Source organism: Pangasianodon hypophthalmus, chromosome 20, assembly GCF_027358585.1.
Source record: "Pangasianodon hypophthalmus isolate fPanHyp1 chromosome 20, fPanHyp1.pri, whole genome shotgun sequence".
NCBI classification, from domain to species: Eukaryota; Metazoa; Chordata; class Actinopteri; order Siluriformes; family Pangasiidae; genus Pangasianodon; species Pangasianodon hypophthalmus.
In genome coordinates, this window is record NC_069729.1 from 20,000,498 (window position 1) to 20,060,381 (window position 59,884).

Sequence of the window (59,884 nt, forward strand, 5' to 3'; positions counted from 1 at the left end):
TGTCTATCTGTCTTTAATTGTGTGTGTGTGTGTGTGTGTTTAATAGTTTCTTATTAACTAATCAATGATACCTCATGATATAATGCATTGATCGATGCTAATATTTTCATAGTCAGTCAGTTGATAGAGATAAAATTTTAGCCACACTAACCCTAATATCACAATTTCCCAATTCCAGTTATAGCTTTAGACGGAACAAAATCTAGTTTCTGAGGAGATTATGCCATAAAGAGTGCTAGAAATACACTACTTATTTGGACTTCATATGAAATGCTATGATTTTTAAGTGATGATGTGGTTTTACAGGCCTGGAGTATCGCAGGAACCCAGACACCACCGTGTGCACAACCCCAGACTGTGTCACTGCAGGTGAAATAATAATAATAATAATAATAATATTAATAATAATAATAATAATAATAATTCTGAGTAAAGTGGTGTAAAATCTGTTGAAAGCATTGTATGTCTTCAGAATTACATTTTTTAGTGGTGTATTTTTATGTCTCGTATCTGTAAAGCTACACTGCGTAAAATAGAGTGCCAGTTGTCTTGATTAAAATGATCATAAACTGAGTTATGAGGATGAGAAACACTTCCCTCCCTGCACGGCTGTTCTCCCAGCGGCAAGGTTACTGCACAACATGGACCAGAGCGTGGACCCGTGCCAGAACTTTTACCAGTACGCGTGTGGAGGCTGGCTGGAGAGGCACGTGATCCCCGAGACCAGCTCGCTCCACAGCGTCTTCAACATCTTGAGGGACGAGCTGGAAATTGTGCTCAAGGGTCAGTGTCACCTTTGTGTGTGGAATGATGTGCAGAGGGACGTCCTGATTTCAATTTACTTCAAACGAATACTTAATTCAATTTACTGTTCTCTTGTCTTGGGTTTTTTTTTTTTTTTTTTGGCTTCAGGGGTTCTGGAGACACAAAGCGAACGTGACCGGGAAGCTTTCAAGAAAGCCAAAGTGCTCTACAGATCGTGTATGAATGAGAGTGAGTGTGTTTTCCCTTGGACAGCATGCAGGACTCTAATCGCAGTGGCTTGCATAAGTATTCACCCCCTTGAAATTTTCCATATTTTGTAGTGTTACAACCTGGAACTGGAATAGACTTAATCACAAAAACTAAACACAAAAATTATAATATCCCATAATATTGAAACAAAAAAAATAGCCCATAATATTGAAGTGTGGATAAAAATGAATATGTTTGATAAAAATATTTTTTTTTTTTAGAAATAAACAGTGTAAAAATAGTTGTTGCATAAGCATTCCCCCCTGTAATTGTGAAACTGCTATAATATAAATACATTTGTTACAGAATTTGTTAGAGAACATACCTAAATTTAAACAAAATCATGTAAACCAAAGAACAAAACAAAACAAAACAAGCCTGAGACAAAGTTCTGGGAAAATATCAATCAGGGTTTTCAATATAATCTCAATTAAGTTCATTTCAGTTCCTGGTTGTAACACTACAAAAGTAAAAGTTCAATGGAGTAAATACTTATGCAAGGCACTGTATTTTAGCCAGCTAGCTAACATGAACTGACAGGATTTCTGAGCTGATTTAAAGTCATATTATTAAATATAATCTTTACTGCTAAAGCTAGCCATCTGGCTAACATAAGCTAATCTGACAGGACAACTTAGATTATTTCAAGTCATGTTCCTAATCTGTATGTCTATGAGATGTCCAGTACATGTTCAATATCTGAATATTTAGCTTTAATGCTAACCTGACAGGACTGCTAAAAGGATTTAGGTCATATTAATAAATGTTCACAATCTTTACTGGAAAAACTAGCCATCTAGCTAACATGAATCCTCACAGGATTTCTGAAAGGATTTTCTCCCCAGTTCATGTTAATAAATGTTAAATAATGTTTACTGGTAAGCTAACATAAGCTAACCTGACAGGATTTCTAAGAGGATTTTCAAATCATAATACATTTTCATAATCTTCACTGATAAAGATAACCAGCTATAGCTAACCTGACAGGATTTCTCAAGGAATTTTAGGTCATATTAATTATTTTTCACAATAAAGCTAGCCATCTAGCTAATATAAATTCTCACAGGATTTCTGAGAGGATTTTGTTTCCAGTTCATCTTAATAAATGTTCTTAATATTCACTGATAAAGCTGAGAGGATTTTAATTAATATTAATAAATATTCATAGTATTCATAGGTAAAGATAAAGTTGGTCAGTTAGCTAACATGAAATCTGACAGGGTTAATATGAGTTTTTTTTTAAATACTAAAATAAATGTTGATAAATTTTGCTGCTAACAATATCCCACTAGCTAACAGCAGATACTTTAATAGAATTTAATAGGATACTAGTAATAGCTAGAGGGGATTTGTAAAGCCAGTACATACACACACACACACACACACACACACACATATATATATATATATATATATATATATATATATATATATATATATATATATATATATATATATATATATATATATATATTACCAGTAATGGTAGGTGGATGGCTAATACATGCTAATTTTCACAGTTTGAGTCCATAAATGGGCTCAGGAAATTCCCACCAGTTTGCAGACAAACCCTTCTCAGACCAACACATTATGTTCAATGGCCCTAATATTTATTTATTTATTTATTTATTTTTTACAGCTCCTGTATTTTATGAGATTAACATCTTTTTAATCCATCAAAAAGACAATCCTGTTTCATCGATCGGCATAAGGATGCAACTAAACTTCCCAGGAAGAAAAAAAATCATAAAAAATTGAAAAAATCACATTATGTATATATATATATATATATAATATACTTATATGTATAAGTATATATATATACTTTATTTGTGTGTTTTGTCACCTATTTAAAATAAATAAATAAATAAATAAAATAAAATACATAGATGCTAACACCTGGGCAAAGGCGGAAATCATCCAGTCACCAGTGGAGAAAATAATAGTAGAGCAACAACACTTCAAATGAAGCTAAATTACAGGAAAAGGGAATGATCCAGAGAAAATCAAAGATTAATGATCAAAAGCAACAAGACACTGGGTGAAACTAAATTTCAGGAAGGAGAAAGATCGAAAATTAAAGAACAAGGTGGTCTAAAACCTGCTCTGTAAAGATTTTCTGGTTGGCTTATACAAGGGCACTATTTCTGCAGCCAGTTTCCTGACTCAGTAGGATGCGATTAGTCGATTCCTGATGTGTAACTTGATCAAACTGCTGCCCCCTATAGGTGTGATCGAGCAGCGCGACTCGCAGCCCCTCCTCAAGCTCATTGACAGTATTGGTGACTGGCCTGTAGCCTCTGAGGACTGGAACAGCACAGCAGGTACCAAAGATACCGTGTCCCCCTGTGAGTCTACATAATAGGGGACAGCGGTGTCTGTGTTTTAGCTTAATGGGATAAAAACAATAGCACCGAGGCTGGAGTCTCAGCGAGTTGATAAGGAGCAGATTGGTTGGGAAGGTTAGAGCTCCACGAGAGATGGGTTCAAGACAGGAGAGATTCCTCTCTCACTAAATCTGGCCATTTTATGTGATGTTATAATTAAACTGAATGGTGGAATTAATTTGTAATAGCATTTGATAAATAAAAACACGGTTAGTCTGTAGTAGTGCAAATTCCAGTACAGAATGGAAAAATGACTTTTCACATGTGATCGTATGTTTTTCAGTTGCATTTTCAACATGTTGTGCCCTAGAATTGCACTTGTGGGCTCGAGTAAATGTCTGACCCCATGTAATAATATATAATAAATAAAAGCACATTTCCTGCGTGTGAAAAGTTAACGTGAAAATAAATGACTCGTGCAAATAAAAATTATATGTGAAAATAAATTAATGTGTAAAAAAATGCAAAAATAAATGAATCATATGTAAAAAAAAAAAAATATATATATCACATTCGTATGAGTAATGTGGGAAAAAAATCACAAGTGAAAATAAATTTTAAAAATCATATGTGGAAAAATAAATAATAAGCATCAACATCATATAAGCATGTGTTACAAAAAAGATGTGAAAATCACATGAAAAATACAAACATGCACAACGTGAAATGTGAAAATGTGTGAAATATAACATGAATAATATAATTATTAAAACAAAAATTAATGTGATTATTCACATGTGATGTTCATGTGACTTTTCTAACTGTAATCTTGGATTTGATCTATGTTGTATGTGATCAACAGGCTGTATTTTGTCACAGGAAGGCAGAATCTTAAAGATGCTGATGTTTTTTTTGTCCATTTGTGCTCACAGAGGAGTCCTGGAGTCTGGAGCACATGCTGGCGTCCCTAAACTCTCATTACAACAAGAAGATTTTGCTGGAAATGTTTGTTTGGCCCGATGATCGAGACTCAAGCCGCCACATCATTCACGTAAAGAGAACAATCTCCTGAATTGGTTTATTTCTGAGGAGCTTTATAGCCACTTAAATCCAGTATTCAATAAACTTTATGATACAGAAAATGAAATATAGTTTATAGCCACTACCAATCCATCCCATTTCCACAGATTGACCAGCCATCTCTAGGAATGCCCTCAAGAGATTATTACCTCAATGATGGCAACTACAAAAAGGTAAAATGTGCACCATGTCTTTCTCAGTGATCTGCACATCCACTCGCCGCCCACGTGATAATTACAGGGTTGAGCAGCGGCCTGTGTTTGTTTGTATGGGTAGGTGCGTGAGGCCTACCTGCAGTTCATGGTTTCCATGGCGAAAATAGTACGGGAGGACAGGAACCTCACCCAGGATGACGAGCGCGTGTGGGAGGACATGATGCAAGTGATGGAGCTGGAGAGAGACATCGCTAATGTGAGTAACATCTGCATCAGATGGCAATATCAGATGGAAGATAACACGCAAGATATTAAAAGTAAATCCTAAGTTTTAAAATACCTAATTTAAAACCTACAAGTGCATAGAAGCAAAGTGATTTTGAGTTTTTGGTGAACATCAGTGAATGAATCTTTAAAGGAATACTCCAGTGTTGCTCAAAACTCACCTAAAATGGAATCTAGGGGCAGATGCTGAATTAGACTAATAAACTTTTACACTATGTCACTATGTAATATATAGTCAATGTTTATCAACAGCAAAATCTTACATATTGATATAAAAAAACTATTAAAATGCTATGGAAGCAATAATACACTCCATGTTATGCTTTTATAGGAAAATAATCAACAACAAAGTGGTGTGATGAAGCAGAGTTACTGCTGCCACCCTGAAGTGTTTTATTCCTCTTATGCTACAGCAGTATGCCACTGATTACAATTTTTACTAAATTAAAATGAACACCATACTTTTTATCCACTTATAGCTTCATTTAATGTTGTGAAACAAGTTAGTTCCTGTTATAGCAGCTATAAATAGTTGTTACTTCACCAGTCTTGCTTTTTCTTTAACTTGGACAAAAAAAAGGAAGTTTAACATGTTACCGGGGAAATCGCAAAAAAGCATAAAAACCTCTGTCCTGAAGATGTTGGAAAACTGTTAACAAAGCACTGACACTGTAGACTCCTTCCATAAATGTTCAATAAACATCTCCTTCCAGAAAATATCACCACATCAATGATTACATGTTCTCTTTGGCTCTATGTATACTTTGTTAAATAACAACACCAGTCTTAATCTGTTTATTATTAATCTTAGATTATGTGCAGCATCTACCATACAAGTCCCTGTGTAAGCAGCTACTATAGAAATGATAACGTATTCTATAATAACGAGTGCATTAATATAAACCTGTGATTTGCAGCTGCACTAATGTTAACTGCTGTTACAGAAGATGAATCAACACCTTCTGACCAATCAGAATCCAGAATTCAGAGTTCAACAGTGTTGTGTTATAAACAAATAATACAGATGATGGCTCAGAGGAAAGGGGTTAATAGTTATCTTGTTTCCTCAGGCCACGTCTCCGGCCGAGGAACGCAACGACATCACTGTGCTCTACAACAAAATGACTCTGCGGGACGTGCAGGAGAGCTTTAACCTCGGCGTGAGTTCCTGACTCACAGAGTTAAACCTGCTGAGTGAGAGAGGAGACAGGGGTGTAACACTGTGTCTGTCTCTCTCTCAGGGTTTTAACTGGACCCGTTACATCCAGGGCATCGTGGCAAGCGTTTCCATCACAGTGCAGCCTGACGAGCCCGTCGTGGTCTACTGCTCACCCTACCTCGAAAAGCTCGACACCGTGCTTTCTAGATACAACCGCAGGTCAGACCTCGAGCTCTGATGAACTATTTTTGTAATTAATAATTAATAATACTTAATAATTCACATTCACTAAAATAGAAACCAGTCTGAATGCATAATAATGTGTTGGTTATCATACAGTCAGCTCCAGAATTATTGGCACCCATGCTAAAAGATGGGTAAAAAGAAAAAAAAAGTGTTTGTGGTTAATTAGCTTGATCAGACAGTGAAAATATGAAAGAAGTCCAACGTTTTTCTAATTAAAACCACACGTCATCAAGGGTGCCAAAAATTCTGGAGCTGACTATATCATCATGAGATCCTAGTGTCCTAATATGTACATTTTATGTTACACTACACTTCTTATAAGCTCTCATGTTGTTTTTATGCATGCCAATTTTGTTTATAACAATGAAAATAATAAGAGAAAAATAAGAAGAATAGGGATACCAAGAATCTTAATTTATATATTATTTTAAAGGGCTACACATGAACAAATAAAAGATTAAACAGAGTATTTATGCACAATAATAATATCAAATAATAAAAAAAAAACAACTATGAATAGCCAACTTTGTGAAATTAATGTAATACAATTATTTATAATATAAATTATTTACAATAAAAACAGCTGAAATTAAATGGACAGCGATACATCTCGCTAATCTACTCTTATTATTTACATACTGTATATCAATCTGTTTGTCTTCATGTAGTATAAAATTTTATTTGGTTCTATACACAGAGTTGTCAGTTTATTAGATACATCTGTATTGTACCTATTATTATTGTATTATTATAAAAATAATGCAGGACTGTGCAGAATTATCTGGTCTGGATGCTGATCATGGAGCGAGTCAGCAGCCTGAGTCGACGCATGAAAGACGTCCGAGCTCACTACAGAAAGGTGAGAAATAGACTTCATGTGAAAACTATTATGAATTTTCGTGGTTACACAATTGCACTATTTGACCATGGAGTACACAGTTATAGAAGGGAATGATTTATAATCGCACTATCCGGTGTCACCCAGATGAGGATGGGTTTCCTGTTGAATCTGGTTCCTCTCAAGGTTTCTTCCTCATGTCGTTTCAGTGTGTTTTTCCTCACCACCGTCACCTCTGGCTCGCTCATTAGGGATAAATTCATAAATTTTAAATTTATATTCAGAATTTATTTATTTCTGTAACGCTGCTTTTTTACCATTTTTATGTCCATTGTTAAAAGCACTATACAAATAAAATTGAACTGAATTGAGCTGAATTGAGGAATCACTCCACAGACAGACAGACTGCACACTGGTAACCCTGTATACTTTTTTCCCCAATATTTCTTAGCTCTACTCTCACATTTCTGTTTTTATGTTCACATAATTTTCAGGCTTTACATGGGACCACGGTGGAAGAGGCACGCTGGCGTGATTGTGTGCGCTACGTCCAGAACAACATGGAGAACGCAGTAGGGGCTCTGTACGTACGCGAGACCTTTGCTGGAGACAGCAAGCGCATGGTGAGTCTTAATAAAGGACTCTTAGACAAGCAACAGAACGAAATCATCTGCATCACCCATGCTTCAGTGGATTATCTCGCCTGGAGATAGATTAGTGTCTATATATATATATATATATATATATATATATATATATATATACTATAGATTTGTGTCTACAGTGGATATAAAAAGTCTACATACCCCTGTTAACATTGCATGTTTTTGTGATGTAAAAAAATATCAGATATTTTTCCACCTTTAATGTAAAATAGCCACCAGCAATTTCAAGTTAAAAACAAATAAAAATGTTTTAGTGAAAAAAAGAAACTTACATTAAAAAACTTACACTAACCTGGTTACATACAGATTACTTACACATGGTGTGTGTGCTTGTAATACTCTGTCTCTTTGGGTAAGAGTCTGCCAACTTAACACCAACTTAGCATCCTGATTTGCTAATTTTATTCCACTGTTCCTGGCAAAAATGTTCCAGATCTATCAAATAGCGAGGGGATCTCCTGTGCACAGCCCTCTTCAGGTCATTCCACAGGTTTTCGATAGGATTTAGATCTGGACTCTGACTGGGCCTTACCAAAACTTTGATTGTTTTCTTCTGAAGCTGTTCCTTTGTTGACTTGTATTTGTGCTTGGTGTAAATTTCATGCTGGAAGGTGAAGAATTTCTCTATCTTCAGTTGTCTAACAGAGGCCTGCAGGTATTGTGCCAAAATAGATTAGTGTTTGGAGCTGTCCATGATTCTCTTTCTTGATTATAGCCCCAGGCCAAGATTAAGAGAAGCAGCCCCATAGCATGACGCTGACAGAACACGGTTTTTCACTGTGGGTATGATGTTCTTTGGGTGTTACGCTGTCTTGTTTTTGCACCAAACATATGTTTTAGAATTATGTCCAAAAAGTTTGACCTTGATGAGACATGATTTGGCAAAATTTAGGTTGGGCTGAGTCATTAGAGTCAAGGTTTCTTCCTCATTTCGTCTCATGGAGTTTTTCCTTGCCACTGTAGCCTCTCCAATTGTTCATTAGGGATCTAAATCTACATCCGGATCAAGCTACTTTGTGAAAATGTTTATGGTTAAAAGAGAAATACTAATAAAATTAATATAGATAAAACTAAGACTAATGCATTATATTCTGCAAAACACTTGTTCATGTGCTTAAACCTGAGGCTGCTGGTGATGAACATACATTTGTACATGTCTAGAGTCAATAAACAACAAACTCTTCATCGTTGTACCGCAAATCATATATTGCTTGTCTGTAAGTGTACTTATTACTTTACTTGCCATCTGAAACTGTTTCCTCTTCTGTCCAGGTTGGTGAATTGATCAAAAAGATTCAGGATTCTTATGTGGAAACATTGGAAGAGCTGAACTGGATGGACGATCAGTCGAAAGAGAAAGCAAGAGAGAAGGTGAGACAGTCATAATACAGGATTCAGCAACTAGACAAATGGCTGTGTTTGAGTGTTTCTCCAGTCCTCTGATTTTTTCCCTGTAGGATTTTCCTGTAGGATTTGAAGTAAAATATTCCTTTTTAGTGCAAAAGACAAAATAAAGAAATTTAATTATCAGCAACTAGACTGTCAAATGCCATAAATGTAAATGTAAATAAAACATAGTGTTTTAGGTTTCACCATCATTCATCACATATAACAAAAACTGCCAAATTGTTTATGGAAAAATATTAAATAAGGAATAAAATATCCAATTAAAGTACGTCCTGAAGTGTTTGCTTCCTCTTTGTGTTCCTGAAGCAATCTTCAAACGATTGCAATGTTTAATTTACTAGTGAATGACACATCATACTTTTTATCCATTTATCGTTTAATGTGGAAAGGCAATGAAACAAGTTAGTTCCTGTTCTCACTTACGTTATAGCAGCTATAAACAGTAGCCTCTCTTTCTTCTCTCTGCTGAAGTTAATAAGACAAAAAGCAGCAGCTTGTCATGTTACTGAGTAACCACAAAGCGTAAACTCCTCTGTTGACTATGGGCTATTTTGTGTAGATATACATATGTACACATTTTGTTTCATGACGTATAATAACAGTAAAGTCCATTTCAGGTTGTAACGCTACACAATAAGGTAAATACTTATGCAAAGCATTGTAAATATTCTTTAATACCATGTTTGCCTATGTTTTACCAACTTTTTATATATCCTCTGAGCAGCTTTTAGATCCTCTTTTCATCCAGGTTCTTTTCCAATTGTCTGTTCTAACTCTGCTAGATATCATACACTGCCTTCTTATATTTTTGTATTTTTGTCCGTCTTGTAATCTTGTCAAAAAAAAAACAAAAAAAAACTCTACATACATTTTCAGTTTTCCCCCACTTTCCGGGGGATGCAAACTTTTGCACTCAACTGTATGTATATGATTTTATGCACTATAAAGCTCCAGTACAAACACTTAAGAAGTTAACTCTGCACTATAATCAGTAGTAATCAGTATTAATTGATTATTCCTAAGTCCTTATACAGTGCTCACACAAAGTGCTTGAAGTACTTAAATATAACTTTTTTTTTTAAATAGAATAGTTTTTAAATAGAAGTGTGGACCTTTTTCCTGAATAGTAATTAAAAAGTACTAGAAAGTCCTTTAATTAGAGAAGTACATTCAATATGGAACATATTATCATAATTTTGAAACTCTATATGGTATCAGTACTTGAACCCACACAGACACAGACCTCACGCTTGCCCTGATTATTTTACTTGCTTGAATGATGAAATAATTAGTAGTTTAACTGACACAGACTAGAAGAGGCTTTTCTTTAAAAAAAAAATGGCTTAAAGGTCCTGGAATTTCACTGTCCATGGTCCAATTTCGTTGTTTTTTGGAATTTTTAATGTTGTCAAGTAGAAATGTGTATATTTGTTTGATCATGTGTAAGAAATACTTTATTTTTATATATTTTATATTATCTATTATTATATTTAAATTGAAGACTCTATGGCCTGCACTGGTTTTGTATTGTACTGTATAAATTCTTTATTGTATAATAACTCATTTTTAATTAGGATATTTTAACATAGTACGCTGAGCTTACAATAAGGACGTTTGATGTTTCAGGCGATGTCTATCTCAGAGCAAATTGGCTATCCGGACTATATCCTGCAAGAGGACAACGAGAAGCTGGATCAGGAATACGTCCACGTAAGCTCTGAAGACTCTCTCTGTGAAGTTACTCATTTAAAATAAAATGTAAAATGTAAAAAAATCTCTTGTCCATGTGGTTTACCTCCAATAAACACAGTATTTTCTTTTGTCTACAGCTGAAGTTCAGTGAAGAGAGCTACTTTGAGAATGTTCTGGAAAACCTTCAAGCAACTGCTCAGAAAGCTCACAAGAAGCTACGGGAACCTGTGGATACAGAGCTGTGCGTTACAGCTAAACACATTAAAACTAATACGAATAAAACTAAAACATGAGGCTGCTTTCACACTGGGAGTTTTTCATCTGCCAGCACACATTTTAAAAGTAAAAAGTTAACAAGCAATATTTGTTCAGTCAAAGATGTATGTCCAAAGTTAACCTAAGCACAAAAGAGTGACGATCAATCAATTCCACATAATAGCTCACAGACACGCACGATTGGCTAGTGTTGCTGTGATTGACAGGGGAGAGACATTATGCCCCTTGCTTGGCTCTTGGTCATGCATTGCTCTAGCATTGTACGATTTGAAGTCACAATCTCCTGATGAAAAGGCGAATGCTTTTTTGTTACCTCAACAAAAAATATTTTAACCTTTCTCACCAATCAGGCTGCAAGTTGGAGGTCTAGCCGGAAAACAAACCTGAGCACAAAGTGCTGTTACAAGAAGTCTTGTTAGTGAACTGGTACAAAAAGATTTACGTCATGTTGAGTAAGATCGAAAATATTTGTGACTACAGCGAAAGCAAACCACCTCATGTGAAAGCACCCTAATGCACACATTCTCATAATGTATTGCGTAGTTTCTTCATCCATCTGTAGCCTCATTATATGAATATTTTGTCAGGTGGATCATTGGTGCAGCTGTGGTCAATGCTTTTTACTCTCACAACAGAAATCAGATCGGTAAGTTCACAGTAATAAGCACTGAAAAATGTAAATGCTTAGATTAAACCTTTTTAAGATGTGCAGTTCATTTTTGTGCTGCAAGTCATAATACTACTACTACTACTACTAATAATAATAATAATGTGATGCAAAATCCTGCTGAACTCAGTGACCTTTTAATTGTGAAAAGCCCATGGGATGACAGAAATAAAGCACTAAATGCCAAACTCACAGTGGAAGAGGAATTTGTTTCTGGACACACTGCTCGCTAGTTGTGTCCTCGGTCTGAATGCCTCTTTAGCTCACTGCAAATAATGTCTGTAATGCACATAAGGCTTTTTTTTCTTGTAGATAATATAAAGCTAGTTTCAGGCTCCACTGCACACAAAGCTGTCGCCAAAAGAGATGCGCTCAAGGCACGGAAAGCGTGCTATTCAAGCTGCGTTAATACATAGACTGCAAAAGCTGGGTGATTATGCAGATTTTCAGCTGGAGTAATTTCCACATAATTACTCTTAGATTGCACATTTTAATGTTCCTGGACATTCTGGGAAACACTTCAGGCTAAATTGCTATTCTGGAGACAGAGAGGCAGCTGGAAGCAGAGGGCTTGTGGAGAAATGGAGAAAATATTAGATCTTTACTGCATTTCTCTGCATTCAGCAATAACCCTAATGGTTCAAACATACAGATATTTTATTTTAAGCTGATCTTATCGTCTCTCTCTCTCTCTCTCTCTCTCTCTCTCAGTGTTTCCTGCTGGAATTTTACAGCCTCCTTTCTTCAGTGAGAAACAGCTCCAGGCCTTAAACTTCGGAGGAATTGGAATGGTTATAGGACATGAAATCACTCACGGCTTCGATGACCATGGTGAGTCACCAATCGTCAATTCTTCCTTTGATTATTAACACCAATTTCATCAGTCTTAGTCAGACTGAGAGTTAACTCCAGAAGTACTGGCAAGAAATTTTTTTTTTTTCAGAGATGACTAACATCAGGTTTTATTCAGAACTGAGTTACTCATGCTTTGTGAGGATTTAATAGATAAATTGCGCACATCAGAGTTCAGACCAGGTGATTCGCATAATTTGAATGTCGTACCCAGAAATGCAACTTATATACGTGCGTAACCCGACTCTGAATACAAGTCTTACAAAATATTCACGTAACTTTTAGATGTAAGCTGCTGACTATGAATACAGCCCAATTTTTTTTTTATCTGATTTCAAAATTGTTGGCAATCATTAATACTTGGTGAAGCATTTGCTAAAGAACAAACAAGTTTGGAGACATTTTAGAGGATCTTGGAGTCCTCTATACTTCATTTTAATCTCATTGATATTTTAAGGTTTGCACTTTTAGAATTGTTTATATTTATAGGTTAGAGGAAATATCACAGATTGTGTATTCTCCTGCACATTTTGAGCAACACCAGCCAGCTGTATTACTTTTAATGGATGTAGAAATCACTAACCTTTTGCTTTCGCACACACACTCTTCACTCCCACAGGTCGTAACTTTGACAAAGATGGAAACATGTACAACTGGTGGAGCAACTTCTCCACAGAGCAGTTTGAGGAACAGTCCAAATGCATGGTGCAGCAGTACGGCAAATTCAACTGGAAGCTTGCAGGAGGTCAAAATGTAATTAACATTTGTTTTAAATATATTAATGTAAAAAAGAGCTTTTTATTATACAGTTTAAGAACGGGGATTAATATTAAAATAAAACCTTATTTAGTGACTCAAATGCATGAATTGACACCCTTACAAGATTGAAAGGTTGGAGATTAGATCAGGAGGTAGAGCAGAAGTTATAAGATTCAAAAGTTCAACATTTTCTGTCCCTCTTCGGCCCAGGTGAGTGGCATCACCACTTTGGGGGAGAACATTGCTGATAATGGAGGAGTTCGGCAAGCGTATAAGGCGTACATGAAGTGGGTGGAGAGGGAAGGTGAGGAGCCTCGTCTTCCTGGTTTGGACATGGATCATAAGCAGCTCTTCTTCCTCAACTTTGCCCAGGTGAGTGACAGACAGTAATGCAAGATGGCGGGATGGAGATGAAGGGCCTGAATCTGCAGATGAGCTCAGGGCTGATTTGACTTTCACATGACAGAACTGATGATAATGTTAAGCTCCTGGGAGCTGTGTTGTGAAATAGCCCAATTCCAGGAACAAAATGGATGAAAATCTTCATCAGCTAAATGGCAGTGTCTGGGATGTGTCATTTATAAGTGAATCAAAGCTTGAATATCACAACCAATATAAAGACATGCCTATAATGTGAAGAAGGTTACTTTTAGTGATAATGTAATGCCCTCCTCAGGTCTGGTGCGGAGCATGTCGCCCTGAATATGCCATTCAATCCATCAAGACCGACCCCCACAGTCCTCTGGAGTACAGGTAGATTCCTCCATATAAAGCTTACCTTGAGTCATGCATGCTTAACAGGACGTAGTCCGTACTTTACATAACCATTATACCACAGCACTGTTGAATTATCAATTCTGATTGGTCAGAAGGTGTGGATTAATTTTCTATAATAGCAGCACTAACAGTAGTGCAGCTGCAAATTACACGTTTATATTTATGCTCCTCGTTCTAATACATTATTGTTTCTATAGTAACAGCTCATTCACAGGGACTTGTACGGCGGATGCTCCACGTAAATTGATTTTAAAAAATGTGTAATTGATGATGTGGTGAAGTTTTCTGTAAGGAGACATTTATTTAACATTTATGGAAGGAGTCTCCAGTGTCAGTGTTTTTGTCTTATTAACTTCGAGAGAGATTTAAAAAAGTGATAACAGGAACTAACTTATTTCACCAACATTACATAACATTAAATAACTACAAATGGATAAAAAGTACAATGTGTCTATCTTTAACACATTTTTAAAAATGTAATATTTATGCATAAATAATGACCCAGACCTCGTTGTCTGTATTCCTGTCTCATCACATTAGGGTATTGGGCTCCTTGCAGAATTTTGAAGCCTTTTCCGAGGCGTTCCAGTGCCAGAGAGGTACTCCTATGAACCCAGAGGAGAAGTGCAGAGTGTGGTAGTCTGAGTGGAATCTATAAGCTTCACTATTTACACCAAGGCAGCAGTTTTATATATAATATACTGTATAAGCTGCCTTAATGTGTGTCTGTTGCAAGAGATAAGAAGGAGGTTATTATGAAAACTACAGAAACTGTGAGTCATTAAAAAAGTCATTATATGAGTAAGCAGAGGGCGAGTGCAATGAAGGCGGGGTGGAAAAGAGACACTTTGAGTGTCGTGTCATCACTTGTTGAGATATTTGTATATTTGTCTGTCATGTGTTACAATTCTGTATTGATTCCAGATTAAGAGGCAGATATGATATACACAGCTGCCGCCTTTGATAGTGGACACATTTCCTAATATTCTGACAGATTTGTCTATTTTTAATGTGTATTGCTGGCTTTAAATGTGGTGAGCGCTTTAGAGAGAAAGTATTAAGCCTTTCACAAGATCCAACTGTAGGGGATCTACAACAAAGCTCAAGGCTTTGAAGCCCACGTGTTTCTTTAGGTTAGAATTAAAACCCAGCACACTGGTTGTCTCTTTCGGCGAACGGCAGACTTAAAAATGTTATGGTGGAGACAAAAAACAGGAAAGAAAGAAAAAAGATATATCTATTGTAGGACAGAAATAAACGACTTGCAGGTTGAAGTTTATAGGCATTAGTGAGCTGTGAATGTGAGCTCTAGAGCCTCCATCAGGTCAAACAATTACCTGAAGACTTTAAGACTGTTAAATTCATGACGCTTTAATTATCACATTTTACATATATGTGGGAAATAATTTCTAAAAACAGCTTTATTATGTTGAACACATTTAGTTAACACACTAAACAGGTAGGCTCACTAATCTAAATCACAAAAGGGTAGTAAAATTAGTAAAAATAGCTACAGTATAGTTGTCCAGATTTATGCTTATATCACCAGAGAGTACCCCTGGATTGAAAAGTATGATGTTAGAGGGTTAAATCGTCTTAAATCTCAGATTCATACAGGTTTATAAATATTTAGCACTAAATTTACATTTTTATTAGTATTTAGTTACAAAACTGATTCACATGGACTGAGTGTGCGATCTTGGCTTGAACAAATCACCTAATGTGAAAATTATGAGAGGATGACATGCTAGCTACAGAACCTGCATACTAAGCTAACTCGCTAACTAGCGAGCTAATGTTGCTAATGTGAAAAAAAAAACTGTGCTTGTTACAGATTTTTTTTGACAGATTCTGATGAGAGAGAGAAAAAAAACTTAGTATATGATGATGAGTCAAGATTTGATACTAAAATCCCACTCTGCCTGTATCTCCCTGTGACTAGCTAGTAGCAAGCTGGTTTACTAGCATAAATCGACTAGCTAAATCGCTAACTGAGTTAATGTTAGTGATAAAATTGTGATCAAATTGTGGTTGTTCTAGTATGTTTGAGGTTTGGCTGCTATTAAATAAATCACTGAGGATATGGAAATGCAAATCATACCTCAGATATTAAAATCTAACTTGTATCTACCTGTGACAAATAAAAGCTAATGTTCTATCATTAACTAGCCTAACTAGTACTAGCTGTCTGTACTAACAGGAAAGCTCAGTGGACATAATTAATTTGTATTTATAGATATTCATAGATAATGGCAGTCTTTATTAGTAGTTTTCTGAACATTAAATACATATTAAATAATCTATTATCCTACACAGATTGGTTTAAATATTTTAAAATGAGAACCATGTTTAAATCTGCATTTGTGTATCTATCTTGTTATAAAATGAGATTTTACTTCTATATACAATAACGTTCGAGTATTAAACAGAAAATTCAAAGGTTTTCATATTAGCTAAGGCAGAATGTTGTGAAACATACTCTTTACAGGAAGAAATGCATAGAAAACCATTAGTAAACAATTATAAAAGTGTTTTGTCATGCTTTTGCTTAAATTAGATATGACTGCTAAATTTGAATGCTAATCTAAATTAGAACTGTTGTGTTTACTTAGGAGGAAAAAAAAATCTGTTAACCACAAGGTTTCCTGGTTATTCTGTCCATATAATGAGAATATTTTTCATTAATGACCCACATGGTAATATTTTTAGACGCACATTTTGATCTCAAGAGGTTGTGATTTATTTCCCGCATACCAGGTCGACCATAAAGCTGTTTATTTGACATTCAGGTGGTGTCATTTATCACAGAATCCACAGCCGACTGCTTTTGGCATTGCTAAATCAGGCACATTTAGTTTACTGCATCTCAGCATGAGGGGTATCAGAAGGGGAATAACGATCAAGGACTTTGAGGAGGACAGGCAGGTGAAGTGAAGCCTCTCGATCTCTTAAATTGATCAGTTGCAGGAGGCGGCGTAGCAGAGCGTAGACGAAGGCCACTCCGCTGAGATAGCGTCCTCATTAGAGAAGTGGTCAGGGCCAGAGACTGTTCTCTTCCACCTTGATTAACCAGTAATGACAGCAGAACTAAACAAGACGGACGGAAGGGAAGAAATGACCTGGAGAGCATCAGCAAAAAGATCAAACAGTGCAGGAACACGGATGGCTTCAAGAGAAAACACGCTCTGAAAGCTTAGTCAATAAGCAAGGAGGGGAAAAAACAAATCTGGTTGCCATGGACCATTAATTTATGACTGTTATCTCTCATCACAGAGACTCTGATTAACAGAATATTCACATCTGCCTTTGAAGCTTTATTGCCAGCCTACAAGTTCTACAGGACCATAATGGCTTGTACTGTTTGGAGGAGATGGCTGGGTTACGAGGGTTCAGACTAAATAAACAGGAAAGCGTGGTGTTCTTTAAAAATCTGGGTTAAAAAAGTCACAAATATAATAGTTGATTTAGCTACACTTCAAAAAAAATCTTGACTATATTCAAATTTATCTAATATTTCTTATTATAAATATGAAAATAATTGTTCTAATTAATAATAATATTACTAAATATAATAGTAAATATACTAAGAGTGTTAAACCTATTTCTGAACATTTTTCACTTATTTCAAGCTTGAAATTTTTTTTTTTTTCATCTTGTGCAAGATAATCAGAAGGAAGCAAAATTATCTTGCAATAAAAAAAAAAAAAAATCAAGTTTGAAACTAAATAAGCAAAAATATCCAGAAATAGGTTAATAATCCTTTGTATAGTTAGTCTATTTACTAGTATATTTAGTAATCATATTATTTATTATAACTATAGCTTTAAATGAATTGAATAATAAGTTTAAAAATTTAAATATAATGATTAGTTACCCTATTTCTGGACATTTTTACTCATTTTTAAAGTATTTATCTTTAGAAGGAAGCAAAATTATCTGCCAGTAGACCAAATCAATTAGTAAAAATGTCCAGAAATATCTGTAATATCTGATATATTATAATCTTATAATACCAGTGATTAGATAAATTTGCATTTATTAAAGATATTTTCACTTTCTACATAAAGATGAAATAAAAATGTCAGTTAGGCTGGATGTCACAGGAAAATGTACAGACGAGTGACAAATAAAAAGAAAAACCAACATAAACCTTCAGAACAGCTTCAGGCTCTGGATCTGTACATGAGTGATGAACACTGTTCTTCCAAACACTGGTGTTTTGATGATGATGGTGGAGAGCGACGTTAACCCTACGCTTAGATTAGCAAGTGACAAGTTGCTCATGTCGCTTGTAGTTTGTTCCTTTTGAGGAACCAGAGGCACCGACGATCTCTGCTTTATTTTTCTTCATAATGTCTCTGTACACATTTAACGAGAGGTTGTAAATGACAGGATAAGATGAAATCACGGTCATAAGTCTTTTTGAGTGTCAAACAGTAAATGGGAACCAGCTGCAGGTAGGAACTAAATTTGTGATTAAGGAACCAGAGGATTGGTCTGAGGAATCATTTGAGTCAGTAGGTTGGATTTGTTGCTTTACCATGTCATACCTAATTTGTATAGAAGTGAGAAAATCATGATTCAAATGTCGCTTGTTGTGCTGTCGCTTTGTTGCTTGCCATTGTACCTGAAATCGTGGCTCCATGTCATGCACGAACGTAGAAAATGAACGATCAGCTGTTGCATGGTCGCTTGCTAATGTGAACGTAGGTTAACACATCACTCCCAGATCTCTGACAGGTGTTCAGTTCAGCTGTGATATATTGAGTGTGAAGGCCATAGCATACAATTTATATCATTTTCATTCCCATCAAACCATTCATTGATCCCTTGTGTCCTGGGGATGGGGATGGAGTCATCATAGAAGAGACCACACCCACTAGGATAGAAATGATTCATCATAGGATAAAGGTGATGATGATTATTATTATTATTATTGTTATTATAGTATTGATTTACAGTGATGCTCTCCATAAGGGGACAAGTGGAGCCAAACCATGCCAGAAAAAATAAATAATTGATGTTTTTTTAATTCGTCACTCGTCTGTATTTACACTTCTGTATTGGAAATGGTTCTAACTGCGGTCAGGGGAACGGATGGTATTTTATAAAGTGTGTATGTTACAGCCTTAAGTGTTTGTCATATGTAGTATAATTTTACCCTATTAGGTGATCACTCACCGTAAATATGTAAATTTATCCATCTCCACGTACATCAACATCCCTCCATAGGTTAGAAGATGGCGTAAACACTTCAAACACACAAAGAGTCGAGTGTGTACATTTTCAGAGAGAATCATGTATACGAAATTCAAGGGAAACATTCTGTGCCAAGAACTGCTAGTAGCATTTTAAATGCCACGGCTTTGGAAAGTAGGTTAAAAAAATATGTTTTGTACTTTGTGGACCTTTAAGAATGGCATTATATATATATATATATATATATATATATATATATATATATATATATATGCTATTATCTGTAAGATTAGAGAGTTCTTGAATACTCATGCCAAGTGTGTACTGATAAATGGATTTTTGTGGATTTTCAATGTCTTATGCATTATTTTAAGACTTCTTGTTAATAAGCTAAACAATAAAGTAACACGTGCATGTTGAATCGTATCGCATGTTAAACCATGCGCACCTCCTAAGTGCATTAAAAGCCATTTTGAACTACAGAATTTACAACATCTGGTTCAACCTACGTCATGCATTCGCAGATCAATCATCACTAATTTCAGATGCTGCTATGTGAATACTTTTTGTAAATTTTCCTCCTTCTGTGAAAAAAAGAAAAGATCTTTCAACTTGTAGACTTTAATGTAATCACTGAAGTAATTCCAAGAGGTCACTTATGTGTATTTATGAAGTTAAAGCTGAATGTGTGTCATTATAATCATCTGCTGTTATGATAATTATTTTAAAAAAGTGGGAAAATATTGTTAAATATTAAAAAAAAAAAAAGATATTACAATCTTGAAATTTTAGGATAAAGATATGTATATGCCTAAATAAACACTGAAAGTTACAAATCTCATTTGGTTTGGATTCTTTTGTTCTGAAAACACCTTTTACAAACACTGTTCTGAAAAATATGTTCTGATAACAACAACAACAACAACAAAACACACACCACACAGACACATTGCAAGAACTTTAATATATTTCTTTGTCACTCAGATTAAATCTAGTGCATATTAATTTAATACAAATTAAATTCATTTGGTATGAAATATGAATAAATAGTTAATTTAACAAGAAGAAAAATCACAGTAGCATGAAAATGAAATGAAAAAGATTTTTTTTAAAAAACCTCAACATTTCAATGGACTTTAATCTAATCTGAATGAGCAGAAGAATTTGTTTAAAGGAATTAAAACATTTTTAATCACTCCACTAGTATAGACAAGTCACTCCCATGTAGTTTGCATAACAATTCTAAAATAAAAAGTAAATAAATCCATTTGTTTGTGCTGATTTGTGCCCAAAAAGAAAAAAAAAAACTTGGCACAATAATAATTGGTTTGGTTTTTGAAATATTATAATTTTATAACATGTCAGTGTAGATCATTGATGTCAGAGTGAATTTACATGCAAAATAATAATAATAATAATAATAATAATAATGATAATAATGATAATAATAATAATAATAATAATAATAATAATAATAATAATAAATGTAGCTTTGGTTTTGAGGTGAATGGAATTTGATGCAGTATGAGGTTAATCTAAGCCTTATACTTATTATTATCTACTTATTTTAGAAAGCAAATAAGCCGAATAAAGCTCAAGACACAGGTCTTATTTTATATCTTTTCTTTTTTTAATCTAAATATTTAAATTGCCAGATCTATGGTTGTCCAGTGGAACTGGGGTTATTTATTTATTTATTTATTTATTATATTTTGCAGGTTGGGGGTTAGACGTTTTTCATACATTACATTATATAATTGTTTTTATTTTTTTTAATGCAATGAGTATTAATGCAATTTGTTAAGGTTAGTGATGAATTTGGAGATGAATACAGCGGTTGGAATTTCTGTACTATGATCTGTCTCTAGAAGAAGAACATGGTGTTGAAGCTTTTGAGTTCAGAGCACAGCAATTCTTCATCTTGTACAGACGTCATCGTTGCACTAAAAAAAAAAGACATACGATGAGAAATGAGAAAAATCCTTAAATATCATTGCTCCAAGATCTAAAGAAATTTTATGTTGGGAAATTTGCGGTTTAATAAAAAACACAAACCTCTTTCCACCATCCAGCATTTTTCCTTTCAGAGATTTTGTCGAATAAAGGTGGTGTATTAGTACGCTGCTGATAGGAGTGGTGAGCAGAACAATGTCGAGCCTGCTGATTTATTATCACTTCTATTCATCAGCTATTTGAGGAGAAGCTCAGGAGAGATGATGTTTCTAAGATGGTATCGCACTGTGCTCTTTTATGAGTAAATACGGCCAAAGCCATGTCCTGTTATTCACAGGCTGCTTAAACAATGATCACTCAAACATTACAAATGTTTATTTAAATGCATTGTGAATGAAGCGGCTAAAATAGAAATGCTCCCTTCCATACATAGTCATACACGTGACCCAGATGTACACGCTGATAGTAACAGATCTGACACAAGACTGAAGTGATAAATGTGTGCTGTGATGTGATGTGATATAACACTTCCAGCTCGTCTAGACTGCGTCTGCGGGGCCGTTTCCTTCCTGCAGGACGGCGTGGAAAATGTTTCTGACTTCAGAGACGCGACAGCTGATCAGGTTTGTGATAAAACTTTCTGAGTGACGGAGTGTTTACAGAGGATGGAGTGCTGCGTTTGTCGGTGGACAGGGTTCTCACACTCACTCACACGCGCACACACACGCGCACACACACACACACACACACACACACACACACACACACACACACACACACACACACACGGCTTTATGGATGATTCCACAGTTGAGCTGCCGTCTGTGTCCCACTGATATTACATTCACATGCATACGTGTAATGTAAAGGATAAAGACATTCAGATAAATAAATAAATTATTAATTACATTAAAATATTAACAATATTCACCATTTTAGATGAACAGTATTTAAACCTTTTTGGCCTGTGGTAAAGTGACCTTTGGCTTGAGAATATAAACTAAACTTTATTTTTTTCCTGTATTTTTTCAAGTGCTTCAGTTAAAAAAAAAAATCATTTTAAAGCGTATTAGTCTTTAATGAAAAAAATATAGATGGAATTTGATATCAGTTGATACTCAAGATTTCATCTTGAGCATCAGTGTCGATATCAGAAAAGAAAAATGTGGTATCATGCCATCTCTAATTATTATTATTATTATATAATTTACACGTATTGCATGTATCGATAAATAACATAATTATAACTGGATGTTATTTTTTAATTTTTAAACCTTTTTTTCCCCCCATTTTTTTCTTATTTACCAAATCGGGTATTGGAAGAAGGCCTAAGTAAATTCAAACAAATATGAAAAACGATTATGTAATTATAATATATAAATATTAAGCTGGGACTTTAAGGGGTTAAACAACTAGATTTCATCTGAGCACGTCCGTATTGGCCTGTCACCCTGACTCGTAGAAAAATAAACCAGAACTTTCCTCTGATTGTTAGAAGTGATGTCACAAGTCTAAGAAAAGACTAAATCTTCATTCAGAGAAGGCATATTTACACAAAACTCTGTTCTCAGAAATACTACAAGATCCTAAAATATCATGTACACACAAATTTTATACTAAAAAAAGGTTGAGAACTGAATTAGAGGTAAAAGGAGCAATAAATAAATATTTTAAATTAAATGAAAAATTAAATTTTTTTACTCTATCTTAATAAACGGCAGCTATAAGAAGCCTCTTCCTTAAAAGACTGTGAACTGCTCACATCACACGCGGTATGAAATGATTAACGGCACATACATGACAAAAGACTCGGCGTTAACTGACGCACAGAGACAGAAATAGCTGGCCAGGAATTAAGGTGGGGTTTTAAGAACACCAGAGGTCAAAAAGGTGAAGAAAACATGGTGAAATGATACCAGTAACTTCAAACAAGGTGGCTCTTTGTCTCTGTCAAATGATAGCGAGGATAAGCTCAGAGTTACTGTTACAACCCTGAAGTTGATTATTTTCCTATTACAGCAGGTTCCGAAGTGTTTTATTCCTCATATATGCCACAGCGATTTGCCAGCGACAGTTTTTTATTTATTAAACATTAACACGTTATACTTTTTATCCATTTATAGTTAGATTTAATGTTGTGGAACGTCCACAAGTTAGTTCCTGTTCTCACTTGCGTTACAGCAGCTATAATCAGTCGTTTCCTCATTAGCCTCTCTTTTTTCTCTCTCGATGTTAATAAGACAAAAAAAAAAAAAGACAGCTTGTCATGTTAGTGAGAAACCGTAAAGCGTAAATGCCTCGGAAAAATTTAAGTTACAGCTTTACCTGACACTGGAGACTCCTCCCATAAATGTTAAATTAATATCTCCGTAAAAAAAATAAAAATCAATGAAAATCGTAAAGCAGATACATATAACCTAAATCTCTACCTTTTTTCCACAATATTTTTAATATAAAAAAAATGAAAATATATGTGAAAATTGGAACATGGTTTCATTGTGAGGTGGATGCACTGCAAAATAAGTATTGGAAGAAATGACTGAAGATGAATAAACGAATGAAGGATAGATACAGCTAAATGTTGTATATGTAAGTAAATACTGTATATACAGCATATGTTTATTAATTTAACAACCACTAAAGAGAAGACACTTGTTAGTGCTTTTTATATGATGATGATACTGTTTTTCTGGAGCATTATTAGGTGTTGTTTAGGTTCAGCGCACTGCTGCCCCCTACACAGTGCTCTATATCAAACAGAATAGAGAACAAGGAGTGATATCAGATGCCGTGAATATCCTGCGGTAGTTTTGAGACAGATAGCTTATTAAAAGTCTTCCAGAAGATTCCTGAGAGTAAACGGACGCATTTCACACTGAGCCCTAATTGTGTTCTCCTCACTCAGATCCACCCGAGCATCACTACATGTGCTGATGGACCAAGAAATGGCTTTTACGAGTGAGAGAGAATCTACAGACAAGCAATTCATCAAGTTTAAATGAAGATAGCTCGGTTCTTTTAGTTCAGGAAACAGTGTCTAGCCATGGCTTTATGAGAATAAATCCTGTTAGCAAAACTTTCTTTAAAAGATGTTCTTTATAAAAAAAAAATCTGAAAAACTTCTATTATTAAATTTCCATATTAAATTTATGGGATTATATGTTTGATAGTAGACAAACACATTAGACATAAAGTAAAGTGTGAAAGAAAGTGTGTTTGTTTTGTCTAGGTTGCTGTTTTAACACATTAATACATGTTAAGTTTCCTTAAAATAAATGAGCTTTTAAAGAAAATTACTGTGTTCTTTATTTTATTTTGTCCTTTGGGCAGTGGAGAGTGTTTATGACAAGGTAAATGTGTTAGAGATTTGGTGTCGCTTGGTTTGTTGCTTTGATACGCTCGCTAATGTTCCTAGCCTTTCTTCATCTTGCGAGTTTTAAATCTGATCACGCGTTCCCGTGACTTTTTTTGTTCACACCTCTACCTCAACTAACCCTTATGTTTTGGACAAAGTGGCCCATTTGCTTGGCTCAGTTTCTCTAACAAATATAAAAACTCATGTTTAAGAGTCATATTTATATTAGCAAGATGATGTTATGGACTATTTTCTACTTGGATTAGTAAAATGAAATTTAAAAAATCTGTATATGTGAACCAAAAAGATAATGTTATCATCTGTATCTATGGTCCCTCATATCTCATATTTCTACTCCCATCTGCCAGTAGGAAATTAAGACATATAAGATATCGTTACTTAATTGGGTCTGTCTTTAATCAGTCCCTTGTCTCCTCTCATGATGAATAGTAGATATGGAAATGCCGCATACTGGTAATCTCCTTCCTGTATTACCTTCAGATTATTATTAAATCTAACAGAATCAGATAAGATCAGGTTTCTTTAGAAAATGCTTTTCCAATTTCTTTAAGAACACTGAGATGAACGGAGGGAAAATTCCCCAAGTTAGGTTAAATTACAAAGTAAATCACCTTATGGATGTGAACTCTGCATAACGTTACTGACGGTGTGTGTCTCACCTGAGGTCTCGCTCCAGCCTGCACACTGGCACTGATGCCCAGGGCTTTGGTGATGTCTTCAAGTGGCACGAGATCCCCTGGTGTTTCTTGAATAAAGTGCAGCAGGACCTTCTCACCACCTTCACACAGTGACACCAACATAAATGTTCAATATCAATGTCCAATATTAATATCCGGTATCAATCTCCAGTATCAGTGTCCTATGTCATATGTTACCAGCATCTGGTAACATGGTGTGCTAATAACAACCTCGACCTTAACACCCAGAAAACCAAAGAACTGATTGTGGACTACCGGAAGTCCTTGAGGATCCACAAACACACCCCTATCCTTGTTAATGGGACTGAGGTACAGCGGGTCTCTAGCTTCAAGTTTCTGGGTGTCCACATCTCTGCTGACCTTTCCTGGAACCTCAACACCTCCCCTCTTCTCAAAAACATGCAACAACACCTGTACTTTTTGAGGAGAGTGAAGAAAGCTCACCTTGCTCCTCAGATCATGGTGAATATCTACCGCTGTACCATTGAGAGCATCCTTACAAACTGCATCACAGTATGGTACAATGACTGCACAGTGTGTGACCAGAAGGCACTACAACAGGTTGTGAAAACTGCCCAACACATCAATGGAACATTTCAGACATTTATCAAAATCGTTGCTTGCGGAGAACGCAATGTCCAGCATCAAAGCCTTCTAACAGACTAAAACAAACATGAATAAAGCTACACTGCCCTCTAGTGACAGCTCGAGCAAATACAAACCTGGAACTTCATCTTACATTTTATCTTAGAACAACACTTGTAAGCTAACTACACACTTATAACAAGGGGTTTTTGGGTGGTTTAACAATTCTAGCTTTCCAAAAGAGTTCTCCTTGGAACCTTTGGAGAAAGGGAAACCAACTGTCACAGGGTTCTACATATTTCCTGTGAGGGGTCCGAATGATGGACAAAATCAAAAAAACTTTAAGAGTGCTAGATTTAACTTGTAATATCTAAAGTAATGATTCATCAAACTACACTGAAAAGTGAAATTTTTAGCACATCTTGTGGGTTCTTTGTAGATCTTTACAAGAGAGGTTTCCTCTTCAGTGAGGATTTCAAGTATAATTCCTTTTGGGAATCTAAGAACCCTTAACTATCAAAAGAACACTATTCACTGCCAGTTAAAAGTCTTTGAACACCATATAGACTAGTTTCATTTTTTTCGGTTTAGTAATTTTATAATAAGTGATTATGTGAATAAGTGGACTTAATTTAACATTTTTATGATTCTTCTTTTTTTGTACCTTTGGCTACAATCAGCATGCCGCCGCTCTGCAGAAGGTCTCCACTGAAGTTGCCCTGAATTCCTTCATTGCTTGCCTGTATGAAACAAAAACCGTGAGACATTTTAACAACACATATATTTTTGTAATTCATAGCTGCTTGCAATATGATGATCTTCAAAAACAGCAAAGACATTATTATTATTATTATTGATATCACCTTTGAAGCAATTTCTCGTACTTTCTTTCCCATAGCAGCAGGCAGTACACTGATTGCATTATATCTGTGAAGGGTTATAAAAGCTCTATCACATGTATACAGTCATTCAGCAACATTATAAATATGTATATAATAAGCCAGTTGATATATATAGTTAGTATTAATGTGTTCTTGTTTGCGTTATGCCTTTACACTTAGTTTCATTAAATGTCTTGTTGGAGGTTACAGTTATAATGGCTCTATGACATGTACACATTCATTCAGTTAGTGTTATAACACTACAGCTCTGTGAGGTGTTTTACTTTGAGCTACGTTACCTTTTTAGTAGCTCCATAGATTGAAGACATCTCTCTATTTTTGTATAGTGAATTCCAGATAAATGTACGTTTCACATATTACAGTTTCCATACCTTTTAAATCCTAAGTCCTTGTAGCACTGCTTCTTTTCATCGATGTATATTTCTGACAAAAAAAAAAAAAAAAAATCAGTAAGACACACAATGACTCACATTAGTGTATCTCAAGCATGATGTTGCTCTACATAAAGCAGGAAGGTTGTAAAAACTTTATTACTTCTGTGATAAAGCTAAACCTAGCTTATGTAACTATGACAACAGTGCAATAAAACATCAGGGACAAAAAGTCAATCAAACCTGAGGTTACAAAACGATTCCTGGAATTCAGCAAATTCAAGCTCACGCGATATTTTCACGTGCTGCATGGCCTGAACTCACCTCCTTTAAAGAATCCGCCGTCCTTAAACTCTTTGAGTCCTGTCTCTTCAGGGCCGATTCCAATGAGGGCCACTCCGTTCTCTCTCAGGTCCTTGTCCAGCTTGCTGACCTCGACTGCGGTCCAGCGACAGATCTGACAGCCGAAGCGGCGCAGGAAAAATATCACCACAGTCTGATCTCTCCATAGAGAGCCGAGCTCCACATGCTAAGAGGAGAACATGAGCTCAACTGGGTGTGCAATTAAATGTGTGATGATTCATTCTTAATAATCAATTAAGCTTTCCCAAAGGAAAATATTTACTTTATGTATTGGCGGATGAGACTTGTTCGGCGTCTGCAGCCGACCAGGTAGTTTAAAATGCAGCACTGCTTTCACTATTTTGCCAAGTTTTGAAAATTTCGTAATTTTTTTTTCATTTAACAGTTTTTCAATCAAATGGTTTTTAAAGGCATAAGTAGTTTTGCTCCAGAAATATTCCGATAATTAATCACAAAATGCAGCTTTAACTGAACCGCTAGAGGAGCAGCACTAGATTTCATGTACGTGGAAGAACCTTTGGTCAGTCATCATTTACAATTAAAGACATACAGCTATGGAAAACTCGACCATCTGAAATAAAAATGTAAACGGAACTCAAAATATTAATGCAAGAGTGAAATATTGGCTTAAGAAAAAATTATTTGTGAACAATGACACATGCTAGAGATATAAGGACAAATGAATGCATACTTAAATATTTATATAAAATATACACTTATATGCAGTTTTACCTTGATACAGTTTTACATATGAATAAACAAAAGAATTATTTTTGTTTGTCTTATTGTGGATGATGCTTTATCTATGATCAAGTCCTGTCATAAAAGCATAATGAGGAACAGGGACTGAAAATTAGCTACAACTACACTGCTGATGTACATTAAATTTGTTGCATTGCATATAAAAATAAAAAATGCAATTAATTATTTAATTAATACAATTTCATTATATTAAAAATAAAATAATATAAAAGAAATGAGGACAAAACCTTCATGAAATAGTGTCTAATAACTGAATGGAAGGGACATAGTGTACACATTGGTGTAATTTACTCTGGTGAAATCAAACACTATTGAAACACCTTTTATTTTATATTAATTCCAATTTACCTCATCTTGGTTGTTTAAACTGCCAACATTTACCTAAATAACCACACTAATTTACCTAAGTGTGTTTTCACATATACAGTATATGGCCAAAAGTGTGTGAACACCTCGGCATCACACCCATACGTGCTTGTTGAACATCTCGTTCCAGATTTATTCCCCTTTGCTGTTATAATGAGCTCCACTCTTCTGGGAAGCTTTCCACTAGATGTTGGAGCGTGGCTGTGGGGATTTGTGTTCATTCAGCTACAAGAGCATTAGTGAGATCAGGCGCTGATGTTGGTGAGGAGGTCTGGGGTTCAGTCGGTGTTCCAGTTCATCCCAAAGGTGTTCAGTGGGGTTAAGGTCAGGGCTCTGTGCAGGACACTCGAGTTCTTCCACTCCAACCTTCACACACCATGTCTTCATGGAGCTCGCTTTGTGCACAGGGGCATTGTCATGCTGGAACAGGTTTGAGCCTCTTAGTTCCAGTGAAGGGAAATTGTAATGCTAAAGCATACAGAGACGTTCTATACAATTGTGTGCTTCCAACTATTCCAACAGCTGGAACCTCCATATGGGTGTGATGGTCAAGGGTGCACATACTTTTGGCTATATTCAGTCCCGTTAAAGTTGACGTGAAAGTGAACTAGCTTCAAACAAGCTGGACACAAAACAAGGACTCAGTTCTCTTTCTGGATAATTTCGCATTGCCACGTCTCCTTTACCAGTGTGTAGCTGCGTAACACTGAATTGTGGATAGTGTAAAAATGTCAAACTTGTTGCTTTACATGATGCTTTATATGATCATTTGGATGTGGATGGGAAACTAGAGAGAGCAGAGGGAACAGAAGTGAAGTGAAATATGGGAAGCATATGAGGGAAAAGAAGTAACCAAGCTTTCTGATGCAGAAGCTTCCAAACCAACATGCTTCATGCCAGAGAGCTGCTGAGTGTTTACTCATGGGAGTGGATTGTGTAAAAATACATTCAGTACAATAGTAACATACTGATAAATTATTATTATTATTACTAATGCCTAACTCCTTAATCTCAATAGCATAACTGCTCAAGAAATGATGTGTCACGTTGTTGTGGGATCACGTGACCCCCATGGAAAGCCATCTGAGAGTTTTTTCTACATAATTTCTGAGAGATGACAGAAAACTTGAGATGACAGAAAACATGTCTGCATCCAGCAAACCTCAGGTTCTTTATCCATACAGCAAAAAAAATGACACAAAACTGTGAACCACAAACAAACAGCACTCAGGACAAGTCTGCAGTATGGCACGTGTGAAAGACTCCAAAATATCTCCCTGATTAAGCGGATAAAAGTGAGTGAAGTCAGGACTCTTACCTCCCCGGACACGGTGCTCTTCACAGAGTTACTCTGGAGCTTCTCCACATTTACAGCCGACATTCTTCTCCTCAGATTTTCACTCTAACAGTTACGTTATTTGTTACAAGTCAGACTGTTGATACAGAGTCGCTCACACCCACCTCTATGTTGGATAACCTACAGAAAGAACCAATCATAAGAGGACACGTCATCACGCGAGGCGGGGCTTATTACATAAAATCTAGGTTTGAAAGAGGTGGCTGTATACGGAAGTCAAGAAAGGCCATGTGTTGGGTTTTCTTTTCTTGTGATTCTCGAGAAAACAACTTTTGTCATCTTGAAATCACAAGAAAAAAAATTAATACATGGCCTTTCTGGGCTTTAGTAGCTGTATACTTCAGTGATGTGAATATTATTAACACACACACACACACACACACAAGACAATGCAGGTCCCTGGTTGCCATACTCATTTTGTTACTCATTGTAGTGTTGGTAATAATGATCATTTTACAGTACACAGTATATTACTGAGGCTTACTATTAACACAAAAAGTCTTAGGCACCCTAATTTTCTAAACACATGTTTAAATTTCCAAACATTAATTTAGTGTTACAGAAAATGCTGTTATTCCAGTAAAAAAAGCAACATATGACATAATACACCAGTTTTCATTAAAAAAAAAAAAAAAACATAATGAAGTCTACCGGGTTTTACCTGCAAAAACAGAAGTAAGTGCGACACTCGAAGTGTCCAGAAGAAATAAGATGCTTTATCCTTGAAGGCATCTTTGCTTTACAGAATTTCTTTTCACATGCCTAAGACTCAGACCAGGAGTAGACATTCAGAGCTATTAACAGTTTAAACATTCAATCTAACAGGAGACACACCTGGGCAACAAGAAACACCTGTCAGTCACATGTTCCAATATTTTTGATCACTTGAAACAAATGGGTGGGTTCAACCAAAAGGTGCCATGTTCTGAGTTGTTTAACACATCTAGATGTAAATATCAGGAAATGAAAGCTGAAATTCTCATCTATTGTCGTATATATCTTTTGATCTGAAACACAAATGTCTTCAATCAGCGTACAGCAAAAACTAAAGAATCGGCCCTGCTGTTCCAATACTTTTGGAGGGGACTGTATGTGTGTGTACTTTTACATGTGTTTTAAATAATCACAAATTAATGAGTTTTTACAGTTTTAATAATACATGAGCAGCAGGGTCACGCAGAGTTTATATTGGAAATGATTTTTTCTGCAGTATAGCAATGCGCACTTCCTGTTTGTGTTAATGAAGTCATAAGATTTTAATCTTACAATGTCATGGCTACTCATTTGACATTTAATAAGGTTTAGTAATAGCAGTGAGCGCACACATAACATGCTGCAGAAACAACTGCAAGTTTATACTGAAGCTGGGAACTTAAATAAAAAAATTAATTTACTGTCAAGCACTATAACAGTTTAAGGAAGGTACATCTGAAATAAATGTATGGATGAACAAATAGGGTGAAGAGATAGATAGATAGATAGATAGATAGATAGATAGATAGATAGATAGATAGATAGATAGATAGATAGATAGATAGATAGATAGATAGATAGATAGATAGATAGATAGATAGATAGATAGATAGATCAGAGTCAGGTCCATAAATATTTGGACAGTGACATAATTTCCATAATTTTGCCTCTGTACACCACCACAATGGATTTGAAATGAAGCAATCAAGATGTGACTGAAGTGTAGACTTTTCGCTTTAATTCAAGGGGTTTAACAAAAAATATTGCATTAACCATTTAGGAATTACATTTTTTTTTTTTTTAAGAGTCCCTCCATTTTCACAAGCTCAAAAGTAATTGGACAATTGACTAATAAGCAGTTTCATGGCCAGGTCTCTCTTTGTTTCATGACAAATTATGGAGATAAAAGGTCTGGAGTTGATTCCAAGCGTTGAATTTTTATTTGGTAGCTGTTCATGGGAACTCACAATATGTGGTCCAAAGAGATGTTGATGCAAGTGAAGGAGGCCATCATTAGCCTGAAAAAAACAAAACAAAACAGACCTATCAGAGAGATAGGAGAAACTTTAGGAGTGGCCAAATCTACAATTTTCTACATTCTTAAAAAGAAAGAATGCACTGGTGAACTCAGCTACATCAAAAGGCCTGGAAGACCACGGAAGACAACTAAAGTGGATGATCGCAGAATTCTTTCCTTGGTGAAGAAAATCCCCTTCACAAAATCTAGCCAGGTCAAGAACATTCTGGAGGAGGTTCAAGGTTCTTTATTTGTCACATATATATTACAAACATACATGTGATGTAATGTAGTGAAATGTTTTTCCCTAGTTCCATGTCCCACAGTGCAACAACAAACCAGATATACACATACATAATAAAAACAGAATATAATAAAATCTAGTAAACTATATGATTAAGAAAAAATTAGCAGCCTAGAGAGTAATGTAATGTATAGAATATGAATATACATAAATAGAATATGTTAAAAAAACAGCAAATACAAAGAGCTGCACAATGTATAGAGTTACTATAGTGTGCAAAAAAATTGTTTTTCCATAGTGCAAACTGTTTGTGTTTGTGTGTGTCTGTGTGTGAGGTAGAACTATGCAGACTTCTGAAGTGTCCTCATTCAGTAGCCTGATTGCCTGAGGGTAGAAACTCCTCCTGAGTCTCTCTGTGTTGGTCCTCAGGATCCAGTAGCGCTTCCCTGATAGGAGCGCTGAGATGATACTGTTTCCAGGGTGGTGAAAGTCTTTTACAATCCTCCTGGCCCTGGTCTTGCATCGCTGGTTGTAGATGTTTGTGATGCAGGGGAGAGAATCCTGATGGCCTTCTCTGCTGCCCTCAACAGTCTGGACAGCACCCTCCGGTCCTTGGCTGTGGTGCCTCCAAACCAGGTGGTGATGCTCCTGGTGAGAAGACTCTCCACAGCCCCAGTGTAGAAAGCCTTCAGCACCCTGTGAGAGACCTTGAACCTGGCCAGGTATCAACTGGATGAATGGATAGATGGACAGACAGATAGATAGATAGATAGATAGATGGCGCAGTTCTCTTGCCTTTACAGTAATACACCCTGGTGCTGATGCTGCAGCTTTGGGTGGGCGGGGCCTAAATGTGACGCCACGACCTAGACGGGGATAGCCGGGAAACAGAGGTGGAGAGATGAGGGGAGGATCAGAGACAGAGGAGAGAGAGAGAGAGAGAGAGAGAGAGGAGCAATGCCTGCACCAAAGATAACACAAAGGAAAAAGACCCAGAGGGAATAAACTGATAAAAACGCGCTCAGTCCGGTTGAGGAGATGAACAGAAACCCTGACAAGGTAACGCTTTTTAATGCTTCATCTTTCCTTATCCTGGTAGTGAAGACTGGAGTTTATCCTATTGTTTATCCCTCACCTTCAGACAGAAGTCTCCCTCATTAAAGAGGGTTATTCTGATCAGATATTTTCGCTTTAAAGATATTTTCAAGGACATTAATGCAAAACACTACAGTTTTCGATGAGATGCGATGACCTGGATGCTCTTATATGTGCAAATACAATATAAAAATAATAATAAATATAAATATAAATATATATCACTGAAATTTTGAGTCTGAAGCCAGTGAAAATGAAAGAAAACGCCCTGTGAGTGAGAGGTTAATGTTTCTGTGGAGGAGAGAGTAAGCACGTGCAGTGCGCGCACCCCGCTCAGGCTGCGCATTGGCTGCAGTGATGCGCGCTCCCGATTCCAAGGATCTCCTCATCAGATCTTTTTTTTTTTTTTTTTTTTTTTAATAGAAATGGCTGCCTTCTCTGCGCCTCAGCTTTTTTCCCCCCACGTGTTTATTTTTGTTGCTGTGGCTTCCTCATTTTGGTGAAGTCGTTATGCACATCTGCACATTTTACTGGCTGTTCAGCTCAATGTCACCGTCAGTGCACTCATGCGGTGGAAAAGTGCACAGTAGGCATGTCCCAATAATCGGTTATTTGATATATAACGATCTGGAGCGCTGCAGGAATCTTGTTGAGTATTTCAAAACAGCTTTACTACACATTTATCCTATACACATCCTTTATACCATACACAAAACCGTGAAAAGGAAAAGGTCCAGGTTTTGCACTTAATGGTTTTCTGTCTGTTTTATCAAAAATATATCTGTCTAAAACATCTATAACAATGCTATTCATTGTGTAACGTTAACATATTAGTTAACAGCCAGTTTAGCTAGAAACAGTTAGCCATTAAATTGTGACCTGACAGGCCATGTATGTTTGCTATAATAATAATAATAATAATAATAATAATAATAATAATAATACTGATAATAATAATAGTGTCTAACATCAGCTTTAGATCTGTTGGTTTGGTTTATCATCCCATTAAAGTATTATTTTGATTAAAAGATTTAAACATGCGGATAAATATATAAGGAACAAAACATAGTGTCATGCTGTTAGAGGAAAATAATCAAAGATGGGGTGGTGTGATGAAGCGGAGTTACTGTTACCACCCTGATGTTGATTATTTTCCTATAAGAGCATGTCCCCATGAGTTTTATTCCTCCTATACAACAACAATTCACAAGCAATTACCTTTTAATATTAATTAAAGAATGGCATGTACTTTTGTCTCTTTATAGTTACATTTAATGTTGTGGAATGTGTGATAAAAAGTCAAGATATTTCACGACTGAACAAAATATTTGTAAGTGCCATTTTTTGATAGTGTGTGCAGAACTCCAGAGCGTGATGTCCTCTCCCGGAATGGGCACGCCCAGCGACCCCCTCTTAGCCAGCCCAGGGCGAGAGGGCTTCGGGACGGCCCAGGGTGACACATGGAGGCCGACCCTTCCCAAAACCTGCAGCTTCCCGACGTCCACCACACGGCACCTCAGCCACCGGGCCAATAGCTTCCAGAGGCATCCAAAACGGCGAAAGCTCATCCGCCCGTCTCCGCCCCCTCCGCCCAACACGCCATGCCCGTTGGAGCAGCTGGACTTCAGTGATCTGCCTCCACGCCGCACTTTTCCTGACCTCCTCTTCAACGGCTGCATCCTGTTCGGCATCGAGTTCAGCTACGCCATGGAGACAGCCTACGTTACCCCCTTGCTTCTTCAGATGAATCTGCCTGATCAGTTCTACAGCCTCGTGTGGTTCATCAGCCCCATATTAGGTACCTCAGGACCATATGGCTACTCTTTTTTTTTTTTTTTTTTTTAAAAACATAATTAAAATTAATAATAATAAATGAAATAAGAATTAAAATAAGTAACTAAAATGTGATCTGATAAAAAAAAGGGATTCTTTTATGCTCAATTCTCAAATCAACTGAGAAAATCAATATTTTTTAAATTCAAAAACTCATCACTCAATGGGCTTCTTGTGCCTTTTTTTTTTTTTTTTAAATAAATTTTTTAAATAAATGTTATAAATGTTTTACAAGATTAAAATATTACACATCAGTCATCATAACATCCCACCCTCTCTTTTTTGTCAACCTCAGGGTTCCTGCTTCAGCCGATTCTTGGAGCGTGGAGTGATCGGTGCACGTCACGCTTTGGCCGCAGGAGGCCTTTTATCTTTGCCTTGGCCATCGGTAAGCACTGTGATATCACCTAAAAATACACTGAGTCATCGTTTTCCCTCTCTAGATTGTATCTAAAGCTGTGCATTAGTGAATCATAGCCAGGTCATGTGACTCAGCATGGGTCGGTGAGGTATGTGATGATGAAAAAAGGGAGAGTGTGAACGATATGGAACAGGAACAAAGTGTTCCTCTTTCAGCTGCTCCCGTTAGGAGTCACCAAAGTGGATCACTGATCCACATATTTGATTTGGCACTGTTTTTACAATTTTATATGGGCTTGGAAGCAGCACTAAGAGTGCACAGTTGGTTCCCTGGCCGGGACTCGAACCCGGGCTGTAGCGGTGAGAGCCCAGCCTTAATTTTTGAGCACTATTTATATATTTACATTTTTTACAATCTGTGTGTGTCAGGTCTGATTGTGAAATTTGTGTATAAAATATCTCTGATTTCACACTATAAGAAGATAAAAGACAAGAAGTCTTACCTTGTCATCACCGTATAGCTGCAATAATGTAAATTTGAACCCTGATATTCCACAACACTAAATGTAACTATAAATGGATATAAAGTATGATGTCTTTCCTTTTTTGAATAATTGCCAATTCCTGTGGTATAAGATGAATAAAACACTTCGGAACGTGCTGTTACAGGAAAATAAACTTTGAGGTTGTAACAATAACTTCATCAAATCACCCTGTCACTTATTATTTTACTATCACATCATGACATTGAGTGTTTTATTCCTCTTTTACCACAGCAATGTATTATGTAGCAGAACTACATAACTGAAGCCTCACCCAAAAGCATCCCCTAATCTAAATCTAGCAACAACAATATTGTTACCACCACCCATCTCCTTGGTTTTTAAATTGTAAATGAGAACTGGTTCTCAATTGACTTACCTGGTTAAATAAAGGTTATTATTATCCTTTAGTGCTCAGGTTACCAACCCTGGTCCGGCTGAGCCCGATGTCATGCACATTTTAGTGTTCGAGCCAGAACGTGCAAGATAGGGGGCTCTACGGAAATGTATAAACAACAGCAGAAAGATGCTATTCACAAATTACAGTCAATATGCTTTTAAGCTTTCCGGTTTATCCTCCATCTGGCTGTTTAATTGATTCAGACTCTGTTTCATGAATAACCCATTCTCTGTGTGGCCAGGTGCTCTGCTTGGTCTAACGCTGGTGCTAAATGGGCGGGACATCGGATCTACGTTGGCAGACACTGCTGTTAATCACAAGTGGGGCATCGTGCTGACCGTGTGCGGAGTGGTTCTGATGGACTTCAGTGCTGACTCAGCGGATAATCCCAGCCACGCATACATGATGGATGTGTGCAGTCCAGAGGACCAGGATAGAGGCCTCAACATCCATGCCCTTCTGGCAGGTCAGAGTTCAGTGTTTATGAGCACTGTACTTTTCATACTGTTCCACCAACTGTTAAAGGTGTAGTTTGTAATTTTTAAAAGTGTTTCTAGACATTTAAAAGCATATGATTCCTACAAAGATACTTTTCCAACATTGCCATAGTATAGATCTGGCTTTTTGTTTTTCCGATCCAGGCTTCTAATTTACATTTTTCAGGACTGGAAATTAGCTCAGAACACATCTCCTCACCGCCACCACTTTTCCTTTAAAAGCAACCCATTATGAATATGCAGTTTTAACAGAGGAGGTGGGGTTAGTTGGGGTAAAGCAAAAGGCTTTTCACTGCAAATGCAGTTCACATCACAGACAGCAGGCGACTCTAAAATTACGTCAAAAATAGTTCAACTTTACTACTGTGCAAACCATTCACTTAATCTGTGCAGGTCTGGGGGGTGGATTCGGTTACATCGTGGGCGGCGTGAACTGGGACCACACCGAGTTCGGCAAGTTGATGGGAGGTCAGCTTCGAGTCATCTACCTGTTCACCAGCATAACCCTTATAATCACTACAGCTCTGACGCTTACTAGCATCCCTGAGCGTCCTCTTCTGCAGTCTCAAAAAAGGAGCTCGAAACATTTGAAGAGCCCCATCCTACCTCTGCCACCTTCTCCTCCTCCAACCGCTGGAGCCCTTCAGGAGGTGGAAGAGGAGGAGGAAGGTCTTTACAGCTACCAGTTCTCTGGCCGTAGGTACCCGGATTGTTTGGGACACTCGTGTAGTGCCAATGCGAGGCTCTGTGCAGGTCTCACCAGCCCCATCTCCCCTCTCAGCCCTCTGACACCCAAATATGGCAGCTTTATCAGCCGAGACAACACTCTGACAGACATTAACGAGTTTGCATCATCCTTGGGAACATCATACATAGATAGCGTGCTGATTGACTGTTACACTGGACAGCACATGCCCCAACCGTTGAAGCCGGAGACCATGACTCCATGCCTTCCTATGGGAGAAACTCCTCCTGCTCAGGTGTCACAGCTGGTCGAGGCACCGTCTCCAGCTGCCAACTCTCAGGAAAGGGAATTATCTCAACCAAACGGAGATCTGCAGGAAGCGGAAAGATTAGAGGCTATTGATGAAGTTCAAGCCAGTGAATGTTTGGAGTTGAATGAAGCATCTGAGCTCAGTGAGGCTCCGCAGGATGGTGGCAGATTAAAACGAGGAAGCATCACCTCAGGGATCCTAAAACGCCCTCAGAGTCTGGCCTTAATGGACGAGCCGCTGATTGGCCCCAGCAACGTTCTGGAGAACGGACGTAGACGCACTGTTACCTTCAGCCAGCAGGTGAGTCTTTAGTGTGTTTTAATGACAGAATAATAAGGACCACTACAAGGTATGGCCTTTCAGTCTGTACTGTAGTTGTAAGCATTTACCTTTATTTTTTATAGAAACACATGCTAATGCTAAATAGAGATTTACTGCAGACAAGTATTGTCATAACAGCTCTCAAGAAATGCTTTGACTCTGTTTATACTTGGTCATCTCATGCATACCAAGTAGGTACATCCACACAAAAAACAGGTGTAAAAAAGGTGTAAAAGCAACCAAGACATTTACACATTTTTTTTTTTAAATCCAATCCTGGCAGTGTACAAGTGTCCCACTGAGGGTGTCTTCCTGTCTTTGTTGTCATTTTTATAGTAACAAATTACACATGGTGGAAAACCTGTTATTTAACAAACAAAAGTATATTAATTGGTAAGGTGAAGGAGACGTTTATTTAACATTTATGGAAACAGTGTCCAGTGTCAGCATTTTATAAGGGTCACAGGTAAACCTATAACTTTATATTTTCTGACACAGGAAAGTTTTCAGGACAGAGGACTTTATGCTTTGTGGTTTCTCTAAAAAACCCCATGTTTTTTATGTCACTGTGTTTCCAGTTTGTCTATCCTTCCATCAAAGATTCTAGTTAGTGTGATATCTATCTCGAGAATGAGTTGTTGAATGATTGTAAGATTTATATGGAATTATCATTGTAAACAGCAGATGGCCTGATTAGATTTTGTTATCAATCCAAACAGGATCAAGGTCACAGCAATGTCAGATGTCTAAAATAATATTTCTTCCTTCATGTTAGAAGTACATTTTAAGGGTATTTCTAAGAGAGGCTGGTGAGCGAACGACTGTTTATAGCTGCTAGAATATAAGCAACTAAATTGTTGTGCAGATGTTTCAACATAAAATTGTAACTATAAATGGATAAACAGTATAATGTTGTTCTTTAATCAATAAAAAAAAATAGAACTGAAAGTCTGGTGCAAAATAGACAGATTTGACTGCAGGTGGAAATAAATGTCATTAAAATATCATTAGCAATCGATTCGGATAAAAGATGCATGAAACAAGCAGAATTCTAACACCAGCCAGAAGGAGTCCAGTCAATCGTGTGACTTTTTTTGTGCTGCATCTTTTAATTTTCTATCCAGCACACTTTACAACAGTATGAACAGCAGTCATCATGCTGGATTTACTGGTCAGATAGATGCAAATCTGTATTAAAGAACTGCAATGGGAATTTTTTAGTTTTATATTATTGTTATAATACATTATTATTACTGCAATACACTTTTCCTCTCCAGGTTGCCAACATCCTCCTAAATGGGGTGCAATATGACAGTAAGCTCAGTGACAACGCAGAGGTTATAGACACTCAGATGTCTCTGAAGTTGCTCTGTATCGCCATCTACAGGATGCCCCCGTCCCTGCGCAGCCTGTGCACCAACCACTTCCTGGGTAAGCCCAAGCAGTGAACCATTTAACCAGGATTCATTGAAACTCAGAAATATCATTGTGTGTTTTCTGCAGGCTGGTTGTCCTTCGAAGGCATGTTACTTTTCTACACGGACTTCATGGGCGAGGTGGTGTTTGGGGGCAACCCCAAGGCACCGGACAAGTCTGAGGCCTACCAGCGTTACAATGCCGGGGTCAGCATGGGCTGCTGGGGCATGTGCATCTACGCATTTAGTGCTGCTTTCTACTCAGGTCAGTATTCAGGAACATGAGCGTACCAACATGGTGAATTTTCCCCCTGTAATGTATGTGTGTTCCTCAGCCATCCTGGAGAAGCTGGAGGAACGATTCTCTCTGCGCTCTTTGTATTTCTTCGCCTACCTGGCGTTCGGCTTGGGCACAGGTCTGGCCACGCTCTCCACCAACCTGTACGTGGTGCTGCCTCTTTGTGTCACCTATGGAGTCCTGTTCTCCTCACTCTGCACGCTGCCTTATTCGCTGCTCTGTGAATATTACCAGAGCCCACAGGTAAGAAGAGAGCACAGTGCACTCAGTGTTACACTATATGGACAAAAGTATGTGCACCCCTGACCATCACACTCATATGTGGCTCTTCCCCAAAATGTTGTCACAAAGTCTGAAGCACACAATTATGTAGAACGTCTCTGTGTGCTGTAGCATTACAGTTTCCCTTCACTGGAACTAAGAGACTCCAACCTGTTCCAGCATGACAATGCCCCTGTGCACAAAGCGAGCTCCATGAAGACATGGTGTGTGAAGGTTGGAGTGGAAGAACTGGAGTGTCCTGCACAGAGCCCTGACCTCAACCCCACTGAACACCTTTGGGATGAACTGGAACACCGACTGAACCCCAGACCTCCTCGACATCCCAACATCAGCGCCTGACCTCACTAATGCTCTTGTAGCTGAATGAACACAAATCCTCACAGCCACGCTCCAACATCTAGTGGAAAGCTTCCCAGAAGAGTGGAGCTTATTATAACAGCAAAGATGGGGGAATAAATCTGGAACGAGATGTTCAACAAGCACATATGGGTGTAATGGCAAGGTGTCAACAAACTTTTTCCATACAGAGTATGTATGATTAGGTTTGCAGAAACAAAATTGTATCAGTTTGTTTCTCAATGCAATTCAAATCAAGAACAGCATCGATTCCTCAGTGTTGCATACAACAGAGCAACACTGTCCCTCCTTATTCACTACTGACCAAGGAGCACAGACGTTGGTACCACATGACCTCACGAAATGTAAGATATTAAAAATGCAGCAGCCAATTTTCATGGCACTTAGGTTGCATTTGTGGAGATCATACATCCATGCATTAATCTCTAATGAGCCTCGCCCTGCACACTAATACCTGCTCTTCCTCTTTGAGATGAAATCTCTTTTACGTCAGGCGACTACACTCAGTACGAACATCTAATGCATCCTGAGTGGGAGTGATGTTGAAACTGAGTGAATATTATGTGTTATTTAGTGTTATTTCTAGTGTTATGAGAACATTTAAATGAAACAGATGAAGTGGTGAGAATTTTAGCAAATGATATACAAATAGGACAGATTTCATAATTCATGTCTCACTATTAGTAAATATCTATTTGAATAGCATCAGTTGAATAAAATATACTTGAAATAAAGACTACTTGGTACAGGACAGACTTTTGGACTTTCCTGTGCATAACCTCAAATGTAATTCATATCAATTATCCGTGCGTATGTGTGTTTGCGTGTGTGTGTGTCCGTGTGTGTGTGTGTGCGCACTCTGTCGTAGTTCTGCGGCTCCACAGAGGACGGCACCAGGAGGGGCATGGGGGTGGACATCTCTCTTCTCAGCTGCCAGTACTTCCTGGCCCAGATCCTGGTCTCCGTGGCGATGGGACCTCTGACTTCACTGGTGGGCGGGGCTCAGGGCGCGATGTACTTTGCGAGCCTCATGTCATTTGTGGGCTGCCTGTACTCCTCGCTGTGTGTGGTGTACCAGCTGCCACCTCCGGAGGGTGAGCGCTCGCAGAGTGAGAGCCAACCACTACTGGTGCACATATAAACACACACACACACACACACACACACACTCTCATAGAGGCCTGTAAACATACATATACATGCACATGAATTTTTACAAGCACTAATCACTGCTATCATGTCTCACATCATGCAAGAAACTTTTTGTAAACTTTTTTATTACCCAAGGCATGTTTGATTCCCTTTGCATACACTAAGTGTGTTTACATGCACAGTAATAATCTGATCTAATTATCTGATTTCGGCAGTTATAAGTTAATTAACTTGGTTACATGAACAGCATACTGCGATATTGCGTATTAGATCATGACACCTTGGTTTTAGATTATATTCAATATTCAGATTATTCCGCACATACACGTATACCATTAATATGATATCAACCGTTTACCGAATTCTGTACAAGTGTGTACGTGTAACCGGTCAAAAACACAATGTTTTGTGCAATTCGAAAACATAAAAATAAAATTTCCCTAAAACATAGTTGCCCCATGTTAAAACAAATATGCTTCAGGTTCCAAAAATCAGTGTAGATGTGTGCATGTCATATTTAGAAAGAAATGTGATTACTGACTCACTCAGGTTTCTGACTGCCCCTGATTTAGCCCTGTAGATCCCAAATAATGCACGCTAAAAAGTGGGCGTGTTGCAGGTGGTTTACAAAGAATAACTGCGTATATATATATATATATATATATATATATATATATATATATATATATATATATATATAAAATTATATTGCGTATAAAGTTTTAGAAAACAATTGTGTCGTTTAGGGTTTTGTGTGTGTGTGCTGTTTGCTCTTAATAGCTGTGATGAGTTCAGATCTCCAAGAGACTCCCGGAAGAGCCAAACTGAAACTAAACCTTAATAATAACATAGATTAAAGGCGATGAAATGTGGCCAGAAAAAGAGGAATCCGTCCAAAATAAGATACGAACACAAAATAAGCGTGTGATCAGGTCATAGTGTAACATGAACGAACTTTTCTACAGTCTTTATTTAAATGCTGTTGGATTCGGAACTGATGTTGAGATACTAACACAATCCTAACTTACTACATGAATACGTAACATTTATATTTTCTCTTTGTCTCTGTGTTGGAAACAGATTTTTATTACACGCTTTCTGGACGTAGTAACGTGACTCTGCACGTGCTAAATGAATCTATTTGCATTGACTCCACCCCATTTTTTTAGCACTTTTCAGTAAAAACAACCCAAAGTGCATATTCATTAAGGCAGGCACGTTTTTTTGCTCGTATGCTCGTATGCTCCGTTTTTTTTTTTTTAAATACGTGCAAACTTGCAGTCAGTCAAGGCCCCAAAGTTTTCCCATGATCACATTACTTCGTATCACATTAGTTCATAATTTTTTAAAGCCCTCTGCTGCATTCAAAACGATTACAAATCTAAATAAATACCTAAAACAAAGAAGAAGCACTGAAGATGATGCACTAGATGATGCAGTTTTCCTAAGGTGCTTTTGAAATTATGTGGCGATGAACAAAAGTCTGATTTTATTTTTTTTTCTGTTTGCAGTTAATTTTTTTTTCAGTATCAGATTACTTTGCACATGTAAACATACTTAGTGTAGTTTCATGGTAAAGAAAAACTAAGCCTACACACACATCTACATGTATCACAGATTTCATTACCCTGTCTTTCCTCTCACGATTCTGTTCAGCCAAAACATCATGAATGTTGGAGATATGTGAGAGCGTCCGAGTCGTATGTGGGTATGGGTTTGATTTTATTTTATTTTTTTTAACTGCAGGAAACAGGAAACATTATCAATCCAAAGACGTTTAATAAAACTCGATGATAAAACAGAAACTACTCTCACATATCAAGATGCAGTGATACGCCCAGTGTCTGTGAACATGGAGATGATTGAAGATGTCTGGTGTAAATGTGCATGGGAATCAGCACTGATGCCTCACCCTACGTTCACGCTAGCAGGTAGCTTCGTTTTCAGATTAGCAAAGCAATCTTCACTAGCTACGTACACTCACCAGAGGTTCCAACAATCTCTGCTACTTCTTTCCAAACTTTATATTTCTTCGTAACGTGTATATTCATATTTATTGAGAGGTCGTACAGTATATGGCACGAACAGATGAAACCATGGTTACTTTTTTTTTCAATTCCATTTTTGTGTCAAACTGTAAATGGGAATTAGAGTTGTGAGTGGGGAACTGAAGAAACGTCGGACCACAGGTGCCGTAGTATTGGCCGGAGGAATCATTCGAGCGAACTGTTTGGATTTCTCTCTTTACCAGGTCAAAATCTCAATTTCAAATTCGTTTGCTGCTAAAATCATGGCTCCGTTTTCGCACTCGTCCACAGAAAACGAACGTAACGTTGCCTGGCACTTGCTCGGGTGAACGTAGGGTAACTTCAGGCCTCTGTTTCTGCCTGTGAGGCAGTAAAACAGAGAATGTGTCTACAGATTTCTTTAGTTTGCATACACTAGCATTAGGCTAAGTGTAGTGTATTTAATAGCAAAAACAAACAAACAAACAAACAAAAAAAAAACATCCTAGTCCACGTGCATGTTTCTGAGACGCAACTTGACAGATGGATGCAAAGATTCAGAATCATAAACCATGGATTTATGGAGAATATGAGCTTTTGATTTTCTACTCAGCTGAGCGGTGTTTGAGTTGACTGCATGCGCTCGTTGAAACTTACCCGTTTATTAAAAAAAAAAAAAAAAAAACCATCCTCAGAACACTCTGGGATGGTCACAACCATGTCGCGACACCCTACGCTTTTTTTTTCCTTTTTTTTTTTTTTAAAAAACACTCTTCCGCCTGCTGCCATGTGATCTGGCGTGATGGTTGTAATGATGACGGTGGTTCTTGTCATTATCAGGCAGAGCGGATGTTGAGACTGGAGTGTGAGCGACTACAGCTCAGCTGTAACGGAGAAGTGCCCACTACAGAAGAGACGAGCGAGCCAAATCCACTTTTTTTTTTTGGCCAGCAGGCAACAGATCAGGAAGACACATTAGGAACTAAAGTGGACTCAACATGAGACTCAAAAAGTACAATGCCTTCATATTCCACTAGGGGGCAAACTTACTGCTTTTTCAGTGCAAGTAACACAAAATGTCGAACTGTTCTGCGATTTTTGGATTTCCAGAATTCAGCAGCTTTGGGCAGTCAGGGGGGGAAGGGAGGAGAGAAAAAAAAAAAAAAAAAAAAAAAAAAAAAACACCAGAAGCTGAACATGTCAATAAAGCTTAACACTGTCTCTAGACTTTTTTCAGTTTATCTAAGCATGCTTGAGAGAAAAAAAAAATAAATAAAAAATTTTAAATGGAAATTGTTGAGCAATAGCAACTCAGGAATTACGAAGTGCTTGAATTAACTATTTCTAAACTCATTTGAGGAAACATTTTCAGTATCAAAATAAATCAATTAGTTACTTATTCATATTCAAAATAGAAATGGGGGTAAAGTTTATAGTCTATCGTGCTGGATGATGAGATTAAATGAGATGACGCACGCAAAAGACTTCGGGTCAGGTGAGAAACAGCAACACAACATCGGTTTAAAAAGACGAGTGATTTTATTTATACGCCTGAACCAGAATATACAAAGCAGTGGTCAAAAGCAACCAAAACACAAAACATCAGTGCCAGCATGTTGACCGTTTCCCATCCTGCACTGCCCACACGGAAAAAGAAAAAAAAAAAAAAAAAAAAGGGAAACAAAAACCCAAACTGTACATAAGGACGTAAAAAAAAAGAAAGGTACAAACCTTTTGGAATGCATATGAAACAAAAGACCAAAAACCTTAAGGTTTAAGAGGGGTTAATTAACATAAGCTAGCCAGGAAAGGACAAAGTTATCTTTTCTTCTCTCGTGCACTAAGGAGACCCATTCATGGACGCCATCTGTTGTGTTAACAGATAAGCTGAAGCAAGGGATTAACTACTAGCAGCAGAAAACAGCCAGGATCAAAATGTTGTCCATTAGCCCCTGCTTAAAACTTTTATCTTTGGTCTTAAGTGAATCTGAATTATATGATCACCCATATAAACATCAGAACATGAAGGGGAGGAAGAAAAAAAAAAAAGGTACGTTATATACGTCACGGCTTGTACGTTTTTACGGGTGAGCGTCTGCTGGTCAAAAAAACGCAGTAGAATATGTGCTTGCACATGAAACTTGTGCATAAAAAAATTCTCTTAGATTTTTTTTTTTAATAACAGAACCCTAACATGTTGTTCCTACACCAATAAATAACATCATACAAAAGTGGGGGGGGAAAAGGGGGGAGGGGAGAAAAGGGGGTCATGATGTTACAGGCTTCAGTGTGATCGAATCTCTCGTGAGGGCGGGGCGATAACAGAATGAAAATATACACAGAAGCACAAACTCTACTAGGTCAGATTGACCAAAAAACAGAGGAAACGCTCTAGGCCGTCGCTTCAGCCTCGGCTTCTGTGGATTCGCCGTTCTCCTCCGTCTTCTGTTTCTTTGTTTCGACCGACTCCTAAAGGCACAAAAGATTCAGTAAGACAAATGATGCCAACGCTGGACATGAAGTTGCTGGGTGTGTGTATGTGTGTGTGGTTTTTTTTTTTTCTTTTTGGAAAACATCGTTTTGAAACCCACCTCCTCCTCTGCAGGACGTTTCACTGCCTGCCCATCTGCTTCCTCTTCAGCAGCCTTCTCCTCCTCACCCTCCCCCTCTGCAGCTGCTCCACAACACAATTTTCGCTTTAATTACTGAACGACAACGTACAACGTACCACTGACTCATAAAGCGGTAATGACTTACGCTCTTCGGCTGCTTTGTCCTCTTTGTCGGTTTCTTCGTGAGACGCACCGTTAGTCTGTCAGGGGAGTTTGGGTGTTTTTTTGTTATTTGTCATTTGTGAAGTATTAAAAAAAAAAACAGCTGAGATACAAGGGTTTTTTTTTTTGGATGCATCTCACTCTGAGTCACTTTAAAAGTTATCAAGTACATGATTTACTGTGTTGTGGGAGGTCCATTAATAACATTCCACAGACACTGAGACTTCATACTGCTGATAAACAGGCACGTAGCCAACGCTAATACCATCTCTGACTGTGCTACATCTGTGGAAGTTCACAAACCTAAACAAAGAGCACAACCTGCACAGCAGCAGGGCAGAAGGTGGGCCTGCTGTGAGTCGCCCGACACCTGCATCATGAGCTGTTATACAGTGACAAAAGCCTCACAAGGCCTGCTGGGAAATCCCCCCTTTTTACATACCGCCGTGCCATTAGCAGGTGCGTCTCCGTTGCCGTTCTCCTTCTTGTCCTCCTGAGCCTCCTCCACAACTTCTTTCTTCTCCTTCAGATCCTATAAAACACACACACACACACAACAGTTTAGAAAGTCAGCTAAACATCACACAGTTACAGGTTTACAGCACATCTGAGAAACACTTGCTTTGTTCCTTCACTTCATGGACACCTTTGCAATTCCGCTTTCTGGCGTTAATTTTATCTAGTTACTGAGTGGAAGTTTATTTTCTTCCGCCCACGATGAGCAGAAGCAGCGTCATGACCGCAGAGCTAATTTAAAAAAAAAAAAAAAAAAAAAAAAAAAAAAAAAAAAAAACACGCTCCAATGTACAAGTTTTGTACGTTATATCCCATTCTCATTATTATTACTCTGTTCTCTTTAACAGAAAGTAAATATAAGCTACAAGCCTACTTTTGTTTTGTGTTTTTTTTTTTCCCGTTACACCGCACGCGACTGTTTAGAATCACCGTCAAACGTTTCCAGCCAATCAGATGGAGCCAGATTCCGAACGCAACTCGCTCTCGCGCTTCTAACGGCGCGTGCCCGAATCCCAGACAAAGGGCAGCGCGTGGCCATAAGGAACAATGCTTGAGTGAGTGAGTGAGTGAAGAAGGAGAAGCGCGCGCTCTTAATGTACAACAATTTCCCGCCCATTTGTTAGGGCTCGCGATGTAATTTCAAAATGAAACAGAATTCGAAATTCGTTATGACCGTTTTTTTTTTTTTTTACCTCACACCTCAAGCTGAAGCTGGTGGCCATTTAAGGCCAAAAACGAAATGTTCCTTTTCCAAAAATGGAAAAAAAACCAGTCGCGTTGCCCTTCGTTAATCCGCCAGTAAATAAGATAAAAGCAGCGTATGTCAGTATATCGATAATAAGTGCCTACATACATCGAAACAAAGCTTAGACAAAGACAGTTAACTACATACCGCGCTCGTTAGCTAGGAAGCTAACAGCACCTAACGCTCGGCTGATGGTTTTCTGTGGTACCCAGTGATGAAACGAATTTAACTAGCAACACTAGGTTATATACCTACAGCACAAACCTTCAACTACTCGCTTTGTGTCACTACAATCCATCATTTTACAACACATTGTTAGGCTTTTTTCCACGAATTTTCACACCAAATGAAATAAAATCCGTTTCACCTGACTGGAAAGTTGAGGTTTTTCACAATTTGCTTAACGTTCATATTTCCCTAAACTTACCTTTGCGGTAATCTCTGTGGCGGTGGTCGTGTCTACAGCTGTATCGGCCATTTTTACTAAGAAAAATAACTTTAAAAAAAAAAGTAGTTGTGGTGTTTAAAAAAAAAAATCCTCGTGCTACAGGACTGAGGTAGGACGCAGTGAGACGCGGGGAGGAAGAGTGAATCAAAACCGCTTCAACCTGAGAACTGAAAGGACCGAGCTAACCGCTGAGAAATCTGATTGGACAGATAATTCCTCGCGAGTTTTCATTGGTCGAGAGAATACAGCAAGTATTTCAGGCACTCTTATTGGACAAGCGAGCGTCGCTCATTTTTAAAGCCCGCCTCCAAGCTCCTCCTACTAAACAAACCGGCTCTCCGTGTTCCTATTGGTGAAATATTATGTACTGGCTTTTAACCGGTCTTTTACAAAATGGACTCGCGCCAAATAGGTAGTTCATACACAGGAAACAGCCAAATAAAGTCAATATTAGAGTTTGATTGAACACTTTTTATGATTTGTGTTCACATCCTGTCGTTAATGGAATGCTCAGTGTGGTACAGATCATACCTGATCAACTCTTCTTTTTTTTTTTTTTAAGGGGAAAGTAGACCATGCATGCTCAGAAAGTCGCTAGAATTCCCCCAAGTGACGTCATAAGCTAATCTGCATACTGAGTGAATCCTCATGATTCTTTGCATATCAAAAACATGAAGAAGCAAGATTTTGTGAAGACACAATAGAAAAAGAATAAGAATAGAATAAGAATAGAAGAGTTTTATGGAATTGGAAATAACAGGTTATAATTACGTATTTCGTAAAGAAAGAAGAAGTGTTTGGTCATGTCACCACAAACTATCTACATATTTACAAAATCCTATAATTCCTATCCAGAATGTGGACCAAAAGAAGCAAAGGTAGTGAGTAGTCAGGAAATAGACACAAGGAAATGGATACAGTTGGAATCATTTGTTTTTAGTACTGTGAATATCACCAAGAAGACAGTTTAAAATGAAGCACAAAGAAGCGCACTGCTGCAACAGTCAGTGGTGATCACTGGGAACGGCGGCTCACACAAGTGCAACTCAGTCAGGCTTTACACACTGGTGGCTAGTCGTGTGAACCTGCTCTCTCATTTTATATAACCAGCAGCTGTGACGTGAGCTGGAGAGCCTTATCATATGCAGGATAGTCGCTAATATCTGCTCAAAAAGTCAGTAGATTTGTCACTAGGCTCTTTTTTGAGCCTATAAAGGCACTAAAGGGGTCTTAAACTAGCGACAAAGTTGCTAAACTGGCAACACTAAACTTATATATATATATATATATATATAATATGTGTGCTCAATAATAATTTTCAGCAGCTGTCCTATCTTTTCTAATCCCATCATGGACATCCTGCATGCCCCTGACTCTACGGTCTACACACACAGGCCCAAACAGCCGCTGCGTCTTTGTTTACAACCGCTATTTCATTAGCATGTTGTGTGTAAAGGCCATTGTGCCCTAGATTGAGATGCTCCATGTGGCTGTTTTGTTCTCAGTCAGGAGCAACACTTTGACATGCTAACTCCTCCCTCACCCACTCCTCCAAAAGCCCATACACAAATCTCCTCCCTTTTCATATTATAACTCATTGTGAAATCGTCATTGTTTGGCCTGATTCTGCGTCTGTTAAAGAAGCATACCTGTTGAACCAGGAACAAAACCCCACTGTGCCTGCTATCATCCTTCTTCCTGGTGTCATGTGGATCTTTATATTTATGAAAATGTGAATGGGTATTTCTTCATATACTGTGCACATTGAGCATTTTGCCCTGCATAACTGTGGACATTTTCACCGGATGATAACCTGGCCTAAAAATATCACAGTCTCACAGTATTAACAACAAGGTTATTGTCAAATCATACATTGTGACTAACCGTGAAACTGTGACGCTGTCTACTGTGGAGTAATCATTTCTGAACACCACCAATGCAGATTCATCAGATCCTATAGCAAGAATGAATGATTTTTCTCTCTTTTTTATTTTTGAAGAAGAAAGAAGTCACAGATGGTATGTAGTCATGGTAATCATAGTAAAATGCTCCCTGAGGGATCCAATCAGTTTGGATATTATTGAGATCTAGACATGGACATTGAATGTTTGGATTGGATTTAAACTTTAAAGGTTAAGCAAAATATTTAAACAACATTATCAAAAAAAAAGAATCTATTAGAATCTATCAACAGGTCAAGCCTTACATTCATCATTCTCCTGATTAGTAGAAAACGAAAGCAGAAAAAATGACTTGTCTTTCATTATTAGTTTCATTATTATTATTAGTTTCACTACTGAATTATGTGCTTTATACCCCAGCACTTTTGAAATATTGATTCTGATTGGTCAGAAGGTTGATTCATTTTCTCTAACAGCAGCTCTGACAGTAATGAAGCTGCAAATCACAGGTTTATATTAATGCACTTGTTCTAATACTTTATCATTTCTATAGTAACAGCTCATTCACAGGGACCTGAACTGCACAAATTGATTAAAAATGTGCGTAATTGTTGATATGGTGAAGTTTTCTGTAAGGAGACATTTATTTAACAGTTAAGAAAGGAGTATCCAGTGTCAGTGCTTTGTAACAGCTATTCAGGAGAGAGGATTTTACGCTCTGTGGTTTCTTGGTAACATGACAAGCTGTTTTTTTTTTTAAATTAACTAAGGGACAGAAAAAAGAGAGGCTGATGCTGGAATGACAGCATGGTTTATAGCTGTAAACTAACTTGTTTTGTGGATGTTCCTCAACAGTAAATGTAACAATTGACAGATAAAAATAAACATGGACTTCAGAACATGATGTTATTGGAAAATAATCCACTTTGATAATCAGCAGTAAAGCCGCTTTATCACTCCACTCTGTTGTTGATCATTTTTCTATAACAGCACAGCATGAAGTGTTTTATTCCTTACATAATATTCATAACTAATAAAATAAGCCAAGGGGTTAAAGCTTTTCTGAAGTTCCTGTACAGTCTTCTGTGGTCTTGGAGACCTACATTTCATGAGATGAGATGATGAGATGATGATAAAAATTGACTTGACTTGATCACCAGAACCAATGCTTGCAACTGGAACTGTTCAGAAATCATTTTTCCCACAGTGCAAAGCTTTCCAAGGCCACGATCACAAGTTTTCCAAAGAGAACGTTATAATTATGGCCAGGCGGATGACGGCTGCAATTATGCACAGAGATGAAAGCACTAAAATGTGTTGCAATCCCAAACCTAAAACCACAGAGCTCCACACGTTGTGCTTTGGGTGCAGATCTTGGTGTGGAGATGACAGCATTCGAGACTGCTGAAGGAGATTAATGAACATAATCACATAAAGCCTCTTGTTTATCTTCAGACAAAGGAGAGGAACTCATGCTATACTGTATATAGAGGCTCTTTTATTTAGGAAATGAAGTCCATGTGTAGACCTGGCACACCGAGACGGCTGTCTGCTGCACAGATCCAGACAAGCAACAGTAAGTTTTGGGAAGAAAAAAAAAAAAGCAGTGCTCAGGTCCAAGCATTACTCATGCTATGCCACTGGAAAATGGGAGCAATGGGAGAAGAGAGGTTTTGTTAGGTCATTTCCTGTAGTGCATATTCCCTCTCCGTATACCCACAGCCTGCCTACGAGCTCGATTAGTTTCCATGGATACTGGATCTTGTCCAAAAATTGCCTGCTGCTCTTTGGTGCTTTTTTTTATGAGGGAGGAGTTCAGTGGGGTTTTTTTCTGTTTCTTTCTTTCTTTTTTCTTTCTTTTTTTTTTTGAGAGGGAGGAGTTTAGTGTAAGTAATATACGCTGAGTGATTCAAGGGATTTGAGATTTTATTGTCACTGTGTTGGACAACAAAATAAAAAAATCTATAAGATATGTATCTATGTACAATTAAACCTTGGATGTTATAGTTATCCTGCAATTATAACTAAATTATAATTATAAACAATTACCTTTATGACTTATCCAGGTAATAATCAATATTAAATGATACCTGAAATTTAATACTAAGGGTGACATATTAGTGCATATTTACATATTTCTATTATTCCCTTCTTAGTCTAAAACGTATGAAGTGATTGAGTGATTTTGCAGGCTATAACAGTTAATGCAGTATTGCATCTTCACCTAAAAGGATCAAATGATCCAGGCTAACTATGATGTGGTTAAATAATGCCTGCAAGCAAATCCATCCATCCATAATGATGTCTAGATTAGATATAATTAAGGAGACTGGGTCATATCCCTTTGCGCCTGCATACAGCAAATAAAAATACAAGATGATATGTATCTATCTGGCGTCTATTTGGCTTTACTCACAGAAAATGACTGTCTTCTTCTTTTTTTTTTATTTAAATGTTTATGCCTGATGGCATTACACTGAAACCACCACCTAATTATATCTGAGCTAACTTCATTCAAACAGGTTGTTGTGTAGCTAAAGGAATGTAATTAGTGTTATACCTGAATTTGTGGACAAAAGACTGAAACATGACACCTGCAATGTTGGACATGGAGGGCGACAGGGGAAGGGCTGTTTCCAAAGTCAGAGGTCAAGATTTTGGAGGGAAAGGGATTACTATAATTGGAAAAACCAGAGGAGGTCCTGTGTGGGCAAGCTGTGCTCTTTTGTTCAGAACAGCAGTGGCTTATACATTAGGCATGGTTTTCTCATGGCCCAGTAGGGAACCTGTTAAACACCAGTGCAACCAGTGCATGTCCTGAGGTGAGGGACATCCCCATCACTTCAGATTTATAAGATATAAGGTCATACCTGCAGTAACATGCAGTGAATTTCACCTGGCAAATGGAAACATCTTCACAATGGCTGATGTTAATTATGCTAATTACCAAATTCTAATTGGTCAGAAGGTGTTGATTAATTTTCTCTAAAAGCATAAATTTTCTCTGACTGGATGCGTCACATAAATGCATTAAATTTTTCTCTGTAAGGAGACGTTTATCGAACATTTACGGAAGGAGTCTCCAGTGTCGGTGCTTTGTAAAAGTCAGAGGTAAACCTGTAACTTTGTCTGACATCTTCAGGACAGAGGAGTTTGCACTTTGTGGTCTCTCAGTAACATGACAATCTGCATTTTTTAATTTTTTTGTTGTTGTCTTTTTTTAAGTCTTTTTTATTAACTTCAAGAGAGAGAAAAAAGAGAAGCTAGTGAGGGAATGACTGTTTATAGCTGCTATAACGTAACTGAGTACCAGGGTTAGATACCAGGGTTAGACGAGTGACATGAAGTAAATTAGCCTTTGTTACTAGTCTATATGTGCTTTTTAAGATGTTTTAATGTTTTTTAATCCAGGAAAACATTGTTTAAATATAAAAAAGTAATTGACAAATTGAGTTAGCTAGCTAGTAATGAAAGCTAGGAACATGAGTGCTAGTTAGCCCTATCTACACTACTCTGGTTTAAAAAAAAGTTCTAGTTCAATATCAATAGCTGATGTTGGCTAAAGGCTAACTAAAGGGACAAACGCTTTTAAAAAATGTTTAATGAATGTTACATTTCAATCCATTCGTTTTTTTTTTTTTAAATAAATTGTTCAGCTAATTGTGCTTTTTATGGCCAAGAACATACTTCCCACAGAAAAGTCTCTACATACTGCCTGTGTTGAATGTACTAACACATCAGTCAATTAAAAATTAACTCAGTAGGCATTGTCCTTAGCTGGATACATGAAAGTGTTGAAAAAACAACAAGTTATGTGAAGCATGTTGCAAATCTGTAATGATTACTGCATTGGAAATTTGCATGAAAGGGTTTAAATTTTAGTACAACACTCTAAAAAGCAGTTTTTACAAACTAAGCAACATGACCCTTCAAAATCGAGAGTAAATTTTAATGTAAATGTAAAATTTTAGGAGAAAATGGACTAAGAGCTCAGCCTCCCCAGTCAGCTCTACCTTTCTGATGGAAATTTCCATAGATTGAGCCTTGAATGAGGTGGATCTTCTCAGCGGTGCCCTCCCCTTTACCTGCACTCACCACCCACACTTTGCGTTTTTTTTCTTTTTTCATCAAAAGCCTCACCGCCTGCCTAATTATCTAGCTTTCCTAACTGCACAGTCTCAACAGGTCTTTGCTTGCACTTGGCTTTCGGTTCCAACGGTGCTGTTCAAACATGTAGCACCTCACTTTTTACAGTTTCACACCTACTTCCACCCTTCCTCAGAAATCATTGCCTCCAGTGAAGTCAAGGCAGGGAATAGAAGTGGAGAGGTTGTGCTTGCCAGAACTTTGGTTCTTCTTCATGGTCTGCTCGCATGAGGGAATTGGGGGACGGCCTGATAATCCAGACGGCAAATTAGCATTTTTTTTCCCTTCAGCTCCAGCTGACGTTTTCTTTTTGGATTGCATCTTATCCACGTCACTTAGACTTTCATTTAATTACTTGTACACTTTTTTACTACTATTATTTTCCAAAACCCACAACCTTATTCATGACTTGAGAAAAGTTGCATGTCCTGTAGAGACTGTAGAATCTGAATAGATTCGTGTGCACTCTATGTGAGATCACCATCTTGATGGAGGGATATTAAAGCATCAGATGGAAGAGAGATAAACTGACCTGAAGCGTGTGTGCCAGTAGTGCTCCACAGCGACCTCAGTTCTATTGTAAAGCTTCAACAAAGAGCCATCTGCCTAGCAAGTGGGGCTAAGACAAGGGACACACACACAAGGGATGTGGTAGGGGAGCAAGAGGGTGGGGAGGGGACTTTCAGAAGTCCCTGAAGAGCTTTCTGGGTGCATGATGAGAAGATTATGTGTGTGTGTGTGTGTTTATGTGTGTGGTTAAAGAGAAAACCAACTGCAGGAAACAAAATGAAGGCTTATGCATGATTATAAAATCTTAAAAATATTTTAAGTGTGTACTTGATGGAGCTTATTAAATATCAGAGGGAGGGTTATAGCTGACCAAGGGTACAGTTTTACATGGTCTGACTGCATTCGTATTAGATTTTGGTCACCTTTTCCAGTTGGATTTTAAAGCATGTGTAGGAATCAGAGCATGTTCTCAAGGTCTCATCATGGATCCACATGCAATCAAAGTGAAGGACAGATATAGCTTCTAAAGCTAACTAGTTAAACACAAATTAAACAATGCACTAATCAGTGTAAATATTGGTTGTTTGATTTACATGTTACATACTAGCTTTGTTGGCAGATTAGCAAAGCAAGCTAAAAGAGGCATCAGTAATCTCTGCTGCTTCCTTCCAAGCTTTATTTATTTATTTTTTTTGTAACACCTCTATACACAATTAATGAGAGGTCATATATGACAGGATAAGATGAAAACATAGTTATACATTTTCATTTTTAAAAAGCATTTTAGCATTAGGAAACTAGGAAGCATTAGGAACTAAAGTTTGAGTGGGGAACTGAAGAAACGTTGGACTACACACTCATAAGATCCATCAGATCTGAGGAATCATTCAAGACAATAGTTTGGATTTGCCACCTTACCTCGACATACCTAATTTACATAGGATTGAGAAAATCTTGATTCAAAAGTTGCTTTGTCACTGAAATCTTGGCTCTATGTTGTGGCTGTACAAAGGAAATGAAAGGTTGCTTTGTTGTTCTGTCACTTGCCAGTCTGAGAGTAGGGTAACAATTTACAATCAACATCCCTAAACACCTTCTGTACCTCGGTTTCTTAATCAAATCTTCAAATGGTTAGTTGATTTTTTGAATCTTCTGTAAAAGATTCTCCCATTATGCTTACAAGATTTTGAAAGTAGTGTTTGCTTTAGTGATGTGTTGTTTGCGAACGAGACGACTCCTATATCTAAAGAGCCATGTTATGTCCCTGTGCTAAAAATTCAGCAGTATTCTGAATTCATGATTCTCTAAAGCCTTTAATCACATCATCATCATCGCAACCGTGACTGAAAAACACCTCTTGTGTGACTCGTATCAACTCCTGAGTTGTTTGGAACAGCATAACCCTTTAGAGCCAGTTCTGATAAGAAACTTTATATGTGTGTTTGCAAAGTACGATGTTTTTTTTTTTTAGATATAGCAAGATTTTATTGAACAATTTTAGTCATTTTTGGTTAAAAAAAAAAAAAAAAAGAAAAAAATGGTAATGAGCCATTTGGGAGCCAAAAGAGTGGCTCTTATTGATGAACTAAGACACATGATCTTACTCACTAAAAAAAGCCAGAATTCCCTCCACAAGGAGATCAGCACTTTGGATTTTGGAAAATGTAGTAAAACACAGCTAATCAACCAGGACAAAAGCATACAACTCTGCGAACAGGTGAGTAACCCAGGATGAGTCGTTATCACACTAACAGTGTACAGTTCATGATTGCTTAGCAACAGCAGATACCCGCAGTTACTAACAGCAGTTACTCCCATCTAGTGGTGAGAAACAACTGCTAGTTGCACGTCATAACCCTAAAACTAAAATTTTAAGAGCTCATTGGTTTACGATTTGCCTCTCTGAGTGATATTAGAAGCTGAATTAAAAGTGAACAGAACACAAAAACAACACCAACATCGAACAATAGATCATTCATGGAAGGTCTGTGGAAATCTATGAAAATAAATGTTTAACTGATAAGATTAGATAAAAACCCTATGATCACCTGTCTTTAAAACATAGCCGACTGGTGTGGCCCCAGAGCTCTCAAGTTTCTTACTCATTAAAACTGGGGTTTGGAGGGAAAAGGCCCCGAGGGAAGCTATCACAGAGCAGCATGGAGGAGAAACAAGGCATAGTTGGCGCTCGGCCAATTAAAATAAACAAGAGAGGGCAAGAAGGAGGAATGGAGGAGGGACATGTGGCATAGAGCGGCTTCTCAAACATTTTGCAGCCAGGGACCACTTTAACTGTAAAATAAATTCCACTGACTGACCTCTCGCTGAACATAATCCAATTATTCAAATATTAGGTTTATTATGTAAAAGTGTACAATATTGGTCTGGCTATTTATAGGAGCCGAACCTTCCTAATCCTGAACTTTCCACCAACAGTTGGTATTATTTATAAACTTATTTATAGACTTGTTTTTGAGTTAAGGTTTGGATTAAACCCAGTTAATTCTAGTGACCAGACAAGCAGGCTAATAACTACAGCAGGAGTATTCAACAAAAAAAATGTGGAAGTTCCAGTAACAAAATTACTTGCTTGTAAAAGTGTGGATAAACTAACACAACTGAATGATGATAACTGTTACCTTTTAAGGCTTAACCTTAAATGATTAAGTTTTGGAGATAAAGAAGACAAGAAGACGTGGTTATATCTTGTTTCTTAGTCGCGTTTCATGTCACAACTTTTCACTAGCACCACAGACTCAAAAGACACAAAAGACAAGAGTTTTGAATTTGTTACATAAGGAATAAACGCATACTGTCCATTATAATGTCCATTCTGTTTTTATCATCAACTTTTTTAAACAGGTTAGCAGGTTGCTAATCAGACCAGATAGGCTCAATAAATCTGTGAAAACTCTCCCCTTTTTGAGCTAAAGTCTTTAGCCCTGTAGCTAGTTTCTGTTCCAATGAGCTGCCTTCAGCTAAATACATTTCATGACTGTTCACAACAGAGAATCTGCCCCAGAAGCTACGCTGGTTCATGTTAAGAAAACTAGAGCTGCTGAAACATAGCCATGAGCTGACAGGAAGGGTTCAGTAACTCATAACTCAGATTCCTGTTCTTTTCTGATAGGACTGGAACCCAATGTGGTCTTCTGCTGTTGTAGCCCATCCACCTCAAGGTCTGAGATGTTGTGAGATCTGAGATGCTTTTCTGCTCACCATGGTGGTAAAGAGTGGATAGTTGAATTACTGTAGCCTTCCTTTAAGCTTCTTTCCCACACTGGATGTGGTTTTGTTTTGTTTTTCTCACAACTTTTCTGCGTAACTCTGTAAAAACGACTAAACTGAATGACTGTTGTGTGTGAAAATCCCAGGAGATCAGCAGTTTCAGCAAAACTCAAACCAGCCCATCTGGCACCAACATCCATGCCATGGTACCAGTCACTGAGATCACATTTTTACCCCATTCTGATGTTTGATGTGAACATAAACTGATGCTGGTAAGCGTGTTCACTCACAGACATTCTACCAACACTAGAATTATCCAATGCAGAGCCAGAATGTAATTAGGAATTCTAATTTTCATATCTGTCATGCAAATACGACTTCTTGCAAATAGCATTTGTAATTCTGATTTAAACTACTTAAACTACTACTACTCAGGTGGTCTCACATGCTCTGTGTAGCAATGTCACAATTTTAAGCTATAATTAATCATGCATGCATGTCAGGAATCAGAGTGAGGTAGAAATAAAGAGCAGAAACACTGATAAAAGCCTAACAGGATCTTTCTGTGCAGTTAAGATAGACAGAAAACAAATGAACAGGATATAGAGCTGTTTGGAGAGCAGAGATAAGGCGATATGAACGTGTGTGTGTGTGTGTTTGTGTGTGTTGTTACAAAGCAGTCATACAATACAATGAGTACAATATGTTAAGTTCAGAACTATGACAAAATATAGAAATATATGACTAGGAGAGAGGAAAATGGAGTGCCTGAGAAAAACAAAATGGCCTGCATGCAAAATAAAAGATGGAGTCTCCGAAAGAGACAGAGGAGCACACACACACACACACACACACACACACACACACAAGAAAGAGAAGAGAAAGAGAGACAGCATGCAAGTGGTGAGAGTCAGCTGTCACTCTGGCGCTCGCGCCGTCTCTGATTGGCTGAGAGGGTGTTGTGGGTGGTCTCAAGTGAGTGGGCGGCAAGATGAGACAAACGCGCTGGAAGGGGTTGTTGCCGTGGTAACGCGAAGGGCCGCGCGCACAGAGCCGTCTGAACGCGGAAGTAGCTCGGGTCAAATTAGAAGAAAAAAAAAAAAAAAAAAGAAAGAAAGCGAGCAAAACATCCATCCTCTGATCTCATCTCATCCTCTCCCGCATTATCTTTCATCAGTGTGTTTCATACTGAGGAAAGGAAGAATTTATTCTGTGAAAATGAACAGATTCCGGTTTCCTACACGCTGTAAAAAAATGCTCACAGGTCAACTTCCGGGTTTCACTTTCAATATTCAGAGAATTACTACACATGGATCTGCTCAGAAGTGAGATCTGTCTCTCTCTGTCTGTCAGTTCAATTCAATAAGCTTTATATGTATGTATATGAAATGTATGCATATGTGTGTGTGTGTGTGTGTATGTATACATATACACACACACACACACACTGTATATATACACAGTATTGCCAAAGCATAACAGGAAAGAGAAGAACTGTTATTATGTTATTAACAAACATATTAGTTCTAACATTTATAATTAATTATTTATAATCACACTATCCGGGTTCCCTTCTGAGTCTGGTTCCTCTCAAGGTTTCTTCCTCATGTCGTCTCAGGGAGTTTTTCCTCACCACCGTCGCCTCTGGCTCGCTCATTAGGGATATGTTCATACATTTAGAATTTATATCCCGAGTTT

At 37.5% G+C, this 59,884-nt stretch overlaps 4 protein-coding genes across 5 annotated transcripts in view; 2 read left to right on the forward strand and 2 right to left on the reverse strand.

Annotated features, from left to right (window-relative positions):
- The window catches only part of mmel1 (membrane metallo-endopeptidase-like 1), a 23,170-nt gene extending 3,555 nt beyond the window's left edge, over positions 1-19,615 (forward strand). Inside the window, exons 4-23 of the mRNA XM_026932696.3 lie at positions 307-369; positions 622-783; positions 913-993; positions 3,243-3,338; positions 4,274-4,392; positions 4,529-4,594; positions 4,698-4,832; positions 5,932-6,021; positions 6,103-6,239; positions 7,032-7,125; positions 7,599-7,727; positions 9,042-9,140; positions 10,803-10,886; positions 11,006-11,109; positions 11,732-11,790; positions 12,523-12,642; positions 13,283-13,416; positions 13,633-13,794; positions 14,099-14,175; positions 14,740-19,615. Coding sequence (XP_026788497.2) covers positions 307-369; positions 622-783; positions 913-993; positions 3,243-3,338; positions 4,274-4,392; positions 4,529-4,594; positions 4,698-4,832; positions 5,932-6,021; positions 6,103-6,239; positions 7,032-7,125; positions 7,599-7,727; positions 9,042-9,140; positions 10,803-10,886; positions 11,006-11,109; positions 11,732-11,790; positions 12,523-12,642; positions 13,283-13,416; positions 13,633-13,794; positions 14,099-14,175; positions 14,740-14,839 — 2,111 coding nt within the window. The 3' untranslated portion in view covers positions 14,840-19,615. The remainder of the gene's footprint in view (positions 1-306; positions 370-621; positions 784-912; positions 994-3,242; positions 3,339-4,273; positions 4,393-4,528; positions 4,595-4,697; positions 4,833-5,931; positions 6,022-6,102; positions 6,240-7,031; positions 7,126-7,598; positions 7,728-9,041; positions 9,141-10,802; positions 10,887-11,005; positions 11,110-11,731; positions 11,791-12,522; positions 12,643-13,282; positions 13,417-13,632; positions 13,795-14,098; positions 14,176-14,739) is intronic.
- A 728-nt stretch (positions 19,616-20,343) lies between these two features.
- prxl2b (peroxiredoxin like 2B) lies at positions 20,344-30,255 on the reverse strand. The gene is made up of 7 exons (XM_026932700.3): positions 30,093-30,255; positions 27,608-27,812; positions 27,284-27,335; positions 26,874-26,937; positions 26,675-26,750; positions 25,387-25,505; positions 20,344-21,341 (listed from the first exon to the last, which is right to left on the reverse strand). Exons 1-7 carry the CDS (start codon positions 30,153-30,155, stop codon positions 21,315-21,317), a joined length of 606 nt encoding a protein of 201 aa, XP_026788501.2. The 5' UTR covers positions 30,156-30,255; the 3' UTR covers positions 20,344-21,314.
- Positions 30,256-33,263: 3,008 nt separating this feature from the next.
- On the forward strand, positions 33,264-46,095 carry slc45a1 (solute carrier family 45 member 1). 2 transcript variants are annotated; one of them, XM_034314369.2, is made up of 10 exons: positions 33,264-33,424; positions 34,812-35,258; positions 35,589-35,681; positions 36,837-37,061; positions 37,486-38,387; positions 39,686-39,839; positions 39,912-40,088; positions 40,159-40,364; positions 41,629-41,854; positions 44,759-46,095. In XM_034314369.2, the coding sequence occupies exons 2-10, from the start codon at positions 34,835-34,837 to the stop codon at positions 44,785-44,787; spliced, it is 2,436 nt and encodes an 811-aa protein (XP_034170260.2). In that variant the 5' UTR covers positions 33,264-33,424; positions 34,812-34,834; the 3' UTR covers positions 44,788-46,095. The 2 variants fall into 2 exon arrangements, with proteins under 2 accessions (XP_034170260.2, XP_026788358.3); XM_026932557.3 differs by lacking the exon at positions 44,759-46,095 and having other exon boundaries at positions 41,629-42,548.
- Positions 45,439-48,578, reverse strand: si:ch211-222l21.1 (prothymosin alpha). The gene is made up of 5 exons (XM_026932528.3): positions 48,381-48,578; positions 47,135-47,224; positions 46,676-46,730; positions 46,510-46,592; positions 45,439-46,387 (listed from the first exon to the last, which is right to left on the reverse strand). The coding sequence occupies exons 1-5, from the start codon at positions 48,429-48,431 to the stop codon at positions 46,310-46,312; spliced, it is 357 nt and encodes a 118-aa protein (XP_026788329.3). The 5' UTR covers positions 48,432-48,578; the 3' UTR covers positions 45,439-46,309.
- Between the last annotated feature and the right edge of the window lie 11,306 nt (positions 48,579-59,884).

Coding starts and splice junctions, on each gene's coding strand:
- prxl2b (XM_026932700.3), bottom strand. CDS start 30,155: ATGTCGGCTGTAAATGTGGAGAAGCTCCAGAGTAACTCTGTGAAGAGC. Junction 26,938..27,283: donor AAGGACTTAGGATTTAAAAG/GTATGGAAACTG, acceptor AACCCTTCACAG/ATATAATGCAATCAGTGTAC. Junction 26,751..26,873: donor TACGAGAAATTGCTTCAAAG/GTGATATCAATA, acceptor TGTTTCATACAG/GCAAGCAATGAAGGAATTCA.
- slc45a1 (XM_026932557.3), top strand. CDS start 34,835: ATGTCCTCTCCCGGAATGGGCACGCCCAGCGACCCCCTCTTAGCCAGC. Junction 35,259..35,588: donor GTTCATCAGCCCCATATTAG/GTACCTCAGGAC, acceptor TGTCAACCTCAG/GGTTCCTGCTTCAGCCGATT. Junction 35,682..36,836: donor TATCTTTGCCTTGGCCATCG/GTAAGCACTGTG, acceptor CTGTGTGGCCAG/GTGCTCTGCTTGGTCTAACG.
- si:ch211-222l21.1 (XM_026932528.3), bottom strand. CDS start 48,431: ATGGCCGATACAGCTGTAGACACGACCACCGCCACAGAGATTACCGCA. Junction 47,225..48,380: donor CCACAGAGATTACCGCAAAG/GTAAGTTTAGGG, acceptor TGTGTTTTATAG/GATCTGAAGGAGAAGAAAGA. Junction 46,731..47,134: donor CACCTGCTAATGGCACGGCG/GTATGTAAAAAG, acceptor CTCCCCTGACAG/ACTAACGGTGCGTCTCACGA.